This window comes from Podarcis raffonei, chromosome 6, assembly GCF_027172205.1.
Source record: "Podarcis raffonei isolate rPodRaf1 chromosome 6, rPodRaf1.pri, whole genome shotgun sequence".
NCBI classification, from domain to species: domain Eukaryota; kingdom Metazoa; phylum Chordata; class Lepidosauria; order Squamata; family Lacertidae; genus Podarcis; species Podarcis raffonei.
The window spans coordinates 59,017,396-59,089,484 of record NC_070607.1 but is presented as its reverse complement, the minus strand read 5'-3'; the positions used below and the strand labels follow the sequence as shown (position 1 = coordinate 59,089,484).

General features: G+C 44.5%; 1 protein-coding gene across 1 annotated transcript; it reads left to right on the top strand.

Moving 5' to 3' along the window:
- The first annotated feature begins 12,062 nt into the window (after positions 1 to 12,062).
- On the top strand, positions 12,063 to 30,883 carry NUAK2 (NUAK family kinase 2). Its single transcript, XM_053393304.1, has 7 exons — positions 12,063 to 12,387; positions 20,139 to 20,259; positions 21,606 to 21,757; positions 24,335 to 24,400; positions 26,540 to 26,659; positions 27,142 to 27,274; positions 27,681 to 30,883. Exons 1-7 carry the CDS (start codon positions 12,178 to 12,180, stop codon positions 28,835 to 28,837), a joined length of 1,959 nt encoding a protein of 652 aa, XP_053249279.1. The 5' UTR covers positions 12,063 to 12,177; the 3' UTR covers positions 28,838 to 30,883.
- The last annotated feature ends 41,206 nt before the right edge of the window (positions 30,884 to 72,089 follow it).

Sequence of the window (72,089 nt, the reverse complement as noted above, 5' to 3'; positions counted from 1 at the left end):
ATAAATTTGCAGGGCAGTCCTCCACATGCCTTCTCAGAAGTCAATCCCATTGGGTTCAGTTAAGCTTCCTATCCCAGTTCAGTGGGATAGAGGCCTGCAATCTCTCAGCCTAACCAGAGCTGTTAAGTGGAAATGTATGTAAATACAATATTTTCTCATTGCTGAGCTACGAAAAAGCTGATCCAGAAGCAGAAAGATAAGTGAGCCAGCAAGGAAAGTGCCCAGATGCTAATCTCCCCGCAAAATGAAAAAGATGAAAGAGTCTTGGGGCACTTTAAAGGCTAACGAATGTATTATGGCATCAACTTTTATGGACTGGAGTACACTTTATCAGATGGAACAAGGCCCATGATGCTCTGCAGATGTACAGCCAAACCCTTTGCATCTTTATGCAGAAGCAAGTCCAGCTGTGTTCAGTGGGGCTTATTCCTAGATAGGTGTGGAATGGATCACAGCTTTTAAATGTTGTGGAAGAGAGTGTGTTAGGCACCATTGGCATTATACATTTATTTATTTATGCATAAAAGATAGGTACTGTAAAGGTAAAAGGTAAGGTAAAGGGCCCCAGACAGTTACGTCCAGTCAAAAGCGATGTTGGGGTGTGGCGCTCATCTCACTTCAGGCCGAGAGAGCCAGTGTTTATCTGGAGACAGCTTTCCGGGTCATGTGACCAGCATGACTAAACCACTTCTGGTGCAACAGAACACCGTGATGGAAGCCAGAGTGCGTGTAAATGCTGTTTACCTTCCTGCAAGGTAAAAATTAAAATCAGAGACCACCAGCTAACTATTATGGAAAGATTACCTGCATAAAGCTGGTGCATAAAAGAGTTTTTAGCAAGGGTATAGATGCTGAAATAGAAGGTGTACATCTGTAACATTTTGGCTGGCCTTATAAAAAGATTGCCCTGATAGGGATTTTGGAATTATCACTATTGACTCCTAATGATGCAATTCAATGCTTCTTCAATCTGCCATTCTGCTAGCACAGCATTGCGGGGTGAGGCCCCGCGCCCCACAGTGGCCATGCCCCCCAGCCAGGGGCACGACATGGCTGGGTGCCCTAGTGATGTGGGCAGCATCCTTCTGCCCACTGCTGGGTCACCACGAGGTCCTAAAGCCCCTCCCGCAATGCAGTTCCCCAGAAAAGGGGAACTGTCATCCCAAAACAGTTTCTGGGGAGGTGCTGAACCCCCCCTCCACCCCCATCCAGTGTGAGCAACAGGGCTAAAGATGTGGCCGCAGCTCCATCACGCCTTGTCACTGCTCAGCTGGAGTTTGGATTGGTCTGCCAGTTCATACAATCAAATATGCTGATAAATTCTAGTTCAGCAATTTTACACAGAGATCTTCCTTGATTGGTGCCATTCAGGTCAGCAGCTATGAGACCGGGATGTTCTTCCACTGTTTTTTGACCATTGCCATCTTTTAATGTCAGATGAATGTTCACTTATTGTTGACCTCTTTGTCCCATGGTCACTGTAGTAATCTAGTGTGCATTTGAGCTTTACACAGAAGTGTCACAGACTGTTCCTCCTGCTTTGAGTTTACCATTTCCCCTTGCTATATCCCAGTTGCAACACTTCATGTTGCAAAAGAATCCTTGGTTTGTTTGTTTTTTGAAAAGGAAAGAGATAAAACTAACAATGACCTCATCCATTTCCACATTTCTGTATATATTTAGACATCTTATCTTGGGCCAAACTACAGTGGTAGGTGTTTACATCTGAAATGCATTAAAAGCAGGGTGCCAACCCCTGTAGGCCTGGAGGAGGAATGCAACTCTTTTCTCCCTACTGTGGTGCTGAGGAAAACCCCTCTTCTGATGCTAGGACTTGCTTCAGCAGAAAACCCATTAGCACCAATGGGGAATCCCCCCTCCCCCTCCAAGCAAATGATAGCTTCAGAAACACAGCAGGGGAGAAAGGGGGGTTAAATTCCTCCCCCATGGCTGCTCTGATTTTATTATCAGTCCTCTCAGCTGATACTAATCACACCACAAAACAAACAAACAACCACCTTTTAGGCTGGATGCAGAGGCTGCATTTAATCTAATGTCAAGCATACTAGTTTCCTCCTTGAAATTCATGGTAAGAGTGGTCATTTCCCCCTTCAGTATTTTTCTCCTACCTCAGGGTGTGCTGGCATCTGTCCTCAGATACCACTATTGCCCTGCAGGGCTGAGATCACCTGGAGACACAACTATGCATTTGAATATATAGGAATGACACCTACAGCAATGTATTGGAGCTGGCCAACAGTAATTCCCATGGTGAGTCAAGGCCATTTAGCTATGTCTCCCAACAATGGGCAACAATAAATACTTCTAAGGACAGAGAAGACACAATGCAGCTCTGTTTACTTTTAGCTTCCTGCGTTCAGAAACGTTGAGAGACCTTGGAATGTCTTACACAACCGGAAACTGAGACACCACCCCCTGCCTAGCTGTCCCCTCTATCCTTGCGAACTATTCCATTCTTCCTCTATTTATCACCCAGATAAAGCCTGGCAAATAGATGCTCTGCTTCGGCTACAACATTCTTGGGATGCTTCCCCCCCCCCCCAAGGCTAAGCTAGACGATTGCATCACGTTGACAGGGAGCTGCAAATGTTTTGGGGAAGTTTGATGAGTGTGAAGTGTTTATAAAATGATCGTAGAATCTGCCCCTGCGTTTGCCTGGCTGCATCTTCTGAGACAGGAAACCCTGTTTGAATAAAGGAAGAAGAATGCTGCATACATGACCCCTCCAATGCTTTCTATTCAGTTGGCTTTCAACCAATCTCTTATGGCTACTGGCTAGCAGCTCCTTCTTCTGCACTCGTGGCTGCTTTGCTATGAGGCCAGGTTCAAGGTACTTGTGTCAATTCACAAAACCCTAATTTTTATTTTTTTAATGGGCACAAAGTCCCTTAAGGGCCATCCAATTCCTTATATTCCACCTCCAACACTGAGGTCCTCTGATGTGGCACTTCTGGTGGTGTCCTACTCGGGACGTACAGTGGCAAGCCTACATTTTGGGGGGCCCTGAAGTTTGAGCTGTTATGGGGGCTCCTTCGCAACTAGCAATGCGGCCTGAGTAACCACTGTTATCTTCTTCCATGGAGTTGTTCCCTAACAGATCATACCATTAAAAAATAAAAATTAACCACTACATTCCAGATTTTGCTTAAAAGTGCTGTACTGTGACACTCCATTTTTTACATCTTCTGTGCTACTGAGTCTCAAGCTTGTTGTGTGACTCAAATTGGGTCGACTATTTTTAAGCTTTTATTTTTTTATTTTAATTGCTTTTAATTTGTAAGCAATGTAAAGTTGCCTCTGGGGTCTCTCCGGGATTAAGGGTCCTGAATCTTAAGCTTCATTCGTTTCATAGTAGATCTGTCACTGGGAACCTAGTCTCTATTGATGAGTACATGGCCTTGAGGAAATAACAATCCCCCTTCTCCCAGTTTACTGCTAATATCTACTTAGCATCTATTGCCTTCTGAATAGTTGAGAAGATTATTTATTCACATATAAAAGCAAGCTAACAAATAAGGAAAGGGAAAGAGGTGGCTTTCAAACACAGGACATTTTACATACTAAGGCTGCAATACTAACCCCACTTACCTGGCAGTAAGCTCCCACTGAATTTGAAAATGCTTACTTCTGAGTAGACCTGGTTAGGATTGCCCTGTAATCTGATACTCATTTTTGGTATCAGGAGAGGGTTTTTCCACACACCTTTCACAAGGAAATGTGTTAAGAGCTGATACTCATTAACAAGTTGAGATAAACAAGGTGCCTTTCATGCAGAACTAGTAGCTAGTATGTGTAAAACTCACTGCAGATTATCTGAAGGCAAGAGTAAGTAAAGCAGGTTGGGGGTGGGGAGGCCATTAGACAGGGAAGGAGAAAGGGGGAATGACACAAAATTAGATGATCAGGGCATATTAAGAGTTAAAACAGAGAGCACTCTTCTTCATTCCTTGCATTCCCTCAGCCAGTGACCCCCCTCACTATTATAAAGCCCCCAAATTGCTCTTGATAAGCATCAAGGGCCATAGCGCAAGATGAAGTGTTAGTTACTGTCTGACATTTCCCATCATTTTGTGAATTTGAAGTAGATCCTGAGGATTCTGTTTCCTTGGTGGTGAAAGCAAATAGTTCTTGATAATGGAGGGGTCTATAGGCACATTAGTCGTCCCCCTCAAAGGCAGGGTGGGTGGGTGGAGGGGAAAGCAGCTGCCCAGAGGGAGGAAAACCTAAACCTTTGGTTTCTTATTCCATCTCATGCCCTTCTGTTTTATATTTCCGTGCTTGATCTTTCTTATCAAACGGCTTCCTGCAAAAGATCAAATGCAAACGGCAACCATAGAATGTGACATGGAATGTCTTGTGACCACATCAAAGGGAATAATTAAAAAGTTGTGTCGGAGGCTTAGGAGCCCATCATGCTACATTGGCCATGAAGCATACAAACACTCAGCAAAAGGTGAGACGTTAAAATTTCATAACTTGAGCATTACACAGCAATAACTTAACAGTGTGTGCCTGTGTGTGTGTGTGCAGACTGAGCCCAGTGTTTCTGAGGAGCAATATGATGATGATAAGAGGATGCCGGCTGCATCAGACCAAAGATCTGTGGACCCCAAGGTTATGCTTCCATCCACAGCCAACAAGATGCCTCTAGAAGGGAGATGCTCACACACAAGGCATATAATGGCAACAGCTATCCCATGTGGTGTGGTCCATCTGGTGCTTAGTGCTGGAGACCTGGAATCCACTGTTCAGTCGACAATCCCCATCATCAGCCCTTAGGAGTCATGCTGTTGGGATCTCGGAGGGAGAGGACTCAACTGGCAACACAGGAAATTGCCATTAACTGGAAACATCAAAGTGCATAGATGCATACCTGCAGTAATCCCTACTGATAGTATGTTGTTCCATGAATTGATTAGTCTTCCTCATTTGACCTCATTTGACAAGGCTAATGCGGGACTGTGGGTTAAACCACAGAGCCTAGGACTTGCCGATCAGAAGGTCGGCGGTTCAAATCCCCACAACGGGGTGAGCTCCCGTTGCTTGGTCCCTGCTCCTGCCAACCTAGCAGTTCGAAAGCACGTCAAAGTGCAAGTAGATAAATAGGTACCGCTCCGGCAGGAAGGTAAACGGCGTTTCCGTGCGCTGCTCTGGTTCGCCAGAAGCGGCTTAGTCATGCTGGCCACATGACCCAGAAGCTGTACACCGGCTCCCTGGGCCAATAAAGCGAGATGAGCACCGCAACCCCAGAGTCGGTCACGACTGGACCTAATGATCAGGGGTCCCTCTACCTTTACCATCCTGCGATGGGTTCAGCTCTTTGGTAGACAGTACCTGTCGGCCCCTAGGAGCCCTTCCATCTTCTAAGTTGAATTTATTGAAGGCATTTATTTGTTTAGTGTATGAGTTGCCTAAAGCAAAGCAAGTGACGTCCAGAGTAAAACAGACAAAACTGAAACATAACGTACAGTTTGATTGGAAAGCCACAAATCGATAAAACCAACCCAGCAGCAGTACAACAACAAAAGCCAACCATAAAAATTGATAGGCACAAATTAAACCCCAGCAATCAATCCATTTAGCACAAAAAACAAAACTCAGCCCCACTGCAAAAGATAAAACTAGCCAGATTGTCATAATTCTGCAGATATTAAAATAGTACCGGCCATGTTAAATAATATTGAAAGGTGTTAAGAGGTCTGGGGAAGAAAAAAGTGTTTGCCTGGGGTCAAGAAGACACAAAAGTAGGTGCCAGGAAAGTCTTTATAGAGGAGCATTCCGCAGATGGGGGGGGGCACTGCTAAAAAAGCTGAATGTCAAGTTTCAGGGGGTTTGAAGATGGGCCTTCATTAAAGACGCCAGGGCATGGGGTAAGTGTAAGTGCATACAGGAGCAAGAGGTGTTCCTTTAGATCAGGGACCACCAATGTGACCCTCATAGGTGTACATATTCCTAGAGTGACCTTTATTGGTGCCCAAAGAGCTCCTCTGTCTGGTGAAATTAGGCTAATGGAACTGGTTGCAGTTTGGGCTCTGTGGTGCCACAACAACTTCTTCAGCTTGCAAATTTGCCCATGGGCCCTAAAAGGTCAGCAAGTGCTTTAGGTGTGTGAGAAACCTACCTGGAAAAGTAAGAAACATTTATCAATCAATCAATCAATTTATTACCTATCCTTCACCATAAGGTTCCATCGACTGCCATCAGCTGGACACATCTAAGTGTGATACTGGATTCCCACAGTAATCCCTGATAAGATGGTCTCCTCTGAGTGTATTAGTCTTCAGTCTTCCATGAACTCATTAGTCCTTGAGTGACCCTAGCTACATGGTTGATGGTCACTGGTTCATCCTGTGATATCTGTATATACAGCAGCAGCAGCAGCAGCAGCAGCAAAAAATTCTGCCTCCACAAATTTGGCACATTAAGCAGCCATCATTTTGGATATTCCTGCCATGTACTCAGAGGGCAAGCCCGAACACCAGCTTCTTCCAATAAATGTCCCCTGTCCTCAATATTAGTTGTATCTGATTTACAAATAAATTATTTTTGCTTGGCAAACTGAAGTGGAAGCAGCAATGGCCTGGCTTCCTGGCTCTGCATCAGTTTAGTAACTCTAAAGCCTCCTTTGGAAACGTGGCCTCTCCGTGAATGAGGCTCTAGTATTTGTGGGTTCAGATAAGGATAGGGACATGGCATTCAGCTTTCTGAGTCGCTAGGCACAATTAGGTAGCTGGATAACTGCATGCCCTCATTTGGGTAAACAAGTAAGGCATGCACTGAGCTGTGAATGGCAGCATTGCAAGCACAAAAGGAGTAGTTGGGTTCTGCCATGGAATCTCGGATAAGACACGCTATTGACCTCTTCCTGTCTATATACTGTATGCCTATCTCAAAACTGTCCTGTTTGGTAATAACAGCAGAAAGAAAGAAAGAAAGAAAGAAAGAAAGAAAGAAAGAAAGAGAGAGAGAGAGAGAATGCAGTTGGTAGAGCATGAGACTCTTAATATCAGGGTCATGGGTTCAAGCCCTATGTTGGGCAAAAGATTTCTGCATTGCAGGGGGTTGGACTAGATGACCTCCATGGTCCTTTCCAGCTCTACAGTTCTATGATAATATAGCTACTGGATGGTGTGTGTATGTGAATATTTGCAACTTGGATGATTAACAATGTAATCACTCTTCCCAGCCAATCTGCACTGTGGAACTCAGCATCTAATCTGCAGCCTTATTCCCTATGCCAGGGGTCTGCAACCTTTAAGACAAAAAGAGCCACTTGGACCCGTTTCCGAAGGGAAAAAAACCAGGAGCCGCAAAACTCGTCATTATAAAAATAACTTTTTTGTCACTTTTTTATTATTTCTTTGTTTGACCCCTCAGAATTACTCCTCCTCATAGAAATAAATGTTAAATTAACAAGTTACCTTTTTTTGTGTGTGTGTTCTTCACTCCCCTTCAAAACAGTGACCAGCGTACATGCCCCCTTTCAATGCAGTGACCAGCGTACATGCCCCTTACAATGTAGCGGGCGGGCAGGAAGGTGACGTCGGGACGGTGCGTGACTAACGCACGCACCGCCCCCATGCGACGTCACAGCCAGTACAGCGCCCGCCACAGTGGGGAGTGTCGGGGCGCACAATGCACCTCCTCCCCTCGCTGGTATCTGCCCCGGAGCCGTGGCAAAGGTGTAAAAGAGCCACATGTGGCTCCGGAGCCGCGGGTTGCAGGCCCCTGCCCTATGCCTTTTCAAGCAAGTGGCTCCTTGAGTTAGTTCTCTCTGTGTGTGTTTTTAAGCATTCAGTCCAGAGATGCTTCCATCCAGACTGTCACTATTTTCAAGTGGCATATCAATCACATATCAACACCAGATTTAGGGCGCAGAGCCAAGGGGGCACATGATGATGGTGATGGTGATATCTCTATTTATATGGGTACCTACAGAGATGATCCACAAAAAAGCAACTGTATCAAAAAGAATTATTGTGAGAATAAGAAATATCGGTGGGGGGACACACCAAATTTCGTCTTCACTCAGGGCGCCATATTACCTCTGCCCATACCAGTGAAATCAGGTTGCCCCATTAAAGTTTATTTGTCAGTCTTGTGCAACAAACTCGCTTCCCGAAAATATCAGACTTTTTGCAATGTGGAAAATGACGAGAAAATTCACTGGAAAGTGTTGAATAACACTTGCTTGACACACTGTTGTCTGACCTACCCACAAATGTATCAACATGAATGCTAAAAAATAGCTGTCGTGGCTTAACCTTTCTGTAAACAAATGAATAAGCATGTCATCTGGAAGCAGCCTTAATGGGAGAGTCATTGACAAGGAATGCACAAAGACTCCAACAATTGTGGTCACTGATCTTTATCTCCAGATTCACTGGATTTGGGCTTTTATGTTGCTTCAAGTATTCTTAAGGTATTCAAGTGGGATTTTTTTTAATGAGCATTGCAAAGCATGCACATCATTAAACTTAAGATATGCTTGATCATCTTGTTACTTCTTAGATGTTCAGGATAGCAAGCTGCTACCTTTCTGCTTCCCTCCCATGAGCAAAGACTAGCTATAGTGGAGAAGATTAGGCATCCAGTGTGTGCTGAGACTGGATTTCAGAGGCACAAGTTTTGGTTGCCAGCATGGAACCTCATGGGCTCAAGTACAGTATGTACACAAATTACCGCAGTTTGTTCAAACATAGGTTCTTATAAGCAAAGCTCAATAGCTGGCCTCAGGAGAGAAATAAATTGCCCTGTGATCTTCAGATGAAGGGCTGCATGGAAATTTAATTAATTAATATTTCTCGGTCTAACCTAGTTGACAGGGTTATCATGAGGATAAAATGAGATATGGTTATGGTAAGGTTCTCTTTCCACTTTGGAGGCCCTGAGAGAGGGCAGAAAATAAAACAATATAGAAGATGTAGTTTTTTCTGTTGCAGAAAAGATACATGCACCATGTGTCTTCAAATATCTGTTGATTTCTTGGTGCTGGGTGGATTGCTTCAACATCATGGAGTTATGTAGGAGTAACCTGCCAACGAGATATTGGAGAGCCTCAACATTTTTTAAAAATAAAAATAAGTGTGGTGTAGCGGTTAAGAGTGGTAGACTCGTAATCTGGGTAACTGGGTTCACGTCCCCGCTCCTCCACATGCAGCTGCTGGGTGACCTTGGGCTAGTCACACTTCTTTGAAGTCTCTCAGCCCCACTCACCTCACAGAGTGTTTGTTGTGGGGGAGGAAGGGAAAGGAGAATGTTAGCCACTCTGAGACACCTTCAGGTAGTGATAAAGCGGGATATCAAATCCAAACTCTTCTTCCTCTTCTTCCTTTTCTCTCTTTCTCATAAGAATTTCTAGATAACTAAACGTTTGCAAGTCTTAGTGGGCTCCGAATATTATATGCAAGTAGTTGTTGTTGATGATGATATTGTTGCCTGCATTTACAAAACATTTGTCATGTAAGAATTGCAATGATGCCAACTCAATACTGAATCTATTATTATTATTATTATTATTATTATTATTATTATTATTATTATTATTATTCATTATTCCTGTAATGCTACAAGTGACCTTATTCAAACCACACTAGACACCCAATTGATTGAATTAATCTTATATTCAGCTGTGATCTGCCTTGATTGTATTAGTGTGTTTCCCTGGTATGTGTCATTGCTGCCCAAGCGCTTTGAAGTTCTGGGAAAATCCAGGTCTGTATGAGTAACTCTGTAGTTATCTTTTTCTTCAATCAATGTGATGACCTCACATGCCAAAGTCAGGCTGAAGCTTTTGTTTTGACTGCTGTTGGAACTTTCCTCTCTAAGATTTGAAACCACAATGTGGCAGTCATTCCAACTATTATTAAGTTCCATAAAAAGGGGAGGGGGTATTTCAACCTATATGAGGGTTGTTTTTTCAGATGCAAAAACAACTCTGTAAGAGTTTTTATTATTTAGATTTTCTAAAAATGTACCCAATGCCCAGTAGCTTCTGAGTGTATATTCAGAGGGGCTTTTGTTTTTTAAGGCATAGATGATTGCTAATACAAATAAGAAAATACAGCAAGGGGAGTGCTACAAAGAATTACAACAAGACCTGCAGCAACCTTTCTACATCCCAGCAAATACTATTTTTTAAAAATCAAAACCCCCCACAGTTGAGTCAAAATAGAGGTTGCGTATTAATTTTGCATAATGTGTGTAGCCCAGCAGGTTTTTTATTGAACCACAGGAAAACAATCCACTGCTAAAGGATATTGAAATATTAAGGCTACATCCTATGCACACTTATTTTCAAGTAAGCCCGGACTTACTTCTGAGTAGGTATGCATAGGACTGGCTGTATATATAAATTGCAGAATAAAACAGGATGTTTCCCATTAATTTTGCTTTAGGGTTTTTGTAGCAACAAATATTTTCACCATTTGCTTTTGCATCATTTCCTTAGCATATGTCTTCTGGTTGTTGTTCTAAATACATTGGAAGTCTTAGAGCAGTGGTGGGGAGCCTTTGGCCCTCCAAATGTTGTTGTGGACTCCGGTTCCCATCAGCCCCTGCCATCATGGCTAATGGTGAGGAATGATAGGACATACAGCCCCAAATCCTTCTGAGGGCTACAAGTTTTAAACATTGTTTCCTTGGAAATAACTAATTGGGAATAGTGTCCTAGTGAGGAAGGGGGCTTTCAAACAACCTGTTTATTGAGCATTCATTCTGATTTGTTTGCAGGGCGATTCGATTATGTTTCATCAAAGGAAGTGTTATCGCACTTCCCAGTGTATTCTCCCTCACTTTCCTTATCACAGAGAGTTGCTATTGATTTCCTTTGTTTCTCAAGAACTCCCAATCACCTATAATTACACAACCTGAATTTGCAAGTATGTGATTGAATCCCACTTGAAAACAGGGACAGTCTGGGAGTGACCTTAACACTTTTTTTGTGTAAGCAAATCGGGATGAAAAGAAGTCTGCAAGGGACCGATGTATGACGATGCCTTATGAGGAACGGCTAAGGGAGCTGGGCATGTTTAGCCTGGAGAAGAGGAGGTTAAGGGGTGATATGATAGCCATGTTCAAATATATAAAAGGATGTCACATAGAGGAGGGAGAAAGGTTGTTTTCTGCTGCTCCAGAGAAGCGGACACGGAGCAATGGATCCAAACTACAAGAAAGAAGATTCCACCTAAACATTAGGAAGAACTTCCTGACAGTAAGAGCTGTTCGACAGTGGAATTTGCTGCCAAGGAGTGTGGTGGAGTCTCCTTCTTTGGAGGTCTTTAAGCAGAGGCTTGACAACCATATGTCAGGAGTGCTCTGATGGTGTTTCCTGCTTGGCAGGGGGTTGGACTCGATGGCCCTTGTGGTCTCTTCCAACTCTATGATTCTATATGATTCTATGACATTCACTGTTGATGGGGAAATAAGTATATATGTCCTACCTCACAGGGCTGGTGTGAGGATGATGGGAGAGGCAACATCTATGCTTTTTGATAAAAAGGCAATAAATAAAACGCATCTTTTTTTCTGATGTGGTCCCGAGGTGCTAAAACGAGGATGTTTGTGGAGTGCTGAAAGTCTAGTAATGATTTTGTAGGATGCAGTTATTTTCAAGATTCCCGCCTCTTGCTTGCTGCTGGAAACTCGCTTTCAAACAGCCATGCTAAGGCTGGCTTTCCAGAGACCCAGCCCCCGCCGTGTGGCTCAGTTTCTGTAATTTTAACTTGTCTCCATCACGTCTTCTTGGCTTTCTTTGTCTTGGGAGACAAAGCCCGACCACAGGATGCACGTCTTTCCTCGGAAGTCAGCCCCAACGGAGGTCCATAGAGCTCTGCTCCCACGCAGATGCGCCTGGCGAAGCATCCTTGAGATTTCTCTGACAACACAAGGCTTCTTGTCCGCCCCCCCGCGCCCTGCTCCCCCCCCCGCTTTCTCTCCCCCACCGCCACGGACACCTTGCGAAATAGGTTGGCCACGTGGGTCGCCGCAGCCAATGGCTGCAAAGGGGGCGGTCCGGCAGCGGGCAGGTTTGTAGCATTTATTGGCTCGGCGCTGGCCGGCCGGCTCCAGCGGCGCTTGCAGTCTGCCGATCGCTCTCTCTCCGTCTCCCTCGCTCTCTCCGCCCGCTTTCGCTTGTCACCTGCGCCGGAGGGGGCGATGGATCGCGCCTGGCCCTCCGATCCCCCGGCGGCCTCCGCCGCGCTAAGGGACGGGCTCCTGCCGTCGCCCAAGCCCCCGGCGAAGAAGCAGGCGGTGAAGCGCCACTACCACAAGCACAACCTCCGGCATCGCTACGAGTTCCTGGAGACCCTGGGCAAAGGCACCTACGGCAAGGTGAAGAAGGCGCGGGAGAGATCCGGCAAGCTGGTAAGGAGAGAGAGGGAAGCGTGTGCATGTGTGAGTGTGGGGATCCGCTTTACGCCAGTATGACGGGACCCTTCAGGCTAAGGTGCCTATTGCGCTGCGTGCACATTTCCGCCAAAGCTTATCGGCCAGTTATTGGTTCTTGGGGTTCCAGGCAGGATTCTGACCCTGTGCCAACTCCTAGGTGGGGAGGTCCCAGCAGCCCCCCCATAAAATATTTGAAGGGGCCAGGCACCCCCAAAGTTGATTGGCACTGACATTCAAATAGGGTGCGCGCGCCACATCTTGTGATCGATTATGTGGGGTGGGGCTTATCTGCCCCCAGCCAAATATTCTATTCAGGTTGGCACCCCTGGTTGGGGCTGCTGCAAACCCGGACGCGCTTACACGGAAGTCAGGCCCCTTGAACGCCTTGCTTGCTCCTAATCTTGCATAGGATCGCGCTGTTGATCGGTCTCCTCCTTTGCAAGGTGTCAGAACAGGGTTGCCCCGAACAAGTTCCTTTGCTTGCCCGGATAGAATCCTCCCTCACCCTCCGCGGTGCCGCAGTTTGGTTTTTCTTCCCAGAAGGATTCCCCGGGAAGATCTCCCTTGAATCTTCCCGCTGTTTGTGCCACCATCAGCACTGCTGTTCCTTTTCAGTTTAGCAGCGAGGTGGCTGGCAGCGGCAGGACGCCCTCGGCCAAATCCCCCTGCCTCAAAGTCCTTTCACCCTCTGTCTGCCTCTGCGGCAAGCGCGGCGTTCTCGTCCTCCAGGTTTTAAGCCGTGTAAGCCGGCAACTGGGACCCCCTTTGCATTTCTGGATGGCGAGATGCCTGGCAGCGGCTCTATGGTTTTTGCGCATCTGATGCCATAAAGGTTGGCAGATTCTCCCTGGGAGATCACAGAAGTCTTCATCCTCTACAGCGCAGGGTTCCCTGCCGCAAACAGCAAAGGCTGCTGGGCGATTGGTGCTGCAGGAGAGCGCTTTCCAAGAGCGGGGCGGGGGGGACGAAGGGGCGCGTGAATCGCGATTGCACAGCCTGCAGGGTTTGCTGGTGCCCGGGGCAGCTTCGAGATCCTTGGGAAAAATGTCTTTCTCTCACCCACGAACTCCCAGCATAGAAATAGATTGCATAATGAATGTCAGTTATCTTCTGCCAGAGTGCGTTTTAAAAAATAAAAATAAAAAAATCTGCAATTCAGATGAGCCTTGTAACTAGCTCTACAATCTGAGTCTATGCATATTTACTCAAAAATAAATTTCACTGGTTTTTAATGAGACTTACTTGGAGATAGTGGCGCATGGTTTGGCAGCCTTCACAAATTGTGAAGTTGCAGGGAAGGGAGGTGTGCAAAGAGAAAGAGGTTGGTTGGGTGGCCCTGTGAGACAGGGATCACCCCCCCCCCCACTTTTTGGCAAAGGCCTCCTGGTTCCAAATTAGTGATGCAAACAGTGAAGGCAAAGCGAATTAATCCTAATCTGAGTTAATAAACTAAATTGGCAAACTGTGGGACAGGCCTGTGCAAGTTAATGGTGGCCTTGCAAAACTTCACTTTCCTGGTGTGAATCATTCTGGCTGGTGAGGAACAGAGTGGTAGGATTAAGGGCAATTACATCCTACTGAGCCAGGGTGGTAAAAATTTCACCTCTTCTGCAAGACTGCCTTAAGTAGCTTTCTTTTTTGGTGACAATGGCAAGGCATTTATAGCAGCAGCTTCCTTGCAAAGCTGAGCTTTGGTGGTAGCCAAAATGCCCTTGTAAAATGGGAGGGCAAGTGGTCCGGGGGCCCCTTTTGGCAATGGCACTCTTTTCTTTCCTCTTAAAAGTAGAGGACAAAGCTAGCCAATCCTCTGCTGCTATATTTAGTTCTCCTCTCTCCTCTGCTGTTATTGATCTGACATGAATTGCCTGTCACTGCCACTGTTTGCCTTTGTGGCTGGCCTCATTTGAAACGGGGAAAGTCGACTTTCATTGGCTGGAGTTTTCAGGCAGGGAGGGAATCTCTGCAGAATCTAGGAAGGGACCCAAAGCTCTCAGGGTCGGTCTCTCTCTCTCTCTTCCGATTTGACCTTGCTGTGCTGGTGTAAATTAGTATTTCTGGGGAAGGTACATCAGTGTCTGTGTGAACACAATTAAAATTAGCCCAAAGGTTGTTAGGGACTGTGTTCTAATAGCAGCATTTTCAGGTTCTGAACACGGGCACCTAAGCCTGTTAGAAACCTACTGCACAATGACAGTGGTCTCTCTACGAAACCCCTGTAGGAGAAGGCGTGTCTATGCAGGCCTTGGCAAAGCCCTGGATTTTGGGAATAAATTAATCTGGTGGCATGATCATCTTGGCCCATTAGTGAGCAGTGTTGATGTGGGTGGTGGATAAACAGCTCCCAGTCATGCTGACTGAAGTGGCAGTTTTGTTTCCTTGTGAAAGGGGAATTTGCATGTTGACTTTTGGGTATTGTAGAAGGAAAGAATAAACATTACTGCAGTAGTGGGCTTGGCCTTTTTCTGCAGTGCTGAGTTGCTCAAACATGCAAACAAAAATTGCAGGTAGTCTGGCACAACCCGATGCCTCTTTTGTTTTGCATCATATCCAGCCTAATCTAATGAATTGTGCCTATCCCATCCGCACTCCTTTTGAAGGTTCTTTGCAAACTCAAACTGCAAACTACAGATCAATCATGGAACTGTAGTGTTGAACCACGAGGGTCATCTAGTCCTAGTCTAGTGCAGGAAACTTTTGCCCAATGTGGTGGGGAGATTGAGTCTCCTGCTGTACCAACTGAGCTATCTCTGCTACCCCCTTCTGGGGTTCTTTGCTTAACATCTAGCCTGATAAAAACACTTTTGGGGGGCCCTACCAGGTGTTACCTGGCTCCTATTAATACATTCAAACCTTGTTAAGCTTCACTGGGCTTATGGTTGCTGGGTCTAAAGATCACCCTTCCTCATATTGCCATCTTGGTTTCTTTAACTGACAAGTCTGTTAAGTATTTTTCAAGTCCTTTAATAAATTGCCTGATTGTAGCCCTTAGGCAACCAGGAATCCCATGCTGGCCAGTGAGCAGGCTGGTGGCATATGGATGGATGGAACTCTTGATAAAGCCTTCCTCTTGCCAGACCATTTGGGTGAGGGGTGCTCATTCCTATGCACATTTGTCTGGAAATGCACACTGATAGCCTCTTAGCAGACTGGCGACTTTTGTGACTTTATTTCCAAGGCTGAGTTAACCATGCAGCAACTGTGCAGGGACATAGCAAAGGAAGATCTGCTATTAAAACCAAGAACTGTTTAGTTGTGACTCTTGCATTGCATTGGACTAGATGATCCTTAGGATCCCTTGCAACTCTACAGTTCTATGATTGTATATTTCTGTAAGTATGTCTGGCACTGTCTTCTTGGGCAATACCAGCATTGCTCTCCAGACGCTACTCCTCTCCTAATTTCAATGTAAAACCCCAATTTCATTCTGTTTATTCCATTTCCACATGAATGAAAATTGAGATGTATGTGATAACCGATGCCTCTGTGTAGAAGACACAAGAGTCACCATATCTCAGTGAATTATCTTGATACCTGCTTTTGCTGACATCTAGGCCTGCTTAGGCTTCAAATGCTGCATCCAAGCAAATCTTGCTCTGTGATGTTGTGGATCAAAGGAAGTAAATCCTGAGTCAGCTGTAGAGGAGTGCACATTTTAAATGAACTGATATTGTGCCAGACGTACTGTGACTGAAGAAACCAATGAACTTTTAATGCAGGCACCTTTCTATGTAAGTACCCCACCGGGTACTTAATATATTTATTTGCAAACAAAGCTCATATCGGGCCTTATGAAATTACTGGTTTATTTGCTTACACAGAGATTATGAGCAGCCTCCTTTTCTATCTGGAGCTTCATGTGAAACTGCAGACCAGATGAAAGTGATGAGCTGAATTGGTTTCTACACCTGTTTGCCATTCTACGTCTGCCTAAATGCTGGAGAGTAGCTTTTAGCTTTTGGCTTTCCGCCAAATCAAACAGGAAGCCTGCTGTTTCTATAGACTTTGCTAGCAAAATGTGATACATGGACTCCTAGTCCTGTGCTGTGCAGACAAAGGGGGAGGGTGGTGTGCCTAAAAATGGAAAGTCTCTCTCTCTCTCTCTCTCCCCACCCCACACCCCCAGTATCTTGGGAATATTGTGGGGTAGCTGTTGGTCTACTGGTCTGTGGCGGCAAAAACAGAGAGCTTGTGGCACTGTTGACACTCACTCTCTGCCAGCAGGATATAATTCATTGCTTTCTGGGACTAAAGCAGTGAGCAGAATCTGGAACTGGTTTTGGAACCACCTGACAGACTTTCATTACCTGTCGGGGGATCTCTTCCTCTCCAAAACCATAATTAAAACCGGATTTGAAATGGGCTTTAAAGCCAAATTATAACAATCAAGCAGAACTGACTGGGGATATACGTGGTCTGCCTACAATCATAGTGCACTGTATACAGTGGTTAAGCCTCACAAAAGATGTGCCTAGTCTAACTGGTCTCTGAAAGGGTGTGAGGCTAGTAGTCTAATGGAAACTTTCTCAAAGTCTCTTGTGGGCCATAGACACTTACTTTCTGAGTGCATTATGAACAGGGGCAGGGGAATTTCTTATGGGTCTACAATCATGCTCTGATCTTCATTGCTGCCATCTAATAAGAGTCCTGCTCAGCTCCTGCCACCCCCCCATCAAATGTCATCCTCAGTGAAAAAGAAAAATCAGTGAGATGGATAAAAAGTTGCTAATTTTTGCATCCCTTCAATTTGTACACTTTATTGTCAGTTATGTGTGTGAGTTTCTACAGAAACGATACATTTCTAACACAGGACCAGGCTAAAGGCCATGGGTAGCCACAGAAAGCACAGATCCGGTTACTCTTTTTTTAGCAAAATTAGGAGCTTCCACACAATTTCAGCTTCTAATGTGTCCCTTCAGGGATCTCTAGGATGAAAAGTTTCAGAAAATCAATAATGCAAGCCTGGATTATTGTTGATACTAATTTGGGATCGGATTATCAACATTCATACATCACACATTGCGTGTGTTAGTTGCAGGTTTAATCACTTCAGAAACCAGCTAAAATTAATTTGCTAATCCAGTCACTGCGGGGTCACTGAGGAAAATGTAGCACCTCCTCACACTTGAGTCTGTGTGCTGGAAGGGCAGCCAGGCAGGCGCACAAAGGCCTGCATGTGCTAATACATGTGAGCACACTTTGATTTGTGTGGCCGTCACCCTTTATTAATTTATAGTACTTTTATATCACTTTTTGCCATACAATGGTCCCAAAGTGGAGCTATTAAAAGGCTGACTCTTCTCTTCCTAAGTGAGCTCAGTCTGGCCTCCAAGCTGTGGTCCTTTAATTGTCAGGCAGCACTCTTAATTTCTGGGAAGGCAAGGCAGGTGGCTCTTGAGTAGCTGTGCCCAAATCCTTAGGGCAGTTCAGACCAGACTAGATGCCAGGCATTCTGGGCACATGCCTCTGGGTCAGTGAATAATGGAGCAATGGGGATTCTCAATAGTGGGGGTTCCTGAGGGGAGGGGGTGGAATGGATGAGTACCTTTGTAAAATTAGTAGGCTGCATTTTTGTCTGTATACCAAAAAAGGGCTTTGCATTGTCCAACAGTTGTGCACATTCCAGAAGGGAGACCAGGTGATAAGGCACTGAGGCAGAAAGGGTTAAAGATTAACCCCCTGAACCAAGGCCACTTAGGGAAAGTGACTTGAGCTCAAACACACCATCTGTATTGCTTCCAACGTTATTTACACCTCCTATTTATTTGGTTCCCCCATTCAACCTTACTGGTTGGTAGGCAATGCATTTAGCAGATAAGTCTTTACTGGATGTGGGCGTGACGCTCCCTACTTGTAACTGTAATGCCAAGTGTAGGTTGGATGTTGACCTATGTGACAACTCTGGATTAAGTAATTCCTATTGCAAGAAAACTGTAGGCTACCCCCTGCCCCCAGGCACCTCTCCCTATATTATTCATTTTTCTTTTATGTCATTGATTGATCTATACATCTCTCTTGCACAGAAGAACCCGCTTTGAACTTCCCTGATCATTTTTGCAAGAAATGATTCATGATGTGCCTGGTTGAGCTCACATAATTGGTTTATCTTTTGGGGATACAATTCCTTAACTTCAAAAAGCTGCAACAAACTCATAAGTGGGAAGGTGGTGATGAAATAGGTATTGCTAAACAACACACTGCTGTGGCAATATTGCCCGGTGACCCTAGATATGGAGAGCAGCCAGCATTGGTGGGTAAATATTGGGTTAACAAATTCTGGGACTTGCATGCACCACTTACATTTCTCTGAAAATATTCTTGTTAGGATAGTTTTTGTGATTATTACACTGTGATTGAGGGCAACTTTTATTTTCCTAAAAGTGCAGTGGGAAAGGCCACCATCTTGGCTCGCTTGGAAGCTTGAAAGCAAACCATTTAGAATTGTATATGACTGCTAAAATCATGGGATTTTTTTGAATAGGAAGTGCACATGAATCTGATTTCTTGGATCCCAAGCTAACTTTCTAACTAGCAACTGGACCATCTCTTGATTCTGTTGCCCTTAGTCAGGCCTCCAAGGCCAGACCTCTTTGCTGCTGAGGCAAACAGGGTACCCCATCCTTTGGTACCCCTTGGTACCCCATCCTTTGAAATACTTACGGTAAATCAGGGGTAGGCAACCTAAGGCCCGTGGGCCGGATCCTGCCCAAACACCTTCTCAGTCCGGCCCATGGACGGTCCAGGAATCAGAGTGTTTTTACATGAGTAGAATGTGTCTTTTTATTTAAAATGCATCTCTGGGTTATTTGTGGGGCATAGAAATATGTTCATTTTTTTCTTCAAAATATAGTCCAGCCCCCCACATGGTCTGACGGACGGCCCATGGCTGTAAAAGGTTGCTGACCCCTGACTTAAATGCACAGTGCTGCCCTCTATCTGTTAGTGGTAATAGTGAATTGTGTGTTGATGGTGGTTGCATGGGAGAGAGCTCTAACACTTCACTGCTTTTGGGATGCAAGGCCAGGCCTCCCTTTCCTTGTTGTTGCTGGGAGGCTTAGTATTATGTGTCCTCCAGGATCCTTTTACAGGATTAATGCTGTTCCGCATTCTTGTCTGATAGAAGAAACGAGGTTGTGCTGGATTCCCTTGTAAATTCAACCCAAGGAGTCCATTGTCTTCACAATCCCTTTGAAAGAGGATTAGCTGCATCTATTCTCTGGTCCTCTCACTTTCCCTCTCTCCTCCCCTTCATTTCCTTGTGGAGGAATTTTCATAATAAAGAAATCTGAGCACACTTTGGAAGGTTTCCTCCTGCCGGTTCAAATTTCCACCATTTTGGATTGCTGGTTGTATTGCTGGGGTGGGGGGGGGGGAGTTCTGTGTTTACTAGTACTTCTTTTCCACAAAAGAGAACATTACCTGGAACTCATGGCTTCTCTTCCATTTCTTTCTATCTTTATAAATTTCAGTGACTTATTCACAATTCACAGAGAACTGTTCCTAAGGGCATCAAGTAAAGCTATTGATATTACATCATGTTCACTGGTCACATTCCATACAGTGATGTATCCTAACTGCAGAAGGATCATTTTTAATAGATATCACCCCTGTGACACAGAGCTTGTAGCTGGTCTATTTCCAATCATGAACACACTGGTATGTTGTATTTCCATCAGCAAGGAAGCAGATGACTTATTGGGTAACCATTTTTCAAACTTCCTGTTTTCCAGGTTGCCATCAAATCTATCCGGAAAGACAAAATAAAGGATGAGCAGGATCTTGTCCATATCCGGAGAGAGATTGAAATAATGTCGTCTCTCAATCACCCCCACATCATTGCTGTCCATGAAGGTAAGAACATTTAACACACTGCCCCTCTTCAGGTACAGGTACCACTGTATATCCATATAATATTGGTGCCAGCCTCCTTTTCATTATTTTTCAGATGTCTGACTTTTCAGAAAGGGGTCAGACTGAACTCAAGAAGTTGTAGCTCCAACCAGATATACATGGAGAGACCCGTATATAATCAATTCTGATATTGTTAAATATAATATGCATAGGGCATGATTTCCATTTACTATAGGTATCAAAAGTGTGGTAAAATGTTTCTGTAATTTTTAGGAGGCTATCTGCAAAACTAATTGGGGGGGCCCCACAAAGCTCTTTTCACTAAGCAGTGCATTTCCCGTTCTAATGTACAAATAAATGCCATTTTTCGTCAACTCCACAATGTTGCAAGGGTTGAAACTCTCTGTGGCTTCTACCGGAGGCACAAATGGATGACTCAGTAGTAGCAGCAGCAGCATCACACAGATCTAGAGGGTAAAAGTTCCCCTCCTACACCCTTTCATACTTTCTTCCTTGTTTTTGTGTACAAAACAACTTGTAGTGGTGGCATGGTCTCTCTCTATTTTTTTTTTTAAAAAGCAATAGCAGCCAGCTCCTATTATTTCCAGCTTTGAGAGTAAGGATTCCTGCAAAATTGTTCTTAGAACTCTGTGAAATGCCACGTAAGGTGTGTGTTCTAACCTGGAGCCTGGCTCCAGGTATTGCATATTTATTGTTGGCATATGGCAGATACGTGGAGTATTGTAAATACTGGTGACGGTGAGAGTTCTTAAGGCACCGTGCTGCTAAATATAGCAGAAGGGTTGGCATTTCACAAGGCTCTGTGTGTTTGTACAGCCTGTGCCATTTGGTCCATAGCTCTTACTTTAACCCCAAAATGACTTGAACGGTGTGTTAAATTGTGATAGGAAAAACCTGACCCTAAGCTACTAACTGGTAAAATGCATTAGACTTGAATGAAATGTGCCTGTTTGTTAAACAGGCAGGTGTTGTGCCATCTTAGAATTTATATGAATGTACTCTTTAAAATAACGCTGCATTTGCAGCTGAACTGAACTGAAATGGTACCCTAGAGCACCAACTTCATGAGCCTGATTTGGAAGGGACACAAGTCAGGATAGGACAGGGACGGGGTTGTTGGACTAGAATGCCCATCATCCTTAACCATTGATCACCTTGGTTGGAGTTGATGAGAACTGGGAATCCAACAATGTCAAGAGGAGCAGAAGTTCCGCACTCTTGGGATAGGAACTAAAGCCACAGACTTGTCATCAAGATTGTTCAGCTTAGACATCTTGGATTCTTTGTGATTCATCTTAATGCCGTCCCTGTTCTTGTTCATGTAGTATTTGAAAACAGCAGCAAGATTGTCATTGTGATGGAGTATGCCAGCAAGGGAGACCTCTACGACTACATCAGTGAGCGCCAGAGATTAACTGAGCAGGAAGCCCGACATTTCTTCAGGCAGGTGGTGTCTGCTATCTACTACTGTCACAAGGTGAGTCAATTGGATGACTTAAAGTCTTGGTGCACCTTTTTATGTCTGTGCTGTTTCTCCAGCAGTTACTTAAGACACTTGGAAAGTCAAGAAGCTTAGGAGTCTTGAGACTCTGTTCAAATATCACCAGGAGTTGCCTCCTTGTCTTCATTGATCTCCCCAATGGTGTAATCCACAAGTTCTGCTTACCCATGTTACAGCAAAAAAAGAGGGCTCATTCTCTTGCTTCTTGCTTTCCTTGTATCTGTTGATTCATCCACAGTGCTGTTTGTCCTGCTGCTTTCGCTTGGGAAAATCCACAGTTTACTGCTGAAGCTGAGCAAACCGGATTGCTATTTGTTCCAATTTAGCACTAAAGCACAGGCTGTCTGTGGAAAAGCAGCAGGGCAAAGGCAGAACTGCTCTGACCTATGCCTAGAAACCATGGGGCAAGCAGAAAACCACTCTGACCCATTCACAAGCCTGTGTGAATGTTTGAAACAAGTTTGTGGATCTGCATTGGTCTACAGGGAACATACAGTGCATAATATATTTGCATCACCATGCAGCAACATGCTTCAAGCACGGATCATAAAATATGTTATGAATGAACTGTTCTAGAACAGTTACAGATATAAAGGTTAGTAATTATTGGCAGTCATAGGAATTTTGATGTTCACGAGGACATAAACATTGGCGGGCTACCTTCCTCCTTAAAGGAAAGAAGTGATAGGGGAGGGCTATTAGACCCTTGTCCTGCTTTACATAGTGGGCCAGTTTGAGCAATACTGCCCATGCCAAGGCATGGTGCCCCTGGGACAAGTCATCTGAATTATAGTGTACACACATAGGCCCAAACTGCATGCTCAGTTTCCACAAAGGGTTTTATGCGCACAGGCTGTGTAGTTTGGATGTGTTCTATGTGTAGTATTGGATTGGACAGGTACTGTGTTCTGTGCAGAGGTGTTATGGTGTTGGGAGACAAGCAAAGCTGCATATTTCCTCAGGGTGTTTTGTGTACTGCTAAGGCACTGTTTTCCTAATGAGGTTAGTCACAGTAGTATTGTCAATTCAACCTTGCACTTGGGGGAACACCCATAGCTGTCACACTGGATTTAATACTAAAAATGTAAAGCATTCTGGCTTGCATTTTCACTCTTACTTGAAGCGAAAGGGTCCCTGTGAAGCGACAAACTCAGTTGTGCTGATCTGTATGGGGAATGCGAACAAACCTCTTTCTACCTGCTGTGTCATCAGTTTTTTTTATAGTTTTAAATCTTGACTGTTAAGGAAACAGATGCTGGTAGTATTGCATCACTGAATGCTTAGAGACACAGCCCATGAAATTTTGTTGACTCTTGAAAGTCTGGATTTGGTTAATTTTATTTTTGCCACTTGCAAAGTGTATACCAAAAATGGTAAACTCATTTGCTAAACTAGAAAGCAGCTAATCTCATTTATTCTACTTTCAAAATGTATTCCTGTGATCTGCTGAAGTTTTGAGGCAGACAAAAAAACTTAAGGTGATAGATTGAGCTTGGATAAAGCACTCATAATATATACCCAGGCAATAAATGTCTAGAATTCTTGGCCTCCTCCTACTTTGCATGTTTTGTTTTTGTTGCAGAATGTGGGGAGGAATGTAGAGATGCAGGTTTTGGAACTCTCTCTCTTTTGGGAAGGAATTCTGGGATTCTAGGAATGTTAAAGGCCAGAGGACAAAATGGGCTTGCGTGGTACATAGGAAGGTGTGATCAGGGTACATAATTGCAATTTGTCATGGCAGTACCTAAACTCCACATTGCAATAATATGGACTAGGAGCCTGACTTCTTTCTACTTTGCTCGTGAAATTGTTAAATATCAGGCAACGATAGCAATTGAATGTGCTGGGTCCATCACATGATTTCAGGTCTATGGCAGAAAGCGGTACCAAACATTGGTCAGATAATAGGCAATATGTGGATGGCCATGAGCATGATGCATCTTGAATGCAAAGGAGAGAGTTTGTGCTTGTATCTGAGAAATGACACTAGCAAACCTGACGTTCTTTCGCCCACCATCTTGTTTCGGAGATGGGGAAACAAGAATAGCAACATGCAACACTTGGTTAAAGAGGTCCTTTGTAGACATTTAGAGCTTTTGTCATTGTTTAGTGCAATTGGAGCTTTCATTTGTTGTGATCCTACTTATTTTCATGGACCTGCGATTATGAAAACATGGCTCTCAGGTTTGTATGCAAACACATTCTCTTATGGAAAGTTCTCTAGTTGTGTAGAAGAGCACTACGACAGTAGAATAAAGTGGAAAGTTCTCAATTTGAACCTAATTGTTGGGCCGAACATTTGCTGGAATCCCTTGTTAGAACTTTCTCTCCTGTATTCGTAGTGGGTGTGTATATTGTGTCTCTCACTTTAGTTTCCTGTCTGGCTGCTTTGGGCTTTTTGCCCTTAAGAAAAAAACCAACAGTCTGTTAAACACACTGCTAGCCTGCTAGCATCTCTATAGATGGACAGAATTAGTAGAGGCAGACTTCTAGCATGCTTTGGCTTCCACCAGAAAAAACAAACCTAAACGCTCCTTTTCCCTCTCTCAACAGAATGGAATTGTTCATAGAGATCTGAAGCTAGAAAACATCCTTCTGGACGCTAACGGCAATATCAAGGTAAGTGGAGCTATTCAAGTTGTCAGTAACTTACAACATGTGATGCTCAAATGTCTGTGAGGACATTATTTGCACCTTTAAAGTCAAGGTTGCTTTCAGATAATAGCAAAATATACAGAAAAAATAGGACTTTAAAAGCGCAATAGAAAGCTAATGACAAAATTAAAAGCAATGCAAGAGAGATAGGGGGTGGGAATCTAACGAACATTGTAGCCAGTGAATATGCTTTACATTTGCATTGTGGAGTCGGAACCTGGAGTCTTAATGTTTGGGCAGCCACAACACCCTTCATCCTTGACCATTGACCAGCCTGGCAGGATGTGATGTGATTTGGAGTCCAAGAACATCTGGAGGGCAGATGTTTGGGCAAGGATGGTTCAGACCATGTTCTCTGTGGGTTGCTCTCATTTCTAAACTGGCACCCGCTACTGTTGGATGCCAGGGTTGCAAAGGGGAAAGGTGAACCTTGCTATTTCTTGTAACTGTGGAAAACAAGAAAATGCTGTCCTCCAAATCCTTGATATTTGTTGGGGACCAGGATCCTTTAACCAGGGAGACGAAGGAGCTATAAATAGCCAGCGGTTACCAGAATACCAGGGCATATCTCCCATGATAAACATACAGCTATTCCGTGTAATCCAAATAGTGACTCATGGCAAGTTAGGGATAAGGGGAAAGTTTTTAGTGGCTTACAAGCAAGGAGGAAATGCCTGTTTCCAAGATGATTAGACCACATATTTCAGTTGTCAGGCTTAAGAATAATCCAACAGAGTTTATCCTAGTTCTGTGCAAAAGGATAATACCTAGAGCTGTCCTACTATGGAATAATAAGAAAGTGAAATTCCCAGGCACCTTTTGAGCAACAGATGACCAAGTAGGAAACTTCTCTGATAATTGAAAGAAGCAATGCTGACTACTCACACTCAGTGGAAGGATAAATCTTACACCAAGGGTAGCCAGTATGTGGCCCTCCAGATATCATAAAATCATAGATTTGAAGAGTTGGAAGGGTCAACGAGGCTCATCTTGTCCCAACCTTCTGCAATGCAGGAATCTTTTGCCCAGTGTGGGGCTTGAACCCATAAGAGTCTGAGCCCCTGCCAGCACAGCCATTGGTTAGGGATGACTGAGTTTGCAGTCCACCAGCAGACAGTCCATAAGGGCAGCACCTTGGGCTACCCTTTTCTTTATGCAGAGAAAAGAAATCCGTTGTAATAGCTTTAAAACTGTGATGGTCTTACTGGACCTCCAGGCATCTGCTATGATAATGGTACATCAACTAATTCCCTTAGGCGCTTATGTAGCCAAACCCCTTCTGTAGGGGACCTATGAGGTCTGGGTTCACAGAGGTGATGGGGGATGCATGAAGATGACACTGCCTCAAGGCCCAGACTTGTGGTGTCAGCTAACTGAGTTTCCTACCTTTCATAATGCAGCAAGAGGGACTGATAGGAAAATGTGGTATCCCATAACTGTTAAAATCCAGGGGGCTGCAACTCCTCATATATTGCAAGGATAAGGAAACAACGCTTCCAAAGTTCTGCTTAATGGCATAAACCATGTACTCTTTCACCCAGAGAGTTTTTCCTCCTTAAAAAAAAAGAGCCAGTGAACTGTTAACATAATGGAGATTTTTGTGCAGTTAATAATAAACAAAGACCTCCCATGGTCTATGTTGCCTGAACAATAGGGCGTTCCGCAACTGTGAACCTGGAAACATGTTCTGTACCTTCTGGCTGATATGATTGGCTGTGAGGCTGGATAAACAAAGGTATTAAAAATGTGGTATCAGCAGATGCTTGCAGCTGTGGCACAAGCGCAAGACTGGTAGAGCTCAGCTGCTCAGTCCTTCAAGCCCTGGTACATTCCTGATGAAGCAGTTCTGCTTTTAGTCTAGGAACTGAATGTGCTTTTAGGGCTTCCACCTTTTTCCTGGAAGGCTCCTGAACCAAGTGCATGGCAGGCAGAAATTCAACTGGTGTAGCTGTGATCCAGTGCCCAGCCCTAGAAGCTGTGGGTTCAGATTTCAAATCTAAATTCAGGCCAGCAATATTTGTAACAGACACAATGCAGGTTATGGTAGTGGTCTTCCACCAACAACAGTGCTAACCTGTGACCTTATTTCCCTCCCACCCCTAGATTGCAGACTTTGGCCTCTCCAATGTCTTCCAACAAGACAGGTTCCTCCAGACCTTCTGTGGGAGCCCCCTCTATGCATCCCCTGAGATCGTCAATGGAAGACCTTACAAAGGACCTGAGGTAAGAGGGCTGCTTATAAAACAAACTCCAGACCAAACCATTCTCTCAGGCCAGTCCCTCATGGGCTGGCAGTTATGTACCTTCTAGTCTGGGCCTTAGACAACCCCAGGGAAGGTGAGGGTTCCCCTTCTTAGACCACTGATGGTTCTGTCCATGTGCTCCCAGGCCTGAGGTTCCTTGTCTCATTTCCTTGGCAAATAAGATGATATTGTCTACATGGCACATAGTTCAAATTATGTGTCTTGATATGTCTTTGCCTAGCAATTAAAGCAGCCTGCTCCATCCAACATCTGCTCCATCCAACATATGAGCCCTCCGTGTGTTTGGAGCTATAACTTCTGTCAGCCCCAGCCAGCATGGTTGGGGATGAAGGGAGCTGTAGTCCAGTGACACCCAGAAGGCTGAATTAAAGCAGTAGCAATGAGCAACACAGTCCTTGTTCTTTTCAGCTGCTGATGCTGCTGTCTCTTCTGTTTCTTCAGGTTGACAGCTGGTCCCTTGGAGTGCTCCTCTATATTTTGATTCATGGTGCAATGCCTTTTGATGGTCAAGACTACAAGACTCTGGTCAAGCAAATCTCAAGTGGTGACTATAGAGAGCCCACCAAGCTATCGGGTGAGTGGAAAGGGCAGTAGAAGTTCTGCATTCTGCCATTTTGATATTGTTTTATGAAAGTGTGGATTACACATCATGTGCCTCTGTGTGCAGTTAACACAAACAACATGTAGCACATAGCAGCCAGTGCATGCAACTGTCCCTGTTTATTAAATAAAATATGTAGTCATGAACATAAGGAGAGCCTGCTGGATCAGGTCCATGACCCATCTTAGTCCAGCATCCTGCTCTCACGGTGCAGCCAGATGTCATGGCTTTTGAATATCTGTTAAACAGGCCAAGCCATTGGCTGAAATGGAGGTGGAGAGGTCAGAGTCTTCACTTACTTGAAGCACACACAGAGATTCTGGGGAAAATGGAACATGGCCCTTACCTGTGTATCTGATGTGGTTTCTTTGTCCTTCAGAGGCCTGCGGCTTGATCCGGTGGATGCTGATGGTGAACCCAGAGCGCCGAGCCACCATCGAAGACATTGCCAGCCACTGGTGGGTGAACTGGGGCTACAAGGTGCCCATTGGGGAGCAGGAGTCCTTGCGTGAGAACGAATCTCCATTGGCCACGGTGGCAGAGTGGCTGCGCCGCTCCTCCAGGCCCCTCTTTGAGAACGGCTCCAAGGTCCGCTGTTTCTTCAAGCAGCACATCCCTGGCGTCACGCTGGAGAGGCAGCGCTCGCTGAAGAAGTCTAAGAAGGAGAACGACGTCTCCCACGCTCTGCAGGAGACAGGACCCGTTCCCGAGAACCCATCCAAATCTATCCTCAAGAGACCCAAAGGCATCTTGAAGAAGAGGAATTCCTGCGAGAAGACCCAGGCCCCCCCTCCCGCTCCTCCTCTAGTGATGGCGCCTCCCGTGGACACGAGGAAGGAGGGCAATACTGGAACTGCCCTTGACTTGACTTGCGTCTTGTCATCCAAGGCTTTGAACTGCAAGAACGAAGATGTTGCAGCCACCCCTACCGCACCCAAGAAGGGAATCCTGAAGAAGCCCCCAAAGAGAGAGTCTGGCTACTACTCTTCCCCAGAGCGCAGTGAATCAGTGGATGTCTTGGACTCTAGCATGGACCTCGATGCCAATGTCTTTTCTGGTGATGCCTCCTCTGCATCCTCACCTCAGAGCTCCAGTTATGACCATCACACCAGGAGGAAAGGCATCCTGAAGCACAATGGCAAGTACTCTTCCAGCAGCACCGAGTCAGACAGCGTGCCTGCCAAGGTCTTCTCCCCTTTTACAGAGGTTGCCTTGCCCAAGCTGCCCCTGACCTGCCGTAGTCGCCCATCCAGTGCGGTGAGTGAGGACAGTATCCTTTCCACAGAGTCCTTTGACCAGCTTGACTTGCCTGATCGGGTGCTTGGGAGCGGAGGCATCCCGATGCGAGCATCCGTCTCTGCGGATGACCTCCTGCAGCTGGAGGAGGAGGGAGAGGCGGGAGGTCGGCGGCTCCGCCGCTGGACAGTGACTCGTTGCCAAAACCCTCTGGCAGATAGCTGCTTCTCCCTGGTGGACTGTGACAACGTCACCGAGGTCTACAAGCGGGCTGTGGCCATCAGCATGAAACTCAGCTGAGGGGGCCACGGGAAGACTTTGCGCTAATCAATGCACACATCCGCAGCGATGTCTCGCAGTGGCTCTGGCTCGGAAGGAACGGAGTTGTCCAAACAATTTGCACTTCCTTTTGAGGTGGGACGAGAGAACTTTCCTCAGACTTTGTCTTCTCCTCCCCCAACAGGGTTAGGAGTGCAACCGGCTAGAAGTATTTATTTGTTGCATACGCTTTGGAATGTAAAGAGAACACTCAAGGTTTTAACAATGGCTTGTACTGGGTCAACAGGGTACAGGAGTGTGTTTGGAGGGAGAAGAAGGTACGTTGGTAGGAAGTTTGTGGATATGGGATGGATCTGTAAGGGCAGTGTAGTGGGGCTGGAGTATTAGGGGAGAAACAGGGAGGCATCTGTTAAGTGCAGGGCAATGGGTTAAAAAAAATAAATCAATCTCTGCCTTCTCACAGTGAGTTGAAATCCTAAATGGTGGAGACCTGTAACACTCCCTTGAATACTTTCATCTTCTCCAAACAGACCCTGATGGTCATCCTTTTGATCTTAGTGACTGGGATGGTTATTTTATTTGCACTGTGCTTCTTTAATTGCACAAAGATGTAACTGAGGTAGAAACTCCTGAAGGGGAACAAGGTGTGGCAAGGCAATAGGAAAGGAATAGCTCTTAAGCTGCAAAAAAGTAGGTTTCTGGCCCCTTGGAGAGTAGTATCTGCACTACAAACACTAAAAAGCGTGTCTTGTTATATCCTGATATTCTCAGCCCTAAAAAAGTGGGGAGGGGGCTAGGGCTTGCTAATGTGATTCTGAGCATCCGCCATAAAATCGAGACTGTCTTTAGAAAAGCCTTGGTGGTTGAACTAAAAGCAGGCAACCGTGGTGTAAGTAGGATGTCAGAACTCACCACAGTAACAGCACACAGGACCTCAGAAAGATCCCTCACCATCCTTCCTGCTTTGGTTTATTTATTCATTTGAGCAGACTAGAATATTTTGATTCTTATAGATTCTAAAAATAAAAATAAAATAATGCAATATGGCTAAAGGTGAATCTCTATCCTTGGTGTATCTTTCCTCTCTGCATCTCCTGAGAGAGAGAGATTGCAATTTTGAGAAAGTCAGTTGGACAACACCTGTGACCATTACAGCAGTCATTGTGTATCTCAGGAGATTGACCTGCCCTTATTTTTGGGAAAAGATCTTGACTGAAATGTGAATCAAATCAGAACTGGGCATTGGGGCACATGACACCTGAATGCCAAATGGAAGCCTTTATTGGAATGGGAGCAAATAAGGAGACAGGTTTAAAAGAATAGGCACATCAGGCATTAGAGAAAATGGGCATCTTGTCCATGATAAACTCGTGTGCCTTTAAATACAAAAGGGTGAACTGTGGCTCTGAGCATTAGATAAGTAAACTTATGCAGTTTAATGGAAGAAAGCCTTCTGGTGTCCTTCACTTCTCAATAGCCTCTTATACCCCCTAAAATTCCTCTCTAGAGGTCTGGGGGGGGGGCGCCTGAATAATGTGGGGTGAGGCTGTGGGCAGAGGACTGGAAACTTTCTTTTTATGAACTCCTTGGAAGTTAACTTATCTCAGCCTATGTGTGTTTGCCCGGATAGCTGTTACCTAATGGGGATTTTGCTGTTGCCAAGTATTTCAAAACACTGCTTTTCTGAGCAATGCAAGCTACTTGATGAAATGTTTTTGTTTCTTTTAATGGTTAAAGATGGTATTTTGTGTGTGTCTGTGTTTTGTTGTTGTTTTTTTTAAAAAAGTAACTGGTGACTTTATAATATCTAGCAGGAAAGTGATCTGCAGAACATTTCTATCTTGTAACCCTTTTGGATTCCAAATAACCTGTTGCACTATCTTGCCATGTCTTCTCTGGTTGGCCTTCCAACTCTGTTTGCTTTGATTATTATTTTTGCCATCCAGAGAAGTTAATTAATACAAAAAAGCAAAATGAGACTTGAACTCTCTGGTCTATGCAGCTCTCCTTTTTGCAAGCTGATGGCAAACAATGGTTATGCAAAAAGAATAAAGGAAAAGGAACCAATTGTTGGATGTGTCAGGTGTCGTCATTGCCACTTCACTGGTTGGCCTGCCAAATGGTTAAAAGGCTGCTCCCCACCCACTCTTCTCTACTGGTCTTTTTCACTGAAGACTGATCTTCTGAGATCTTCTGAAGCTAGTCACATCAAAATACACTCTAGGCAAGACCACAAACTCCTTTGGCCATCGATCAGGAAATACTGTGAGCCCCTGGTTTCCATATGGGCAATTATGACCATTAGAAGGTAAAAGAGGGTTTTTCATACCTCATTGCAACCCCAACTGATTATAAAACATAGATTACTCATTACAGTTTTATCCCACTTCTTCTTATGAGGGGCATGCTAGCACCCAATAATTCCTGTTGAGGCAGAGGAGAGCACTGTATTGCAAATAGTTGGATATTAGAGCCCAGGATTCTTGCATTAAGCAGTCCAGCCCCTGCACTTCACTGCCTCTCAGCAGTGAGAAACAACTCATTCATGTTAAGTAATTACACAGGCAATAAAGGTCTATTCTTTTTATTACTTTCAATTATATCTCGCCTTTTGTCCCCGGTAAAGGTAAAAGGTAAAGGACCCTTGGATGGTTAAGTCCAGTCAAAAGGTGGTGGCGCTCATCTCACTTTTCAGGCCAAGGGAGCTGATGTTTGTCCACAGACAGCTTTCCGGGTCATGTGGCCAGCATGACTTCTGGAACAACAGAACACTGTGACGGAAACCAGAGCGCACAGAAATGCTGTTTACCTTCCTACCACAGTAGCACCTATTTATCTACTTGCACTGACATGCTTCTGAACTGCTAGGTTGGCAGGAGCTGGGACAGAGCAACCGTTGCAGGGATTTGAACCGCTGACGTTCTGATCAGCAAGCCCAAGAGGCTCTGTGGTTTAGACCACAGCTCATGGTTCTGAGAGGTGGGGCAGCCTCCGAGTCTTATGGTTGGCTCAAAGTTACCCAACAAGCTTCATGGCTGAGCACAAATTGAAGCCTAGTTCTCCCAGGTTCTAGTCCAACACTAACCACTACACCATAAAATGCAGGAAAGATGTTTGTACAATTTCAAACACACCCTCCCAATTTCTTTTGCCAAAAGGCTTGCACAGAAGCTGGAAGTCTTCAACTGTCTTACTGGATGCTATTGGTGTAACACATGAAGCTTTCAAAGAGTCTTCGTTCATCTAGTCCAGTATTGCCACCAGCCCCTGGAGAACCACTGCCAGTCAAAGGCAGTGATCTCCACCCTGCCCCACACCTGCTGCCTGATCCTGCTAGCTAGAGATGCCAGGGAGTGAACATTGGGATCGGGCTTTTTGTGTGCAAGTGTTCCCTGCTGCTAGGCTATGTACAGTTCCTCTGGAGTGGGGAAGTGGGATAAAACGGACATGGAACTGCACAATTTTGGGGAATCCCTTCCAAAAAAATAGGTAAAGGTAAAGGTACCCCTGACCATTAGGTCCAGTCATGGCTGACTCTGGGGTTGCAGCACTCATCTCACTTTATTGGCTGAGAGAGCCGGCGTACAGCTTCCGGGTCATGTGGCCAGCATGATTAAGCCGCTTCTGGCGAACCAGAGTAGCACACGGAAACGCTGTTTACCTTCCCGCCGGACTGGTACCTATTTATCTACTTGCACTTTGACGTGCTTTCGAACTGCTAGGTTGGCAGGAGCAGGGACCGAGCAACAGGAGCTCACCCCACTGCAGGGATTCGAACCGCTGACCTTCTGATTGGCAAGTCCTAGGCTCTGTGGTTTAACCCACAGTGCCACCCACGTCCCTTCCCAAAAAATAATATTCAGTAAATGGAAGTCTGAATTGCCCTATGCACTCAAGACGTTAATGTTGCAGAGCTGAAACAAGGATTCAGGATAATCTTGGGCTCATCCTCACTGCCCTGCTGCATTTTCCCCAGTGAAACCTGCAGTTTAGTGCTGAATTGGAAAAAAAAATGCAATTGGGTGTTCCATAGATTGCCACTTGTTCCGAATCAGAGCTAGACCACTGGTTTTTCCAGGGGAAAGTGACAGGGCAAAGGCCAAACTGCTTGAACATGTCCCTTCGTCTTGGCTGTAAATGAGGGTAGGTGGTCATCAGCCCAACTAGTGCCTTCTAGGCAGGAAGGAAACAAAGGTTAATGAGGAAATTATGGGTATTGCCTTCTATCCGTTGAGCAGCTCATGATACAGGGGCATATACTGCGACCTGGTCATTGCCTCGAGGGACACTAAATTGTTGTAGGGAGAATCTTGTCTGGGAAAAATAATTGCAGGGGTGGAGCAGGAGAAAACCAGGAAGCTACTGAACTTGCTGATGAAGCAATTCCTGTGCTGCAGAAGCAGGTGGGGGAGACTATGCCTGATAACCATCAAACCCCACATTGACCTCCCCGTTGGCAAAGGTTTGGCCATCCCACTGATACTTGCCAAAGTGCACTTTATCATGAAAGAAAGTATTAAACTATATCCATAGTTTGTTATTTCTTGCAGTGCTTGTTTAACCATATTTTTTTAGACTAAATATTTATAGCTTAATCCTGCAGTGAGATAATTGGTGATCTTACATTCTCCCTCTCTCATGAAAAAACCTGATTACCTTTATAAGTACAATAAATCTTTCAACAAAATTAAGTGTTCATAGGGGTGTTCGTACATTCTTGCAGGGATACAGTGGTACCTTGGGTTAAGAACTTAATTCGTTCTGGAGGTCCATTCTTAACCTGAAACTGTTCTTAACCTGAAGCACCACTTTAGCTAATGGGGCCTCCCGCTGCCGCCCGCACTGCTGCTGCACGATTTCTGTTCTCATTTTGAAGCAAAGTTCTTAACCCGAGGTACTATTTCTGGATTAGTGGAGTCTGTAACCAGAAACTTCTGTAACCTGAAGCGCCTGTAACCTGAGGTACCATTGTACCTGAAATAATGATTCTGCAACAGGCAGAACTGCAACTTGCAGTTAAGATGTATGAAATTTTGACACTGCTGAAGACTTAAGGTCCAAAATTCATGCAGCAGTAAATCGATGGACTTGTGTGTTGCCATATTAAAAGCTGCTCTAGAGAGCCAACTCCTAGGGGTTTAGGTCACTTTGCCCCCTAGTAAAATATTTGAGGGGGCTGGGGCCCCTAAAGTAAATGGCATTGCCATTCAAATAGTGTGTGTGCGCGTGTGTTTGCCACATTATGTGGGGTGGGGCTTACCTGGGCCCCCCAATATTTTATTCAAGTTGGCACCCCTGTTCTGGAGCATCACCTTTCAAGAGAATTTGACTACCCCTTTCCAATTATATGCAGTTTCTAACCATGAGGCAATTAACACCTTAGTAATTAAGGTCACATCCATACCATACATTTAAAGCACACTGAATCATGGGAACTGTAGTTTGCCCTTACAGAGCCGCACTTCCTAGCACTCTTAATAAACAGCAATTCCTCATATTTTGGGGAAGGGAAGCCATGTGTTTAGAATGGTGTGAATGTGATCTATGTCTTTGTACAACTATTTAGAGTTTACATCCTTAAAAAGAAAGAGCAGCATGAGTGAGGCATCTTAAATTTACACTAACAGCATTTAATACCAGGGAATCACAATTAGAGAAAGCATTTCTAAATGCTATTCCTCACAACGGGCGGGGTTCAATAACAAAACAGCCATCACCATTTCAGAAATGCAGTGATACAAATAAATATATCTAGAGCAGAAAATATACAAACCAGCACAGGATATGACTCATGATGGGCACTCGGAAACTACCATACTTACCAAATGCCTGGTTAATTATCCTTTACTTTCTACCAAGCACAATTTCTAAAACAAATTCAAACTAGTACTTAAGGTTACTGTCTGGGAACCTACTTAAAGCACAGTATTTTCTCTCTCTATCACTGCCACTTGCATGAAGCAAACCCTTTTGTGGCATAACAAAAATGGTATCTTTTTTTCAGCGTTCAGATTGGTCAGCTAAAAATGGAATTGAATGGCGCTGCATCTTGCAAAAATCTGGTTTGAGAATGGTTTACAAAACTTGGATATAAGCATGCCAGAAGACCTGGAAATTATGTTAAAAACCCGAACTCCAAAGCCTAAATGTGTAAACAAAACACACACACACACCATAGGTCATTGCTGTTGCTATGTTAGATTTAAGTTAGCTTTTAACATTGATTTCCATTTTAATGCTTAGTCTAATTTCTAAAAATAAAAATAAAAATAAAAATAGACAAGCACAGTACTGAATGGACAGGCCCAGAATATCTGTTCTTGGGGAACTTGCCTTCAGAAATGGTGCTCAAAGGCATTTTCAAGTTGATTAATGGAGCATAGTGTTTAGAATTGCTCATTATGTATACAAGCACCTCCAGCAGTAATTGCATTGTATTTGCACTAGGAATACCTCCAGGTGTTCTTGGACTCAGACTCCCATCAGCACCAGCCAGCACAGCCAATCATCAGGGATGATGGAAGCTGTAGTCTTAATAACTGGGAGACCAGAAGTTCCCTATCCCTGATGTATTATTTATTTATTTGATTGATTGATTGATTGATATACTGCCCTCCATCATAGATCCCAAGGAGGTTCACAGAATAACAGACAGGATAAAAAAACAAGTAAAGTAAGGCAAAACAGCAAAACAACAACAGACACATTTAAAAGGCTGTAGAATATTAATCAGCCCAAGACCTGGTTGTTGTACACCTTTGGTGCAGCTTGATTTCCCCATAGCCATCAGTGTCTATGCATTTGCATCAGTTGCTCTCTTACTTTCTGCTGGAAATAATTGTATTTCAGTATTTCCCACAAGCAACGACTAAGGCCCTGAACAAAAGGGTGTTGGTGAACTGTTCATATAGAAAGAACTCATATAACACACCACAGAAATTGCAGCATTTCTGAGCTCATTTACCCTGTACAAAGTATCTCCATAACATTCCTTTAGCTTCTGTGGGAGAAAGACAGCCAGATTGTAACTAAGCTGCTGATTTTCTAAATATCTGACCATTAGACCCGGTGATGACAAGAGCCAAACTTTGGTACAATTAGAGGACAGTTGCTGGAAATAGGGATGGCTTTTATGGTAGCCTGTGAAAGCTGACACCTCTGTCCTTTTGGGGGTGGTAGTGATTTGTGGGTATTGTATCTCTGAGGTACTGCTGTGAAGAAATGAACGTTTCCACACATCCCCTCCTGCCCTCTTCCTCTGCTCCTTTATTCTGTGGCTTCCAGTATTGTCCCCAAGTGTGTTTTATTACACAGTAAAAGCACTGTAACATGCGCTCCCATTTCCACTTGGGTTAATAAAAACTTACAGATTCCATCTCCTTACCCCCACCTTGGGCTGCTAAACAGAGAATGAAATGAAAGTAATGAATGCCAGGAATTCTCTCTTTCCCCTTCCCGATTCAGATGACATTAACGAGGGCAATGTGCAGCTTGCTCCCCTGCAGAGAATTCCACGCATGCTTCCAGGTCCATTAAGAAAACTCAGGAACACTCTTAAAGCCTTTTTTTTTTTTTTTGGAGGACATGCTGATTAACAAGGGCAAAGTCCCAACAAACCTTGAGATTTCAATGCGGAATTTGGAAGAGGAGATGACAACTTGCCAACCTTTTGCAAACTGGCAGCTGTCAATGGCTGATGGAAGGAGCATAAATCACAGGAGTTCTGTTCCCTCGCTCCACAGACTTTCCTCTAGCCTGTGTGTGTTGGCACACTTGCACCTCAATGACCTTGGCGGGCCTGGCAGGCATTTGACAATAGACCTTCAAGGTGACAGATGATAAGCAGCAGTAGCAGGATAAGGCAGGGGAGCAGGTGGCTCAACCCTAGCATCTCTTCTGCACTTCTTTGTGCAAACAGTCCATTTTAAATGGCCCAGAGGGTCCCAGGTTCAATCTCTGGCACCTCCAGGTAGGGCTGGGAGAGACTTTCTATCTGAAACCCTGGAGACGCACTGCCAGACACTGCCAGCATTGAAGTAGATGGGCCAATGGCCTGACTAACGATAAGGCAGGGTTAAACCACAGAGCCTAGGACCTGCTGATCAGAAGGTTGGTGGTTCGAATCCCTGCGACAGGGTGAGCTCCCATTGCTTGGTCCTTGCTCCTGCCAACCTAGCAGTTCGAAAGCACGTCAAAGTGCAAGTAGATAAATAGGTACCGCTCCGGCGGGAAGGTAAACGGCGTTTCCATGTGCTGCTCTGGTTCGCCAGAAGCGGCTTAGTCATGCTGGCCACATTACCTGGAAGCTGTACGCCGGCTCCCTCAGCCAATAAAGTGAGATGAGCGTCGCAACCCCAGGGTCGGCCACAACTGGACCTAATGGTCAGGGGTCCCTTTACCCTTTACCTTTAAAGGAAGTTGAGGACATGACACATGTTTCTAAGCACACAGTATCATCTTTGACTGGGGCTATATGCACAGCTGGCATGTGGGGTTCTGTAACACAAGCAGGCACAAGAAGCCACATGCAGATCACAAAGCCAACAGAGCTTTAAGAGTGCAAACTGTGCCTTCTATTGGTAACTGTGAGAAACAAACCACTGGAAATTGAGGTTTGCGTAGTTAAAGTGCTCTGTTCGCTCTAGCTTTTGCAGTTAGGAAAGCGATGGGGAAATGCATTTGAAAAGTATGGAGTGAATGATTAATATCCTGCAGGATGAACGCAATATGAAAATCAGGATCAATGCAAGATGAATGGTCGTTGTTGTATATAACCTCCTCACAAATAAACCACAATGAATGCTCACTGATATAATGTAACCACTCTGGAAACTTTGGGCAAGCAAATCAGGATGAATCCACAACATGTAGGTCGTAAGAACATAAGAAGGCCCTGTTGGATCAGGCCAATGGTCCATCAAATCCAGCATCCTGTTCCATCAAATCCAGTGGCCTAGATGCCCGTGGGAAACTGGCAAGCAGGACCTGAGCACAAGAGCCCTCTCACATCCTCTGGTTTCCAGCAACTGCTATTCAGAAGCCTTGCAGCCTTATACCATGGAGGCAGAGCATAACTATCATGGCTAGTAGCCTCCATCTCCATAAATGTGCCCATTTCTCTTTTAAAGCCATCCAATATGATGGCCATCATGGCCTCCTATAGGAATGAGTTCCATAGACTAACCATGCACTGCATGCAGAAGGACTTTATTAGACTTTATTCAGCCAGATTGGATGCCCACTTCATTGTTACTGTCCTATACCCCTCATTATCAAAATGAACATCTTCCCCACTGATGAAGAATTAAAAAGTTAAGACTCTTGGAATCTTGGCTCTAGTTTCTTCCTCACTGGTAAAAGGGGGAAAATAAACAAAATTGCAGAGAGAGGCCTGCAAAGTAGAACCAGGTGCAACTTTTTCAATAGGAAGGGGAGAGAAAAAAGCTCTTTTGGAGTCTGTATCTATTCCAGACCCCATCCTGCCTCCCAAATCCCGAGCTTCTGTTTTGAAAAGGGAACTGACTGAGCACACGGCTTTAGCAGGTGTTGTTTCTGCTGGGAGAGCTTGTCTGGCTGCTGGCCTGCCGCTTTCATCTCACAGAGGAATGTTAATAGGATGGAGCCCTGGCCTCAGCAAAGTGTCAACCTTCAATACAGGGAATGTGCTTGCAGGCCCCATTGCATGCTGCAGGATTAGGGGGCATCCTCTCAGATAATAAATATTTTCTGCCTGATCTTCTCCATGTGGCTTTGAACTCTCAACATCATCCAGACGCCCGCCCCTACCCTCCACCCCTTGCTTTATTCCCAAGACAACCGTTTCACTTATGCTGCAGAGGAATCTCTGGGTGCACAAACTGGTCAAAGCTTCAAGCTGGTCATGAGCTCCTTAACTTCCCAAGATACATGCTCCAATTGCACCAATGGGAAAAGCACTGCACTGTACAAAATATTTTACTGTGGAAATATTGCACAGTTCCCGGATGGTGCCAGCGATTCAATACTGTATATGGTTTGGTTTTGTTTTTAAAGTCTTTATTTGTAACGTTTTTACTTTCCTCATCAAAGACAGAGAATACTGTATGAAATGGAACAAAATTTGAGACTCTGTACCATTCTGGTTAGTGTCATCACACATAAGGGAAATAACTCATTCAAAGTAATCCATAGATGGCATTTGCTTCCCCATGCTCCGTAGGGGACTATTGAGGACTAATACTCCACTACGCTGGAGTGTGTGCAGGGATTTGAGCACATAGTTATTTTAAAATAAAGAAAGAAAGATGGAGAAATGGTGAGTTCATACCATCCAATTTCTCTTGTAGATGCAAAACTATTCATGAATATATTATCGAAGGAATTGAACCGTATGATTCCCCAGTATACACATATAGATCAGATAGAGTATATTTGGAAAAGATCAGTTACCAGCTCCATCAGATGGATATTAAATGCCATATACCATGATGGGGGTGGAGACCACCCAAATCAATCATCATGTTTGATGCTTAAAAGGCATTTGGCAATGTAGGAATCTCAGAACGTAATCAACAGATAATGTATATAGCTTTAATTCTATCAATGTTTCATTTTTTAATTATTGTTCTCTCTCTGTTTTTAATAGTTCTTATTTTTATCTGTGAGCTGCCTTGAGTCCCACCAGGGAGAAAGGCAGGGTATTGTTGCTGCTGTTATTGTTATCAGGCTTCAGTCCGTGTAGGTGACCAGTTCAGATCTGCAAATAGATGCGGTCACAATGCCACATGGTTTTGTGTCTGCATTGTTTGTTTGGAAAAGGGATAGTAAGGAGGCAGGCTAATTCACCATCAACATAGATGGTGACTGATTACTGCCAGCTAATATCATTTAAATTGTGCCCCTTGTTCCCCCTACCCCACCCCTGTGCTGTTTCTTTCTCTTTGGGTGAACAGGATTGGTGTTTAGGCCCAGTATCTGTTGTCATGGGAACAGATCCTCCTTCCCTCCTGCCGGAGCTCATTTGCAACCCTCTGCATGCCCCCAAGCACAATGGAAGAGAGCTGGTGTGGCAAAGAAAGTGCAGCTTTGTTTCTCTTTGGGGAGGGAAAGGAACATTTTTGGTAATAATTCTGCAGACTAGTTAACTGAAGGAGAAATGTATTTGGGTGGATTTCAGGGAGGAGTTCATTTGCAGGGAGTGATCGGGTGGGGATTTTCTTGAAGGAGGATCAATGTGGAAAATGAGCACGTAAAGAGGGAAAACTAAACAGGGGAAATGTTTTTAGTACAGGTGAGGCACCAGAGTGGTAATTCAGTGTTTGGTTGTTGCAGTAGAACATAAGGAGACCTTGGCTGGGGTCAGACCAAAGTCAGAAAAACTTAGAGTTGGAAGGGGAGATGTTGAGCTGAGCTTAAATAGCTGCCGCGTATTGAAAAAGAGAGGAGAGAGGGAGACAGTGTTAAGGTTGAGAGTGAAGAGGACAAGACCTGAACAGTGGGCTTCTAATTCTTCAACCCTATAATATTTATGAACTGTATTTTTTCAGTCTAGCTGGGATCTAGTTTGGCCCCAGCACTGCAAACTTTAAAGAAGCATTAAATAGTGGGGAGGGTGTTTAAACATTTCCTAAATAAGACTTTCCTTGTTATGGAGTTGTTTTTAAGATGGATAGCTTTTCTGCATCTGCCAAATTTTATACTGTTGTTTTATTTGTTTTGATTGTCCAAAGCTTTTAAACAATGAATAGTACCGCTATTGCAAGATTTTCTTGTATTGTATAAAATTCCTTTCAAATTTAATACCGAACTACCCAAAAAATGCTTCCAGCGTCCTTCCATATGATTGGCACCCCGCTGGGATAAAGGGCTCCACCTCTTCCTTTTCCTGTTTAAAAGATCTGCTACCCTCCAATGTTTCATAGATGAAAATAGAGAAATTCCTGATGCTATTTGCTTATCAGATGCCTCAGACAAGTGTTGCCAACCTTTTCAGGCCCATGGGCACGTTTAGATTTTTTTAGTGACTTCTGTAGGAAAACATCTCTAGTCACGTCCAGTAGAATTAATCTGAGCCTTGAAAAGCACATAGATTATCACTCTTCCAACTTCCTCAACTCTTTGTACTTTTCAAGGTAGAAAAAGGACTCCTGACCTCAGGAATTATGACCTTCACCAGTGCATGACCAAAGAGACTGTGAGGTGAGGGGGTGCTCAGTGGTTTCCTGGGTGCTAGGAGAAGACCTCAAGGGTAAAATTGCACACAAGGATGTCAAGTTGATGATCCCTGACCTAGGATATCTGAAACCAACTCCATGACAACTCAGAACAGGGCCTTTTTCATAATGGCACCTGACTTGTGAAATTCTGTCTTGGTATGCATTAGACAGGAAATACATTTTTTTGTATTTCCAGTACTTGCTGAATACTTTTTTACTTTGGCAAGCCATTCCTAAAGGGTGATCCAAGCTCTGCTACTTATCAACTTTTGGGTTTTAAAAATGTATTCCATATCATTTATACTGTAAAGACATTTTTGTTCATCATTTTAAAATTTATGAATGTAAAACAATTTGAATAAATCTTGTAAGTAAATAAATGAATAAAATTTAAATGCCAAGAAAGTAATTGTTCTTTTGCCTTTAATTATCAAAAATCCATTGGTAATGTTCCCCCAATAAAGTAAATGTAAAAATTATTTTGACAGTCGACAGCATTTGGCGTCAACAAAGTATCTCCTAACCTTCTTGCATCCAGTGAATATAAAGCGATCGTATAGGTGACACTGGCCAGGAACCAACTAATTTTGAAATAACCTTTGAAAGTATCTCCTAACCTTCTTGCATCCAGTGAATATAAAGCTATCGTATAGGTGACACTGGCCAGGAACCAACTAATTTTGAAATAACCTGACTGACTTCCTAGGAAAATCTGAAATGTAAGTGCAATCTTGCTGCAGCGTCTGTCACCCCACCAGTCGTTCAGATTACCAATCTGCCTCAAAATGCATTAACTGACCCTGGGCAAATCACCAGTATGAGAACCAAAACCATTATCTGAAATTTGCACTTCTCTGAATTTTGCAGTGCATCCAAGTAACGTGTACAATAATGATTATATTACATTAAAATGTGCCTAATGCATGTATTAGTAAAAATGTGTTAAAATGCATATATTAGCCAAAAAAAAGTGTTAAAATGCATGTATTGGTAAAAATGGCATACACAGCTGCATTGCGTGATGGAAAAACCGATTTGCAAAAATATATACTTTGGGGGGAAAGGCATTCAAAAACGTGTGTATGAGGCAAAACCCACACTAAAATGCTGGTGGATTTTCAATGAGGTTTTTTTTTAAAAAAAGAAAAGAAATAAATCTCAGATTGATGTGGAAAGGTTGAGAACGAAATGTAAGTTTGGAAAAATAGGAAACTGGGAGAAACCATAATTGAGAGATTTCCCCACCACCACCCCTAACTGACTCTCCCATTTCCACACCTCTGTCTTTTAGGCCAGCCATCACACATACTGGGCAGAAGCTCAAGAATCCTGCAACCTGCCCGATGTCCCAGCTCTCCCTTGGGTTTCCAAGCCAGCTTTGTGCCACAGAAAAGGTGTTTCCTGGCCAACCTTGGGTGGTTTCCAGTGACCTAGTGTTGACCTCAGGGACGGGCCTTTAGCCTGAGTCTAGAGAGTGTGGCTGAGTGCGCAGCTGGGAACAAAGAGTGTCTGCGGTTTCTCTTTACTCTCTCTCAGAAGGAGGAAGGAGAGGAGGGCAGGGCGGGAATGTTATGGCTGGGGTCTGGCTGCCTTGCTCTGCCTCTGCTCTTGGCAAACATTTCATTGTATTGTTGAGGGGCCGCTAAACCACCATGACATGCCTGTGAAACCAAATGGGCCAGCAGAGAGAAAAGAGGGACATTTTTCTTCCCTGAATACAAATTGTTAGCAGCTGGCTCAGAAATGGGTAATAAATACCAGGCAGGCCACAACTCTCAGGGAGTCTCTGAGCAGGGAGGGTTTTGTACTGAAAAGAGCTGGCTTAGCCTAACAAGAAATACTTCTCCTTGGTTTTCAGCTGTAAGCAACAATGCGGCCAACTTCTATTTCTAATTATATACCTTGGCCTAGTTCTGGAGTCGCTCCTCTGAGATTTCTTCAGGGCAACACATCTGTATGAACATGCTTCCTTCTCCTCCTAGTTTGGCAATTTAGTGCAAATTGTATGTTTGGAGAAGTACCCCCAAAATGAAATCCAACATGCTACATGAGACCCCTGTGTTATCCTACAATGGGTTACGCAGACAATTATGTGGCCACTTTCGTGTTGCTGAAAAAGAAGAAATGCCCCACCATTTTGTACAGCTGACAGAGGCACATTTAGATGCACACTGTGAGATGATGTGATTTAAACAGAACTACAGTGCGGCTCAGCATAACAGGGAACAAGACTGTGACCACAGGCCACCTGTGTAGCTGCTCAAACTGCTGTCCAGGTACTCACCATTGAGAGGATACTCTAAGCCCCCTGCTGCTCTCCCTTCTGATGGTTTAGAATAGAAGGTGAAAGGCGGCGGGGGGACGGGGACGGGACGACGACACCAAAGTCTACCCCTGCCTGATACCCTTATTTCTTTGTGTAGCCACACCTCACCTCTACTAAGATCATTCTACACTCGCCTACTTGTTCCCAACTTGTCTTGCATCTTAAGGCTTTTCTCTACATAGCTTGTGCTCCCTCTCCAATCTCCTCAGAAAAAATAAACCCAAGAGAAGGAGGGGGGAACCTGCCTGTTCAGCAAAATTAGGGTTCTTTTTAATAGCACAATAGCACCAGCTTTTCAAGAAAGGTCTGCTACTTTTTAATCCTGTTATGTTCATGCATCAGTGAAGGTAAAGTGTGCCTGCTACTATGGGAACATGCACGTATAATTTGTGCACGCAACATGCACATGTAAAGAGATACCGGCAATCAAACAACAAAAATGGTATGTCTGTAGCCAGGACTGCTATGAATGATTCTACGTTTTTACTATATAGCCAATAGATGCTGATGGTAGAACGTTGTTTAGAATGCAATTGTTACCTGAAGCAGATGCTGGATTCCAGGTGTATATTAATGGATTCTTATGTTCCCCTCTTTTTGCTTACTTGGCTGACACACCTGACCAGTTTTGGCAGAAATCTGTTATCAGAAGAAAAATATCTGTTTGCAGAACAAGTTTTAGAGAAGGGGAAGCTCAGTCCCTTGCTTGGGACACTTCCAAGTGCTTACACTAGGGATGCACAGCATATTAGATTGTACAGGTACTCTGTGGCTGAGATCTAAAGAACTGTGCAAAATTCTTTGCATGCCCAAGAAAGGATCAGGCTTGTATTTTTCAAACAGCACTCCTCAAATGCGATATTGCAGATAATTTTTGAAACTGATAGGACTTTCAAAAGCATTTTGTGATAAGGCAAGGATGCTCCGCTGTTCAAAGTAAAAGTAAAAAAAAATTCTGTAGGCCTGCCCACACTCTTAAGCTCTTTGGATCTTGAATAACAGAATCATAGATTTGTAGAGCTGGAAGGGACCCTGAGGAACATCTAGTCCAACCCCCGGCATTGCAGGAATATGCAGCTGTCCCATATGGGGACTGAACTTGCAACCGTAGCGTTATCAGCACCATGCTCTGACCAACTGAGCTATGCCCTACGGCTTGCACATACTAGGAGACTGTGTACAGAAGCAAATTTATCTGAAAACATCTCAGGTTGGCTACTAGACCTATGGTTATCATTCACCCCTCCTGAGTCCTATTGCTGTTGTGGGTAGTGAGCCTGCATCCTGCTCCTGGTCTTGCTCCTGGGACCAGCACTGCCATGTTCCACACTGCTGCTACCATCACACAGCATTGTGGCCTTCCTTTCATTTGCTGTCACAAATCCACCCTGCCTCTTCAACTCCTTCCAGGCCAATTGGAAAGAGAACAGGAAGATAAAGCAGTGCAGTGGCAGTAAAGGAGACAGGATGACACAAAGCAACATGACTTCCCTTCTCTCCTTCCTCATGACTGGAGGCCCAGGGTTTGGACAAGTTTACTGGAGAAGATGAAGAATCCAAGTCCTGAAATCATCAAGACAACACCTGAGAACTGGCAAGGCTAAGGAGGCCAATGCAGACACAGTAGAAGGGAATCAAATGCCACCGAGGTTAGTTCCAGAAGACCTGTATATATTGAGCATTCATCCTAATTTTTCTGCACAAAGTTTGCAGGGAGGTTCAGTGATGCCAACTACTTACTGAGCATTCATTTGGATTTGTTTCTGGGATTAGATTATTTTGTGCCAAGCAAATATTATCCCATACTTTTCAGTGCACTTTCTTATCACAAAAGACGGGGGGGGGTTGGCACGCGGTGTGGGCTTGTTGTACAAGAGCTCCAAACAGACTTTAATTGCACAACCTCCATTTGCCAACATGTGATTGAATCCCACCCGAAAATATCGACAGTCTTGAAGTTCCCTGAATGAATGCATTTTGAGCGGGCAGAGAAGTTGCATGGGCAAGTCTAGAGCTGACTTTGGTTTAAGTAACTGGGAGCAGAACTTGGCTTCCTCTCATGTTGTTTACTAGACTATGGCACCTTTGATGACTGGCAGGAGACAAATGACAGGATATCTCACTGTTGGCAAAATCCAGCCTTACACTTTTTGGAGCTGATCTTAAAGAGAGTTTAAGAAACAGACAAGAATCAACAAAGCTAATTACACTTAACTCAACTGAACTCTAGAATCACTCCCTGGAGATCTTAACAGGGTAAATGGAAGTCTGACTTCCTCTCCCTCTCTCCCCCACCCTCCTCTCTAAACACACACATCTGTGTAAAATAATAATAATAATAATAATAATAATAATAATAATAATAATAATAAATAATAATAATAATAATAATAGTTGTTGTTGTTGTTGTTGTTGTTGTTGTTGTTATAATTTATTAAATTTCAATACCTCCCGTCACCTGAGGATCACAGGGTGGTTTACAATGTAAAAACATACATATAAACCATAGTAGCAAACAAAAACAATGACTCCCCCTACACAGTTTCAAAGACCATAGCTAGTTTAATTAGCCAAAGGCTTGGGAGAAGAGGGATGCTTTTGCCTGGTGCCTAAAGGTATGTAGTGAAGGTGCTAGGTGAGCCTCCCTGGGGAAAGCATTCCACAAATGCAGTGCCACCACAAAAAATACCCTTTCTCATGTTAGCGCCCTCCTGACCTGTTGTGAAAGAGGCACATGAAGGAAGTCCTTAGGTGATGACTGCAGGGTCCAGATCTCTTCCTATGGTGAGAGGCAGTCCTTGAGGTATTGCAGTCCTGAGCTGAATCCTATAACTGTATGACCAGGGCAGTTAAACCCAATTGTTCTGAAATCCATTCTCAGGCAATCCTTGAGCTTGCTTTGCTTGATTCATGAGGGCAAGACTGCAGTCCAATGCCCACTTATTTCCGAGGAAGCTCTGCTGAGATCCATGGCACAATGTTCAAAATAACTGTACACCCAACTGGGCTGCATTCAACGCAGAAGTATTAATGCAGAATAAAGACAGGAATCAGCCTGATAGGTATGAATTGTGTGGTGAATAGATGGACCTATGCTCCTTTCTCTGTCAGTTGAGAGTGCTGGGTTAGTATGAATCCATCATGATTTGCAAGACCAATGCTTTATTGTGGTCCTGATTGCTACTTTCATGATAGTACATTCCCCAGTCTGGACGCAGTGGGTACTTAAACCCATGACTCCCAACTCAGAAAGTGATGTAGTGAATCCTGGTTCTGTTTATTGCTGCTGAGCTTAAAGCCACACAGAACTTTCCAAAAGCCTTTCACTCTACATTTCCCCGCTTAAGACACATCTGCTGAAGATAAAAGAGGGGGAAACTGAGCAAATACAATTAAATGTGTGAGATCGCAACATTCTCCATCTGATCCTTGGAGACGGCTCTTTCACTCGGTGGCAACAGTTTCCGGTACTTCCCCTCCTCCCTCTCCACCCCCATTGCTTTCTGATCCCTGGCTGAAGCACACTCCACAAGAAGGGCTGCATTCATTCGGTGACTATTATTAATGAGTCCCTTTTATCTTTCCCCAAAGATACCCCAGTCCAATCCAGTGCTTTAATAGAAGGTTAGGGCCAGATCCCCAAGCCCCATGAAAAGCCTTCAGCTCGATTTCCTTTCAGTAGGCATGAAAGTCTTGCTTCATTCATGGTCGGCTTACTTCACTTCAGCAAAGCTTATACCAAGAACAAACTTATTTGGTCTCTAAGGTGCTACTGGACAATTTTTTAATATTTTTTTATATATTTCACTTCAGCACTTTTGCAGAAGGTGCTCAGTGCTCTTGGGACTCAAACTCTGCATCTTGGCAAAAAGTACTAAGCACTCTTTTAAAATGCGTCGTGATGTTTGAATGGGTGAAGCACACCTTCGCAGGAGGAGACTGTCCACACACAAAAACCTCGCAAAATCTGGGTGTTAGTTAATCCCTGGAAAATGATGGCAATGGTTTTCCCTTTGGAAATAATCTCCCCCTCCTTCCTCTCCTCTTCCTCTATATTTCTGCATTTCTCTGTCTTTCTGTTTTTGCAACAAGACTGTGCTGAATAATAAACTTGTTGTGATTTAACACAAAGTGTATTTTATGGCCTAGGAATGAATAAGAAGAAAAACAGCATTCCTGGTGCAAACTTGGGTGATGCAATAGAGGAAACAAAAGAGAGGCAAGGCAGAGAAAAACAGCTGAAACACCAAACAATCTCAGTAAAATAGTGTGGTTCCTAGAGCTCATTTGCTAAGGAGGCAGGATACTCTCCTGTGCTGCTGTTCCCTTGAATGACTATGGAAGTACTATAATGTTCAGGTAGGACCAGGTAGGTTGCGGGTGTTTTCTGCAACATGTCATTGATGCAACAGTAGTGTGTTGGTGATGGGTTTATACTGGACCACCATACACCAGTCTGCTTCATTGCCTGTTCTGTGATGCTTCCACAATGTGATCACATCATTACTGTCTGGAGGATCTCCTTTGCACTATAGGGCAACAAAATCAGGACAAAAAAAGAAAGAAAGCCCTGAAACATTTATGGTATTTATTCTTTGACTATTTTCAGTCCCAGAGTAGTGAACCATATAAAAAGGTTAAACAGAGAAACAGCAATATTCAAAATCACAAAAAACATATAGATGGGACCAATAAGCAACCAGTTAACATAAGGCAAACAAGCAAAATTACAATGAGGACGAAATTTCCAGTTTAATCAATACCTAGATGAAAACAAATACAGGACAATCAGACAGATTAAGCAATTGACGGTCTTAGGAACAGTATGAAAAGTTTCAGAATTTCAGCAGGCAGTTATGGGGCATGCACTGATTGGAAGCAAAGCAATACGTCTAACCTCATGACTTTTGCAGATGTAGACAATATTGAAAGTGGGACTATGTATCTAGATCCCATCATGAGCACAAATAATCATGGATGCTCTATGAAAAGGATGACTGGAGGGGCCCTTAGAGTGCAGACCTTACCATTAACACAAAATGAATCTTGTGACACCTCAAAAGCTTTATTGTGGAACACTGGGAACTCCAGACCACTTGTTCCTTTCGCAAGAGTCCTTGAAATGTGTAAACAGCCCGCAGGATGCTTGCTGCTAGAAATAGCAAATTAGGATGATTACTCACAAATTTCTCTGCTCAAGGATAGGCACTCCAGCCAACTTTAAGATGCATGCTGGGTAGAGAGGATCTGCCTAAGGACTTCCTTCAAGATTGGAGCCCTACCTTTCAAACAGATCCTGGCAAGCAGCTTCCAGTCTAGACAAATTTCCCCTAAGGATGGGTACTTGGGTGGGTGTGTGAATCAGTTCCTTCTGAGAAGTGAATAATTGGGATCCACAACAAAACATTTGTTTTATTTTACCAAATTTTTATAAAGAACTAATACGAAAATTTCAATGTGGTGTGCAACAGGTTTAAAAATGAAGTCTAAAATACAGTCATACCTTGGAAGTCGAACAGAATCTGTTCCAGAAGTCCGTTCAACTTCCAAAACGTTCAAAAACCAAATCGCAGCTTCTGATTGGCTGCAGGAAGCAGATCCCTCTGATCTGCATGCCTAGATTAAGGCTCTATACACTTTAACTCATTCATAGCACAAAAATGTAGTTTTTTCTCAATCTGGAATCCTTCCATGCTGCTTTCAATCTAGATTGATTCTAGATCCTGCCATCTACAAGAGTGGGTGTGGTTACTTGGTACACATTTGAAAACCCTCGTCTTGATTAGGTTATCAACACCTTTCCCTCCCTGCACATGTCCCAGGCAAATGGAGGAGGAAGTGGTGACTGCAAGCTTGGGAGACACCTACCCACAACATCTTCAGGTAGGTGTGTTGATACACCCTCCCTCCATTGCTGGGACAGTCTACATCTGTTTCCAGATGGTTGCACTGTGGGGTAATGCAGAGTCAATCTGTAATAAGCTTTTGTTTTTTGAACTCACCAGTTTCTCAAGAGATGCTGGGAGGAGGGGGATATGCAGCAAATCTGGATTGTGTGTGGACTATGCAGAAAACCATGTACTTGAGTCTTCATTGATTCTAGAGTAAAATGTCATGTGTAGGCATCTTATATCTAATCCCTGATGTATGAGGACTTTCTGAAGTAACTCAGTGGCGAGAAAAAGAACTGTACACCTGCCCAGGGCCACTTACTTTACATATTAAAGAGCAGTCCAAACATTAAAAACAGATGCTGGGGCTGAGCTCTGGAACATAAATTAAGCCTTACCTAGTTATGGTATTGTCAGGGGGTGCTATGAAGCCAGAGATATGTGTTTTATGGAGCTATATTTTTTTACAGTTACATTCCCTAATAATGACAGACATCTGGCAGGAACCCTAGAAAGGACAAGAGAGCTGAAAATAAGTCTGGTTAGGTTCCTAGTGTGAGTTGGACAGAGGAAGAAAGGTGGCTGGTTGCTCCCTGAAGGAAATGAAGAAGTCTCAACACAGTATGGGGCAGCACAGGAGAATGATGCTGGACTTTGGATTCTGGAAACATGACAGTTCGACTTTCTCCTCAGCCACGGACTCACTGAGAGAGCTAAATTGCATCTCAATCTTTTGGGCCTTTGGTCTTCCATTTTAGATCAGTCATTTAGGTACTTCCATTTCAGTTCTCCAAACTGTGAATTATAAAGACTATAGATTGATGATGATGATGATGATGATGATGATAAGAAAAGCCAGCATTCAGGGCCTGCAGTTGTCAACCAGATGTCCATGGGAAGCCCAGAACCTGAGTGTAAAAGCACTCCCCTACTCTGTGATTTCCAGCAAATGGCATTCAGAGGCTGAGAGGATGGTTGGGATTATAATAATGGAAAGTGGTGAAGTGTGCATTTATAATTCTTAGTTTGAAGAACTGAAGTGAAACTGCCCAAATACCTGGTTTCAAAGGTAAGACCTAACATATGATATCGCCGGCGTCACCGCCGCCATCTCAATAGCACCCCTCAGAAAGGTTCTGTGTAGAGATGGACAAATCTGTCAAATTCAGTTTCTCTTAGTTCATCATTTTCCCCATATTGAGTTCAACTCTCCACATTTCTGTATCAATTTGTGATTAAGTCCTCATGAAAACTCTTCATCACTTTAGTGTACATTTCTCCTAAAATACATCTTTGCATGCAGTTCTGCCCAACACAGAGATTCTTGTGAGCAATTTTCCCTAATGCATTTTTGCATTCCCCCAATAATATGCATTTCATGCACGCTTTCCCCTAACATTAACAGTGTCATTTTGGGCTGGACAACTGCATTGCAAAATTCAGAGAAGGAAGACTTTGGAAGGAAGCTGTGTTGTGGGTACTTGTATTGTTTCAGGAAGTGTGTAGATCTTCATTAAAATGGAGATTCCACTGAATTTCTCCCCTACCCCTTAATTTAAAGGCTGTAAGCCAGAGTTGCCTGCCCCCACACCTTGAGTAGCAATGTGGCTTTGCACAATGTCTAAATCAAAAACTTGTTGAGCAAGCAGGATGGAAATGGGAAACAGTGGCCCACCAGCCACTCTTTTCATCATTTTGCAGTGCATGAGAACAGAGGGCACATCTAACAGAGAGGGGGAGAGGGAGAGCAGTTTTGAGCCATGGACTCCTGATGACATTCTGACCTCACGTGCAGCAGCTATAAACAGGGCCATGTGTGAGCAAGTTAAAAAACATATACAGCTATGTGACTTGCCCATTATCTCTGCTGTTTGTATAACAACAAATATTTTCCACTGAGTTCATAGTTTTCTTTTTTCCTCTTTTGTGGCAGAACTTTTGTAGGGAACTCCACCCCTCGGTTGACGGCAGCTGCCACAAAAATGGCACAGCATAGAAAGGCACCACTAGAAAGCATACTTGGTTCCTGTGGCTGGGAAAATTTCACCCAGGCTGCTCCATTCCATTAAAGTAGTCATCTCGGTCTATGAGAAAGACATGAGAAAGATTAAGATCTCTTTTCCAAGGTCACTGAGAGCAAGACAATGGGAGCTCCCAGCACATTGCACCCAGGGTTCACGGAGGAGAAGTAGCCATATCTATTTGTTTTAATTTCTAGCCTGTCTCATCTTGAAGGCTGAGTCCAGGTAGAAGTTCAGTCCTAAAAACCCAATGCAAGTTTACCCAGAAATATGTTCCACTAGGGTCAATGGGGTTTACTCCTAGGCAAGTCAGTATAGGATTGCAGCCTGAATGGGGTTCAACGTCAGCTTTAAACTACATTTTCAAGCGATCTCAGAGGACACCTGAACAGAGATGAATGTGTGTCTGTGTGTTTCTATGTATATTGTAATATGTGGGTTAATAGTCTTCTTATGCTGTTACTCACCCCACAATGGGGTCTCCACCCTGGTATAAACTTATGGGCCCAAGCTTTGCCTCGATTTTTGGTGAAGAGCTCCTGCTTGAAACACATAGGATACATACAGTGCAATCCCATGTGTATCTGCTCGGAAGTGATTTCCACTGAGTTCGGTGAGACTTACTTCCACCCAAATAAGTGGCTATAGGGTTGCTGCCTTAATTCCCTAATAAAGAATTGACATTTCCTCCATCCTCCTCAGTAGCAGCTGGTGAGTTGATGCAGGTGGGGTACCACTGCTCTCCTGGCTTCCCAACACTGCGGGTCATTAGTGTTTCCTGAGAGGGAGAGGCACAGAGAGCTTGGGGTGATGCTGAGTTGTGTGGTAGTTGAAGTGGCGAGTTGGCTCACCTGCCATGCACTGCACCAAGCTCCCCATGTCTCCCCTCTTCCTCTTTGGAAATGGCAGCAACCCACTGTGTTGGAAAAGCTGGGAGAATAGCAGTGTCCCACCTGCACTGCCTTCCCAACTGATCCTGATTGCCCTGTATATGCCTTGCTTCTCCTTGCCCACTCTCCCATCCTGTTAACAGCAGTGGAGGCTGGTCTATTGTGACAAATGGCACACCGCACCCACCTCAGTCTGCTCCCAGCCAGCTCCCAAATGCTTGCCTTCTTACCCACACATTCAGTCTAGGGAGAAGCCATGGCTATGAGCTTCCTGATGCTTAATCTATGTGTTGCCCTTGTACAGCACAGCAGGGAGGAGGATGGGAACAAAATGAGTATTAGTAGGCTCAGTCTGTCATTGCCTCTGACTCTACCTCCCATTGGCTTCTCTGCTTTCCACCCTACCTGTCTGGATGTGTACCAGCCCCACTGGTTAACAGTCATGACTAAAGAGTGAGTAATCTCTGAGACTGCAGGATGTAGGCTGGATGAGCAGTTGAGGGGAGTGTGTGTTGAGAGAAAGAGAAAGATGCCATCAGCCTACTGGCCATATATCTGTATATTCTGGCTTAGTATTTTCATGTAGGAATGTCATAATAATGGACAAAGGGGCCTGTCATGGACTGGTTGGGCACAGAGGAATGATGAGAGGAACCAACTGGGGAACCACCAAGGGAAGAAGGCTCAGAGCCTGGGGATTGATGGTGGGATGATGATGGGTGGTCAGAAGGAGAAGAGGAAGGAAACTGGGAGGAGGAGGTATCAGAAACTGAAGAGGTAACAGGGCTTAGTGAGCTGGGAGAGTCTGTGGTAGACAGAAGCCCAGAAATAGAGGTAGAAGCTGAAGCAGGGGAGGAGGAAGGGCAAGAGGCAGAGATGAGTCAGGCTGGTGTCTCCCTCTTCTGCTGCTACAAGCTTATCTCCCCACTGGTCTCCCAGAACCAAAAACAACATGAAAAGGGTGAAGGAGAGGTTGTCTGCACACTAGTATTTGATTGCTTGGGACAGCTGTGGGGAGGCAGGAACTTTCAGTCTCAGCAACTGATCCATGGGGCAAGACCTACAAGGGATGAGCTGCTGTGCTCATTAGGCCTGACACTTCACCAATCCTGTGCAGATTGTGTTCTTGCTAATAAAAAGGTAACTCCCACCTCACCTGTTTAGCTCTTACCTGCCAGAAAGGGCAAGAACCCATCTTTCAACTGGTTGCTTTATATACTCCTAAATACCTTTTCCAGAGTCTAGATTATGTTGAAAGATCTTTCTGAGTGCTTCACACTTCAGGCTTGAATTTGGGGGTCTAACTAGCACAGACTCCCCCAAACCTGGTGCCTTCCAGATGTTTTGGACTCCAACTCCCATCAGCCCCAAGGATAGGTCTTGTAGTCTAAAACTTCTGGAGGGCACCAGATTTGCGGAAGGCTAAACTACCAGGTCACTCTAGATGAGGCGTTTCCATGCAAAAATAAAATATGCCAAGTGGTAAGCTCAACATGATGGACTGGCGATGATTCAATGCCTGGGTGGAGTCAGCCTGAATTTACCAGGACTCTGCAATCACAGGAAGGACAGGAAAGAACAGATTTCTCCAACAATAACAATACCATCACTGCTAACACACTACAATGTTTTAAAAATAATCCATGCTGCAATGGGGAGGACATAGTATTAGTCACATGTTTTAATTATATGCTTTCCAACTCCATCCACCTCTGGTCTTCTCTAAACTGTGTGATAAGAATATTATGGGACACCTTGCAGCAAAAGGTTGGAAGGCTGAGGCTTCCGTTTTACTCCACAGTTGAGCTGAAATATCAACATAACAGTGCGTAAGGTTAGTGGGAACAGAATATACACCTTGTGCCCTTGTTTTCAGCAGCCTTTATCTCCCATTGTATTTTGGAGATGCACTGCTGAACATGTTGAGCTCGGTGGGAAATACTTATGAGGATGCAGGCTCATAAGGATACTGTTTTGATGCTTGAGGTGAAATGGGATGTGCTGCCTTTTCTTGACCTGCTGCTGCTGCCACTTCTCCACACACCCTACAATTTTGGGTGAGATCTCACCCAATTTGGGTGATTTCAGACATGATATTAACCCAAGTCAGCACTGATATCAGAGGCACTTCTGCGCTGGTGATGAAGTTAGTAGGACATTCACAGGGCTGCTACCTTGGGGTCTTCTGACACAGTGAGATACGCAGAATGACCATCTCAGGAAGAGGTAAGTGAACTTACCTGTTCTATGCCGTTTATGTCATAGTTCATTGGGAGCCTGGTTTAGCACTGGAGACCCAGGTGGAATATGGCAGAGATATTTGGCTCTGCCACAGATTCCTCAATGCAAACATAGTCATGCCACTTTTACCCCCCTTTTTTCTCATCATTTCTTTCAACTTTAAAATGGGCACTGCAACCCTTTCTGCTACTGCCTGCTGGCTTTCACACCACAATCTCAGACTTTGAGATATGCAACTGCACCAGCCAGAACCTCAGCCAGTATGTCTAGACACTAGAGTGTCATCAGTAATAGTTTAAAATATAGACTTAAGCAAGCACTTTCTCTTACCAGCCTTGCTGAAGGAAACATGCCTGGTCCTTGTAATTTTCAAAACCTCACAATTTGATGTGAGGCTCAAAGAGAGAGGGGAAAGGCTGCAATCCAATACCCACCTGCTTGGGAATAACCCCTGCTGCTGCTGAACTTAATGAGACTTACTTCTGAGTAGGCATGTATAGGATTGTGCCATAATGTGAAACAGAGTGGCATCTGTATCCCTTTTGATAATCCCACTCATTATTGTGCTTGACTCAGGAGGAGAATTTCCAGACAGAGAAACAAGTTTGTGTGAGAGAGTAGCCTTCAGTTGCCCTGGGCAAATGACAGGAAGGTGAATCATCTACTTTTGATGAGATATATGCCTTTTGAATACTAGATCCTGCATTAATCTTAGGTATTTGTGCCTTTTCTTTTCTGTTTGGTGTTGCTACACGTGTCTGGATGACAGAGAAATGGAGAGATCAGGGAGGGGTCAGCCAGTATGCTCTTTCTCCTTCCTTTCACGTGTTTACGGATGACAGAGAAATGGAGAGGTCAGTGCGTATGTTTGTTTTGGATGTGTGGTCTATTGAAAACAGTCAGCTGACCATATGGGGGGGCTTGTCTGGAAACCGGTGGGGCAGGAGTGATCTCTTACACGTTGCCAAAAAAGATAGAAAATGCACAACCAAAACAGTGGACAAAAGAGAGCAATATTTGCATACAACTTGCAGATGCTAATTGATATAACACAATCTGGGATAGCTCAGTTGGTAGAGCGTGAGACTCTTAGGGTCATTGGTTTGAGTTCCACATTGGGCAAAAAGATTTCATCATTGCAGGCAGTTAGATTAAATGACCCTTGTGGTCCCTTCCAACTCTACAATTTTATGGTTCTATGATTAATTAGCTAATTGTGTAGATGCAAGTTTAGATATGATTTCTACAACTTAATTAGATGAGCAAACCAGCATAACAGGAAGACTGTTACCAGATGATCTATAGGCCTGCTCAGTTAGCAGCTTAGGTGCAAAGTGTTAATAGGTCATTTCAAATCCCTGCCGCTGCCCCAACAGAGACTTGGACTGCACAGTCCTTCAAATAGAGGACTACCCTCCGACAGCTCTTCAGGTAGAAGAAGAAGGCCACTCAGGGATGGGGGCAGAGAGGTAATGGGCGACTGCCCAGAGTCAAATTCCAAGCTTGTGTATGAAAAGCACACAGCTGCCTCAAATAACTGCTAAGTGAAAGTTAGTGCCAGCTGCTCAGATGGCAAGGGAGCTAAATGCCAGCTGCCCAGTCATCTGATGCTGACCTCCCTTTGTGTCATTCAGTAAGCTCACGAAATGTTACGTGCGTTCGTTTAATCACAAATACACTTATCTGAACTTTACTTCGTGCTGGCATGCCAGGAATGGCTGAGTCAAGGTGAGCCGCATTCTGCAAGCCTGCTTTGTTTTTGCTGTGAACCATGATTTCTATATAGCTTTGGTAGGCTCAATATATTTCTTCAGGTTTCACTTTATGTAACCCCAGCTGGAGGCAGTGTGTGTGTGGGGGGGGACCTTTGATCCTTGTAACGAAGTACAAACTTCACTGCATCACAATAAAACAAAAACCATGCTGTGAGCTTCTAGGCCAGAGGTAGACAACATGGTGCCCTCTGGGTGCTTTTGGTATTCCAGCTCCCCTCAGTTCCAGCCAGCAGGGCCAAGAGCCAGGGCTGATGGGAGCTGGAGTTCAGCAATGTCTGGAGAGCATCATGTTATTTAGCTCAAGGTTGTGGGTGGATGCTGAGACAGCTTCTGGTTGGGTAGGTTCTCCTTCCCTGGAGATATCTAAGCGAAAGCTCAATGGCTATCTGTCTGGGATGACTGAGCTACTGGACCTCCATGGTGCCCTCCAGCCATAAAACTCTGGTTCTGCTATTCTCTAGACAGGCCATCACTCCCATCTGCCTGCTTCAGGCTGTGCTGCTTCAGAACACTAAAGAATCATAGGATCATAGAATTGTAGGGTTGGAAGGGACCCTGAGGATCACGTAGTCCAACTCTCTGCAATGCATGAATATGCAGCTGCCCCATTGTCAGGAAATGGACTGAGGAGGAATGGTGGAGACCACCCCCCTCCTCCTCAACCTTCCCAAGAAGAAGAGGACAGTCTAGATTTACAACAGTGGTTTGCAGAAGGTCATAGTTCAAAGGCTGCAGAGGGGAGTAGCTGGGAAATATTAGGAGAGGAGCAGAAGAAAGAAAAAGTGCCAGGGGGAGACAGCGGTCAGATTCAGTGTCTTTAGAAAGCATTCCTGACCAGGACCCGGCAGGCATTGAGAGTAGGAGAGCAGAAAGCTCAGAGGCAGAAAGCACAGGTCAGCTGATGCAGGGATGACGTATAATAGGAGAGACGGAGGGGGTGGGACTTTACTCGGAGCAATGCCATTCTCCAAGAGCGACGGCATTTCTATGTCTCTCCTTCTGTGAATATTGAATAAAAGACTTGGTTGATCTAAACCTTGGCTGCCCACCATGGGAGGGATCATATTCCCTGAAGCCTGACATCCATACAGGGATTGAACCTGCAACCTTGAGGTTATCAGCACCACACACTAGCTAACCAAGCTATCAGAAGTTGCTTCTGAACTTGCAGAGTGAGTTTTATCCTACCAGAAGGGAAACTTGAGGGATGTGGTTGGTCATGGTGAGAACAGGGTGCTGTGCTAGAATGGGCTTTTTGTCAGATCCAGAAGGGCTTTTCTTAAGTTCTGAATCACATCTAGTTCTCCATTTCCTTCTATAATAATAATAATAATAATAATTTATTATTTATACCCCGCCCATCTGGCTGGGCCTCCCCAGCCACTCTGGGCGGCTTCCATAAAAACCAAAAATACAGTAAAATATCACACGTTAAAAACTTCCCTGAACAGGGCTGCCTTAAGATGTCTTCTGAATGTCAGGTAGTTGTTTATCTCTTTGACATCTGCTGGAAGGGCGTTCCACAGGGCGGGCGCCACTACCGAGAAGGCCCTCTGCCTGGTTCCCTGTAGCTTTGCTTCTCGCAATGAGGGAACCGCCAGAAGGCCCTCGGCGCTGGACCTCAGCGTCCGGGCAGAATGATGGGGGTGGAGACGCTCCTTCAGGTATACTGGACCGAGGCCGTTTAGGGCTTTAAAGGTCAGCACCAACACTTTGAATTGTGCTCGGAAACGTACTGGGAGCCAATGTAGGTCTTTCAAGACCGGTGTTATATGGTCTCGGTGGCCGCCCCCAGTCACCAGTCTAGCTGCTGCATTCTGGATTAGTTGTAGTTTCCGAGTCAAAGGTAGCCCCACGTAGAGCGCATTGCAGTAGTCCAAGCGGGAGATAACCAGAGCATGCACCACTCTGGCGAGACAGTCCGCAGGCAGATAGGGTCTCAGCCTACGTACCAGATGGAGCTGGTAAACAGCTGCCCTGGACACAGATTTGACCTGTGCCTCCATGGACAGCTGTGAGTCCAAAATGACTCCCAGGCTGCGCACCTGGTCCTTCAGGGGCACAGTTACCCCATTCAGGACCAGGGAATCCTCCACACCTGCCCGCCTCCTGTCCCCCAAAAACAGTACTTCTGTCTTGTCAGGATTCAACCTCAATCTGTTAGCCGCCATCCATCCTCCAACCGCCTCCAGACACTCACACAGGACCTTCACCGCCCTCACTGGTTCTGATTTAAAAGAGAGGTAGAGCTGGGTATCATCCGCATACTGATGAACACCCAGCCCAAACCTCCTGATGATCTCTCCCAGCGGCTGCATGTAAATGTTGAAAAGCATGGGGGAGAGGACAGAACCCTGAGGCACCCCACAAGTGAGAGCCCAGGGGTCTGAACACTCATCCCCCACCACCACTTTCTGAACACGGCCCAGGAGGAAGGAGCGGAACCACTGTATGACAGTGCCCCCAGCTCCCAGCCCCTCAAGACGGTCCAGAAGGATGTTATGGTCGATGGTATCAAACGCCGCTGAGGATTAGAGAGAATGACTTTCAGCTGTATAAGAGCTGAATAGAAGCCCTTGCATCTTTCTTTTATATGACACTGAATTCTGAGTGGCTGTATTGCGTCAGTGCGTCCCTGTCCTAGATACTTGTTGCTTCGCCGCATTGACCCCTACTCACTTCTGAGCCATTTTGAAGGCTTGGGACCCAAATATCTGCAGGAGTGTCTCTAATTAATTACTTTGTTTATTCATTCATTCAAAAACACGACCTTTTACACTTGCATCACAGTGGTGTACAAAGTAAGATCAGCCTGGAAGGGATAGCTCAGGTGGTACAGCATGAGACTCTTTCTCTCTGGGTTGTGGGTTTGAGTCCCACATTGGGTGAAAGATTCCTGGAATCCATCGGGTTGGACTAGATGACCTTTGTGGTCCCTTCCAGCTCTACAAGTCTGTGACTCTGTGACTGGAAGACTGCACAAACCCAGAGTTGTGCTCCATGTACCTGTATATCTCATGTGTGAGAACAGCCTTTGCCTCCAGTTCTTTGCTGGGAAGTAAGGTAACAAGAGATTTCATAAGCTTTCAAATAAATCACCTCTTTCCTTTTGGATGGCGTGCATGGGAGAATCTCCATCTTTTACCAGTGCATCATGCCTATTCAGTTCCGTTAGTTGGCTCAGTATCTTGGTATGGCCCCAACATATTCCTCTCCAAACATGGATCATGTAACTTACTCTGCACCCTATGTCCACTTATCTGGGACTGGGAGCAAGCCCCATGGAACTGGTGAGGACTGGGGCTGTGAAAATGTGAATTGGCATAAATAAACAATCCCTTTCTGGAGGTTCCCCAGGGGGGTGGGGGTGGGAGTGATACTGAGCAAATTGCTCCATGTCACATGAATTCTGCATTTTGCACTGGGTTGATTTTTGGCTAGATCTGGAGACAAACTGTATATCAAAGATACCGGTGTGTTAATTTGACAGAGTAAAACAATAAGGATGGGGGTGAGGATGGGACAGTGATGTGAGGTGTTGCTTCCAATGTGGTGGGGTTTTTTTTTATTTGTTTAAATAGTTTTCAATATTCCTTCTTTGATTATTGACTTCCTTTGTAGATCTCAGGATGGAAAATTTCCCGCTTTGAATATTCTTTGACTACTGACAGCATGTCACTTAAGTTCCACAGCTGCTGGGAAAGGATGTAACAGAGCAAGAAAAGGCTTTGATCATTTTCCCAGGGCAGGGCAGAATGTTGAAAGCAATCTAGTAAGAGCCTTTTGCTTCCAGGATCCAGGGCGGCATATAAATGCTTCAACAAACAATTTGTGTGAGCAAGGCTCAGACACTGATATCTGACCTCAAGGCTTCATCGCATATTGCATTGATCATAGCTATTTAGATAGGTGTTTCAGAGATAGCATACCTGGCAGATCAACATATAAATGTCAATAGAACCATAAGCTGCTTGTTGTTGATTATTAGGCAACATGTGGTTGCAAGTCCCTGCAAGCAAGTCTTGTGAGTTCAGAAACTGCAGAATATGGAAATAACCATCCAAATTTGCCTCCCCTAGAAGAGGATGACGTTCCATTTTTAGTAACAGGATAAGCCAGACTGGTAATTAAAAATAGAATGAACCGAATGGTTACATTTAGGTGATCAGCCACTGTCCTCCATTTCCCCCTTGCTGCCACAGTGGTCAATGGCAAAAGTCTTTTCCTTAAAAAAAAACACTCATAGAACTTTAGGTAGTTTCACCCTAAAAATGCAAATCATTGAGTTCCAGTACAACCCATTTTATTTGGGGCTGTTTGTAAGGCCTCCATCCTAGATCTTTGGAGATTTTTTTAAAAAAACAGATTTGATACATAGCCAGACCTGGGAAATGAATCATAGAATTGTAGAGTTGGAAGGGACCCTGAGGATCATCTAGTCCAGCCCCCTGCAAAGCTGGAATATGCAGCTGTCCCATATGGGGACTGAACATATAAATTGTCATCACTATGCTCTAACCAGCTGAACTATCCAGAAGACTGGTCCTCTTCTGTGTAGCTGGTCTAGGCTGCCTAGGTCCCGTATAGCATATCGTGTCAGGCTATAAAGGTCTTCTTTCAGTTTCCTTCTATACCTTTTAGATGACATTGCCAAGATCTAATTTCTGGGACTTGACAAGATAAACAAAGAGCCACCACCCCACTCTATTTCTGCACACCAAAATGAGGGGGTTCCTCTTTGGGGTGGAAACCTGCCTTAAAAGCATCAAGGATGGGTTGCATAAAAGGAGCCGGACAGAATGAAAAGCCATAGTTGCCTTGCTTTCCACTTCACTGGGGTATTTAAGGTTACTGCATCGCTCAGCAGGTTGTGGTATGGCCCTGGTGATTGCAAGGAGCAAAGCACCAGTCTCTCGGCCCCATCTTTTGTATACAATACGCACAGGATTCACAAATATTTATTGAGGAGGGGAGGCCAACCAGCTGCAATTCTGTTTGCGGAACAGATACCTAGGATGCTCACTAACCTCATTCCCTACAGCTCCAGGCTGCCAGCTGCTCTCACCTGGCAAAAGGAGACATGAATTGACTTAACCACAGGATGTGTGCCACACCCATGCATGGTCTCTTTGGCAAGGTAGCCAGTGTGAGCCCAGCAGTGGCGTAGTGTGGGTTGTCAGCACCCGGGGCAAGGCAAGTAATTTGCGCCCCCTAACCCGTGGATTTGCGCCCCCTAACCCTAACCCCCAGATGTTGCGCCCGGTGCGGCCGGGCCCCCCTGCACCCCCCACACTACGCCACTGGAGCCCAGCCATCTGCAAGGGCCTGAAGCTGACTTTGTCATGTCTCGAGATGGCCCTCTCAGAGGATACAGCGAGGCATGAGCAAGAGGCCCTGTGCTTTGCAGACATGCATGACCACAGCGTGTCCTGAGGAGGCAATTCCACGCACAAATAACAACAGCAGTAGCTTTGCTTTTCATGAAGCAGTGCAGATTTTGTGTACCTTATGAAGCGGTGGAATAAATGCTACCAGTGACAAACTAGCATTGTTTTCTTTTTAAAAAAGAGTTTCCCCATGTTTCCAGGTTGTGGACAAAAACAGTGCAACATTGTTTTAGTGGCTAAGCTTGTGGCATGAACTAGAGATTTGGGGGACAGCTAGTCTTTAATCTTGGCCCTAAGGTTGCCCTTTCTCACCCCACAAATCCATGCTGCAGCCTGGTGTGAGCCCTCTTCACAGTGGTGGACTTTGGTCTTTCAAGTTTCAGTGACACCTGATGCAAGGCCAAAATTCAGTGCCCCCCCCACCTTCCATTCTGTATGTGCACTGCGTCATTATTATTGGGAAATTGTTGGGTTGTCTTTGTCTTTGTTTTTAATCATGTATTTTGTGTGTTTTTTTATGTTGTATTTTTATGTTGTGAACTGCCCTGAGATCTATGGGTATAGGGCAATATACAAATTTAATAATAATAGTTGCAATGCCCCCCCCCCAGCTCAGTGCCCAGTGTGGGGGAACCGATTGCACTACCCCTGCTCTCTATCACTAGCAAAGTGTCATCTAGGGTATTGTTTTATTTTTTAAAAAACCACACATATAAAAGGACCCAGTACTGCTCTTGCTTTTTGCAGTTATACATCTCACTGTATGTTCAACATCATTGCTACTTTATTTAAAAGGGGAATTGCACAACCACACACCCACGTCCGTTAACTAAATTTGGAAAAGTTTCACAAGGTCAGTGAGGTCACCTGGGCAGAGAGTCTCCAAGGAGCAAGCATTGCACGCAATGGTTTGAGTCATTGGTTTATCATGCCTTGATCTCTAGACTGGTCACCTGAGCTGAGAGGTGGTCTGCCGGCGGACTAGACTTGCATCCATCATTGCTCAATTGTGGGATTTCATGACTTTCTGGTTCCGTTTTCCTGCTTTAGCACTGTGACTGGCATTTTGACTGGTGGGTTGCGTGAGTGACTTATAACTGGCTTGCAAACAAACCTAAAATGGGTCATATGTGTGGGACTGCGATCATTTATTGGAAACAATGTTTTGGGAGGGTGAGGGAGTCTTCATAATGACCAAAGTAAGTATTTCCACAGTGTCATAGATCAGCTGTATGAGGAAGGAGAGAGAAGGGATAGTTTAAAAAAATACACATCCCACGTTAAAGTTGGGATTAAAGGTGGAGACTTCTGAAAAATGGAAGACCCCTGTTCTGTCACAGGGATGGGAACATGTGGTCCTCCAGATTTTGTTGAAGTACAGCTTCCATCATCCCTGACCATTGACCATGCTGATTGGGGCTGATGAGAGTTGTAGTCAAAAACATCTGGGAGCTCGGGAAGGTTGCTCTAGCATCTTCTCATAATAGCACACATGGACACCCAATCAGAGAGTTATTGGACACCTAAACTTACCCTCCCCGCTGTTGTGAAAGTATTTTAGAAGGTCTGTCACCTTGTGAAGGCTGCTGGGAATACAGACAGTGTGCCGGCATATTCCAGGCATCCTGGTAATGTTTATCTTTTTTTATTGGCCTTCTGATAACAGAATGAGGAAATGCGCTCTTTCTTTTAAATATGTTTTTCATTGAGTTTCAATATGCTGTGACAAACAAAGCAGTAAAAAGAACGAAAGGAATCATAACAACAAACCCCCAACTCCTGCCTCCAAAATGAGCAGCAGACACCATCATCAATGGAAATGCATTGCACCCCAATTGCTCATGTGAATGTGAAGGATGTGAAGCTGTGGTGTGGCCAGTTGAAAAGGTTGTAAAAGGGCAACATATTTCCATGAAGCCATCACAGTCCTGATTGACATTCAAAGCTCTCGCACATTGAATGAGCTTTCCCATTAATTCCGCTGTCCATAGGGAAAATCATAGCTTTTCCAGGTTTTTCCAGTTTGGCACTACCAGTTGCTGTGTTAGGCAAAAGAAGAAACATTAACAAATTATTTGAACTGTAAATCCTTTTGGTCATTATGGAAAATAGTCAGTAAAAACAACTGAGGTGAATATCGGATTTTATTGTTGTGTAATGAGACTTATTTCATTAAAGACTTTCATCTGAAATGTCCGTATCTTATTGCAGATCTACCATATTTGAAATACAGTCCCAATTTCACTACATCGTCTCCAACAGAGAGGGGAAGTTGATGGGTAAATGACACCGTTATAGCATCAGGTGCCATGGATGAAAAGTTTGAAGGTGATTCAACTATTTTTGTAGAAACAGAAAACATAGGCATTTTGCCCCCATGTTGCTTCCTGATCTGGATCCCCAGGTCCATTTCCTAATCGAAGGGGGAGTGGCTGATCTTTTGGTCCCAACATGAATGATGCTAATATAATAAGCCTTCATTCATATTTAGAAACTATCCTATTCCCAAAACTTAGATAGGGTTACAAAAATAGCTATAGTTTTACATATTAAAAAAAAAAAGTGACTTGGCTCTGGTGATTGAAATGCTCACAATATTAAAAAAATCTGCTGTGTAACCCCATAAAAGTTAAAATTATCCAGCAGAGTCTTCCAAGCAGTGATAAAAGTGGGTTGCGTGTTTTGACAGCACATTCATAACATTCTGTTGGCATTCAAAGCTTAGTTATGAATCTCCCCCTGCCCCTCCTGGAATTTCATAATACTTTGCTGGTACTTGCTTGCAGCTCGCTCTGATGAGCCACACTGTCGATTAAATGAATAACAGGATCTGGCATAATAATAATAATAAACCAGGCACAAATGTGCATCTCTCCCTCTTGTCCTGGTGCCACAGTTACCTTCAGATATGCAGAAGCCAAACAAGCTGGGGTAGCTCAGTTGGCAGAGCACAAGACTCTTAATCTCAGGGTCGTGGTTTAAGCCCATATTGGGTAAAAGATTCCTGCATTGCTGGGGGCTGGACTAGATGATCCTCATGGTCCCTTCCAATTCTATGATTCTAAGATCAGTTACATTGCTGTCTTGGAGAGACAGCAAAGGAGAAGGGAGACCAGGTCCACCTTAGAAGAAAGCCTCTGAATCCTGAGCTGGGGCATAGAAAAGCCATGGAGGCCCATGCCAAATGTGCATCAGCCAGATGCAACACTTATTTGTTTATTTTAAAATACTTATATACCATTTTTCTATTGAAATATCCAAAGCAGTTTTGCATTACATAACCAAAACCACCCTAAGACACAGAGACAAAAGAACAAATGAAACCAAGAGGCATATCAGAAATCCAGGAGTTTAAAAACACAAGAGGTAGTCAAAGCTGCCACAGGTTAAGCAGAGGTAGAGAAGTCCAGAGCCCAACCTGAGAGCAGTGGGGCAAAGCGGTGGTTCATGGGCTGCATTCAAAGTCCTGTCACTTTCATCAGCCAGAGCAGAGGTGGTTCTTTCATTTGATTCCCTTTTGCTGCACCAGCTTCAGGCATTAGCAGAAGACTACCAAAGAAGGGAGTAAGATGGGCCTCCCTTGGGAAGATATCCCAGAGAATATCTTCCCAAGAGAAATAAAGACCCTGTCATTGGTTCCAGCCAACCATATGTCAGGTATGAGAAGAACTGTAGCTCAGTGGCAAAGCACGTACACTGAGGAGAGCCAAGGTGGCAACTTCCAGCTGCTTTGGACTACAATCCCCATCATTCCTGACCAGGGTGGTGGTGCATCCCATTTTGTCACTTGAAGCAAAACAGGAAGTGCTGCTCTGCCCTGCTGCCAGCGCCGATTTTGGGCAATAACTGCAAGATCTCATGCAGTTATTGCAAGATCTCACCTGAGATTGGCATCAATGCTGGGGGTGGGGCATCTGTGTAGGCACTGCCTTTGGGGCTTCTGCTGCCTGAGGCAGCAGCCTCACCCCACCTAAGGGCTGCACCGGCCCTGATTCCCGTCCATTGGCCCTGCTGGCTGCGGATGCTGGGCACTGGAGTCCACAACCTCTGGAGCAAACCAGACTGATGAAAGGGGCTGTAGAAAATACTGAACCTGGTGGAGCAATGGTCTGAGTCTGTATAAGGCAGCTTCCTATGTTTTTAGGTTGGTGGAACACCTATGGGAACCTCTGCTGAAGACCTTAATGAGCAAGGAGGCTCAATAGTAAGGGTTAGGGGAATGGAAGGTTTTTGCCAAGCTGTCCAGGAGTTCTTCTTGCTAAGAATAGATGGGTTGCTTTCTCCAGCTGCCATGGGGCAGGTTCCTGATTGTGTTGCTGCAGGATGTGGGAAAAAAATCCTGATAATAGAAAGTTCACTCCTGGAGGGTAGGGTCAAAGGCTGTGGAATTATAAGAATTCAGCACTAAAGCTATGAAACTAGGCAACTTTACAATATTTTTGACGTTTTTTCTTTTAACGGCTTGCTATGTTTATAAAAGTAAAAAATAAAAATGCTCCATGACTCGGTAGTTTTCTTCACAAGCTTTCAGTATAAATGCCAGCTTCATTCATGCCCACTTACAGCCATGAGTCAGCTTATATCACAGTACAGTGGTACCTCGGTTTTCGAATATAATCTGTTCTGGAAGACCGTTAGAGTTCTGAAACATTCAAAAACCAAAAAACCAACAGCTGACAGCCAGGCCTCAGGGTCTTGCACTCAGCGGAAGTCGTGTGGCATGTTCGACTTCCAAGGCGTGTTCGAAAATGGAAGCATTTACTTCCAGGTTTATGGCGTTCGAAAACCAAAATGTTCATCAATGGAGACGTTCAAAAACCGAGGTATCTCTGTGTTCTTAAGACCCTGGACATTCTCTTTGGGGAAGGGCCAATATTGTCATGGGTGGAAGTTCTGCGTCATTTCTCTTCACTTCACTTCTCTGAACCCTATGACTGAAGGCTCCGAAAGAGGAAAATAACTTTGCATACATTTCCCTAAAAATGCAGATGGAAAGAAAGCGTCTGCCTTTGGGGCATGCAGAGACATCAGGCGACACACCCCTGCAGCCCCTGATCAGGCTTACTCAGGATCTGTCCCCATGAACACCCCTGCTATTCTGAGCCCTGTTCCAGAGCATAAACTGAATGAAGATGAGCTGATGGGAATCTTTGTGTTCAGTTTCGTTTACAATTTTCATATCCTGGCTCGGCATTGAAACAGCAGCCAAGGGTGCTTTTAGGTGGAGGTTTATTGTGAAATTGGTGCTGCTCATGCATGCAAGGTAGTGTTGGCGGTTGTTTTGCACTGTCCACATGATCCTATAGTTCTCAGAATGCTTTTGCTGATGCAGCAGTGCTGTCTTATGAACCCCCCATAACCTTGATCTCCACTCTCAATACCCTGCCTTTCTTGCCAGTGCTTTCACTTGCTGTTTTTCTCCTTCTTACCAGTACTTTGTACCCTGTCAACAGGAACAAACCCTTGCCAGTCGATTCCCTTTGATCCTCAGAATAAACCCTTGATACTCTTATCTTTATTGAGCACGAAACATTCCGGGCAATGCCCTTCCTTATCCCAGAGCTCCTTCTCAGGTTTCTGTAAATATGCTATGAAATTATTGTATTTGACCTGAAGCACAGAAGGAACCTGAATCTTCCTGGGTCTGTTTCTAAAGCTTACAGAAGTCATTGCTATCATTTCAGATGATAAACAAGCTCTATGCCTTAAATCGGAGATACAGCGTCTAAAGTTCAGTAGGTTCTTGGCTCATTTGGGTCTCAGACTAAACTTGTTGTGAGGATAAGATGCTTTCATCCTTATCTTCTCCTCAGAAGTGTGTTGCTATTTGCAGCCTGTTGTGGACAAATGCAGATGACCAAGTCTATTTTAAATTCTTCCTGCTACTAAATTTCCCTCCAAGAGCATCACACCTATATGCCACTCTCTGTACCTATACTAGCCATGTTGGCTACACTCTGCCTCCACAACTGGAGGCAGCAAAGCTTCTGGATACCTGTTGCTGGAAGCCACAGTAGGGGAGAGGGCCCTTCTGCTCAGGTCCTGTCTTCAACTGGCTTCAAAAACCACTGTACAACAGGAATCTCATACCCAAAATAATGCAGAAGTCACCATACTGTGAGCTTCCACCTCCTCTTTCCTCCCCTGAAGGTATATTGCGACTTGTTGACCAAACAACACATGAAACCAGAGATCAGAGATGAGATCCCTCCACATGCTCAGATTGCTATGTCTTTCCCACAGAACAGCCACGAGGGTGGGGGTTGTGATTAGGACCATGGCCATGGCATAGATCAGGTGTGGGGAACCTTTGGTCCATCAGGTGTTGCTGAACTACAATTCCCATCATCCCTTGCTTCCTAGGGCTGTTGAGAGTTGTAGTTCAGCAACCTCAAGAGGGTGCACTCTTTTTGGCACAGGCTAAAAACATTTTTGTTTAGACAAGCCTAGTCAGATGCTTAAAAAGTCGATGCAAGACTTCTTCATTTTTTTGTCTATTCCCATTTTAACTTTTTGAAAGGTTTTAAATATCGTTAAGTATTTTATTGATGATTTTATTGTTTTTTCTTTTTTAGTAAGCTACTTTGTAGGGGGGTTTACAATGAAGCAGTATATAAGTTTTATGAAATAAACAATACATCTGTTTATAAATATTCTGTTTTTAGTGTTATTGTTTTAATTAAGTTTTGTGCCTTGCTTTGAGATATATATGTGGAAGGTGGTTAAAAAAATAACAAGAGCAACAATAACAAACAATAACAATAATGAGCATGGCAATAAATCTGGAGACATGGCTCAGACCATCAGAACCCCACCCTCACTCCATTTGCTGTACATATGGCACACTCATGAAGAGAGCTGATGTGTTGTTTTGTTTTCCAGAAAGCTGCTTTATATGGTGTCAAGTCATTAGTCCACGTGGCTCAGTCTGGGCTACACTGGCCGACGGTGGTGCTTTGTTGTTTCAGGGAAATTCCCCATCCCTATCTGGAGAACCCGGGGATTGAATTTAGGACTTTCTGTATGCAAAGCAGATGCTCTGCCATTGAGCTATGGCCCTTCTCGGGAGCAGCATCCCTCAGTGAATTGACCTGCTGGATCAGATCAAAGAACCATCTATTCAGCACCCTGTCCTCATGTGACCAAGCAGATGCCTTTGGAAGGCCCACAAGTAGAATCCTCATCCCACTTGTGAATCCCAGGGTGGTTTCAGTCAATACTTCTTTACAGAGAACACTGGAAATTGTAGTTCTGTGAGGGGAATAGGGGTCTCCTAACAGCTCTCAGGACTCTTAACAAACTACAGTTCCTTTCCAGAACACTTTGGGGGAAGCTGTAGCTGTTGAAAGTGGTATCGTTGTGCTTTATAGGTGTGGTGTGAATGTGGCCAACGTTACAGCTGATTTAGGTGGGGGAGAGGGATTAAAATACTTTGCAAAAAGAAAAGAAAAATTCCAGGCCTGGATTCCTGCTGTAGGCAGTTGGAAAAGGCAGAGGCCAAAGCAGTGGTGGACTTTAGTAATACGGCGCCCTGAGGGAGGACAAAGTTTGGTCCCCCCCCCCCCGTTTCTTATTTTCACAATAATTCCATTTTAATTTTTAAAATTATTTTGCATCCCCTCAGCTTGGCATCCTGTATGGTGGAGCTGTCCACACTGCCCTAAATCCAGCATTAGCCAAAGATTAGCAATGCATTATGGAAAATAGAGGACAAGGAAATAAAAAGAGACTGGCAGTGGCTTTCTAGCGGAAGTTGTGTTGCCACTTCAGCCTTCAGTGTTTAGGGAACTGTCCGTGCCTGCACCATGGGAAGAAGGCATAAATAGCCCTCCTCAGTTTCACTTCCCTGTCCAAGGTCTCCCAAAAGTCAGCTTCAAGCCTTCTTCACCCCAGCTAACCAGTTGATTGCTCTTTCCTCATCACTTTTGCTTTTAATCCCTTTTAAGACCATAAACTTCGAAGCTGTCTCCATAGCCTTTGCTTTCTCAATGGAACTAAATGGCTCACTACATGATCCTTGGTTTCAGCCAGGAAAATACTAAAGTGCCTCACGCTGCATTAGACTGTTGGGTGTGCCTAGCTCAAGATGTTGGACAATGACTGGTAGTAGATCTCCAAGATTTCAGGCGGGATTGTCTCCCAGCCCTACCTGGAGATGCCAGGGACTGGACCTAGCACCTTCTGCATGCACAACAGCTGTTCTGCCTCTGAGCCACAGCCCTTTCGTTCACCTTGATGCAAATCCAGCCAAGCATCTTGGCTGGTTTCTCGCCCTCTCCTGGAGGGCAGGGGATGAGACTGGGTGTGGAGGAAGATTTTGGAGCAGGTGTCTAGGGAACTTCTTGGCTGGTTCCTGGCCCCTGTAATCTTCAACTGGCATATTGCGGAAGGGCTCACAGGTTTGAGGCTGGCACATCACCCCAGGCATTTGAATAAACAGGCAGAACAATGACTGGCTTCGCTTCGCTAGGCCAGGCAACCATCTCCCGACTTGCTGTAGCATGAAGGGCACTCCCTACCCCAATTTCATGAGCCTTTAGAAGGACAAGTTGAGGCTGCACATTTGGCTAGACCACAGAACAACACCAGCTTGTTGAAGGAGCAGAGGCAGGTGCCTTGAACTGAGCTTTTGGGTTCAGGATTCTTTATTCTAATGTCGACTGTGTACACACCATACATTTAAAGCACAGGCACCCCACTAACCCTGGGAAGTATAGTTTCCCCTCACAGAACTACAGTTCCCAGCACCCTCCGCAACTTACATTCCCAGGATTCTTGGGGGAGAGAGTCATGTGCTTTAAATGCATGGTGTGTACACAGCCTGACAGTGGCTCTTCAAGGACTTCCCCATGACTTGCTACACGATTTCCTTTTATTGGCTATAATTTCTATGAGGTAGGCCGTAATTCCCATGTTAAAAGTGAGGAACTGAGGACTCAGCTAGACTGGTAAAGAAAAAGCTATTTATATGAGTTGTATATGTGATATAACTTCGTGCCACCGGATGGTGATGTGGAGTCCTGTTTTTCTCTACCTCTTTTCCCTGTTTAAATTTACAATGCTTTAAACTGAAACACTTCTTTGATGTGTCTAGATCCAGCCTGAGTGAGTGTGTTTGTGTGTGTGTTTGTGTGTGTGTATGTGTGTGTGTGTGTCTATATGAGAGAGATAGACTGACTGAACTGACTGAACTGACTTTGCCAAAGCAACAAAATGAACTCAGATCAAAAGCAGAACTTGGAAACACCAGTCCAAGTATAGCTCTGAAATTCACCTGATTCAGATACCCTACTGAAGCTGAGCAAAAAGCTGGCCAGTACCTGACTGAGAGACCTCCTGGGTTCCCCATGTATACCACCTTAAGAACATAACAAGACCCTGCTGGGTCAGGCCAAGAGCCCATCTAGTCCAGCATCCTGTTCTCATGGAGCAAAATGCAGAATAAAAAGGGGAATGCACGAGCCATCTGCATGAGCATCATTGTGTGGCTAGAGCAGAGAGATATCTAGAGTTGTGCTCCATTTTCTCCCATTCCGGTATTAAAGACTTTTTTCTTAATTGCTTTCACATTTCCAGTATCCATCCTGCTTGGCTTCAAGAGCACACAGAGGTAAAAATAATAATAAACATCTGTCACTGTAATCTTAGATAAGAGGCAAAGAGCTCGCAGGTCAAGCAGCATCACCATGACTCCTGCATTCCTGATCCCTTTCCAGTGAGTGTTGAGCTTGAGTAGAGCTGGCTTCTGTCTCCCATCCTTCCGTCTCATTCAGACCTGATTCAGCCTCTTCACGGACACTTCCTTTCGGCGCAGAGCTTGCTCAATTTCCCCTACATCACTTGACACGCAGAGTGGGGGACTTGTGGCTGAAGCAGAACATCTGACTTGTACCAGCGATGACTTTGCATGTATCAGATAGTTACTTATCTCCTTAGCTCAGGGGTCACATAGCTCCATACCCTTCATCATTTCTCTGATGAAAATAGGGACGTCCTCCTAAGGAAAAGCACGACATTCCAGTATCAAATCAGAAACCGGGACAGCTTCTGTAAATCCGGGACTGTCCCTGGAAAATAAGGACACTCAGTCTGTAAAGTTCATTGGATCGACCTCTTAAATTGCAAGCTGAAATGTAAGAAGCACTCAGACCTATTGCGATTTTTTAAAAAGCAAAAATGGCTGTTCCACCATTTTTTGAGGCTATAAACTCTGTTAGTTTCATCTCAAGTCTTAATTGGTACTCACAGGACCCTACTAGCTATGATAGTTATGTTCTTCCTCCACTGTTACAGGCATTATGCCTCCAAATAACAGTTGTTAGGAATTACAACTGAGGAGACGGCTCTTGCTCTCGTGCCCAGCTTGTCAGAGGCATCCCACAGGCATCTTCCCACAGACATCTTGAAAACAGGATGCTGAACTAAATGGGCTAGTATCCTATCCAGCAGGCTTGCCATATATTCTTGTGTTCTTAGGCCCTTGGGAGGCATTTAGTAAGTTCACCCTGGGAACTGGGGTCTCCAGAATCTAAAAACAGATCCTGGCAT

Coding starts and splice junctions, on each gene's coding strand:
- NUAK2 (XM_053393304.1), top strand. CDS start 12,178: ATGGATCGCGCCTGGCCCTCCGATCCCCCGGCGGCCTCCGCCGCGCTA. Junction 20,260..21,605: donor CATCATTGCTGTCCATGAAG/GTAAGAACATTT, acceptor TTGTTCATGTAG/TATTTGAAAACAGCAGCAAG. Junction 27,275..27,680: donor AGAGCCCACCAAGCTATCGG/GTGAGTGGAAAG, acceptor TTTGTCCTTCAG/AGGCCTGCGGCTTGATCCGG.